Here is a 72,089-nt window from a genome sequence, read left to right on the forward strand (position 1 = left end):
CTTTTTTAAATTTTTGTTTTATTTTGGTAGGGGTTGAAGTGGAATGTTGAAAATTCCTAGGAAATGATGGCACACTGAGGATATGTGAGCTCCAAAATGGCACAGAAGATTTATTGTCTCTTCTGCCTTGTCATCCCACTCACCCCTTCCACTGCACCTCCTCCAATTCAAGGGTAATACACCCAAAAAAGAGCCAAAACAATCATGCAGGTGCATCTTCCTGGGGATCCCCCTTTCCTCATGACTATCTCCTTATCCTTGGAGATAATTTTGCTTATGTAGAGTATACTCCAAGGAGGCCCACTCAAGCCCACTTCATGCTGAAGGTTCTTGGCATGATATGCTCAGAACTATGCATCCATACTGTCACCAGAAAGTCACAGGTTGTATTCTGGTAGGCTTTCTCTGTGTCCTGGGCCAAGTAACGGGAAGAATAAGATCTCAGAGTAGAGCATAAGGGGGTTTTTAGAAGGCCTGAAACCATCCCACCTCCTTTGAGTAGATTTGCCCAAATTCTTGTGGCTACACTATTCTGCTGCACTGAGTCTCAGTTGCCTATGCAAGAAAATAGAGATATGATGTTTGTCACAAGCTTATTGCCAGGACTGAACAATGTATAAAAAGTGCCCAGCACAAAGTCTGGCATGTAGTGCATACCGGTGGTGACTTTTTTTTGACTAGAGTGACATCCCCTTTTGCCCAAGACTTTCCTGATTTGGGCACTGAAAATCTCACATCCCTGAGTTCTGGCAGATTGTGATGTTTGGTCTTCCTACTTTCAATCCTCTTTTCTCAACTCTCCAAATTAAGATAATCTAACCCTCACCTCCTCATTTGTTTGACTCGAAAACTAGTCTATTTAGTATTTCTCTAATCAAAATCCTAAAGACTTATAAAAATATGTAAATTCAACAAATTACAACGTGCTTCTACTTTGCATTCTTCTCAACAACTCTGTTCTAGGACAGTGCCTTTCAACCAAGGTGATTTTACCCACAGGGGACATTCGGCAATGAATGGATGCATTTTTTATTGTTACAACCTGGGGGGAGGAGAGTTCTAGATATCTAGTGTATAGGGATCAGGGATGCTGTTAACCATCCCTCAATGCACAAGACAACTCCAACAAGGAATTATTTAGTTCAAAATATCAATAGTGCTGAGGTTGAGAAATCCTGGTCTAGTGGATATTATTAGCTCAATAGATGATACAAATGAAGACTCTGAGGCTGAATGAGATAAATAGCTCAAGGTCAAAATGCTAGAAAGTGGACAAGATAGGATTCAAGCCCAGACTGGTTGACTCTGGATCCAGTTCTTTTCTTACAGTATTATAATGCTCCTGAGAAATGTTATGTTTGTCATCTTATTGGGGTTTATTACAACCCTGGCATGATAAGATGCAGACATTATTAGACATGGGGAGATGTCTTCAAAACTCAGATTGAGAGCTTAATCCATTTTACCATTATACCTTATGGCCTATACTGCTCCCCCCAGTGCACAAACACACACACACACAGGGCAAAAGTGTTGGCAATGAGAATTTTGTAGTTAGCTAGGTCTCCTGAGAGGCTTGATGAGTGACAACTGGGACTAGGGTACTGATAGAGAGGGAAGAGTGGAAAGTCCATCACTGCCAAGATAGTAGACAGTTATGGGGAGGCAGTAAGCCCACTCCTCCAGTCTCTTGGCTTCCATAAAAATGTCTCCAATCCTTGATTCCAAAACAACCCCCAAGAGGAACCATATCTTGCACCTCAGAGAGGTGGCCCATTGATGTTCTTGTGGGACCCTTGAGAACAATGGTCAAGAAAGAATTCTTGAGATGTTTTACAGTTCAACTTAGTAAGTTTGTTTGTTTAATTTTTATTTTATTTAGAGGTGAGGCAAGATGACGGAAGAGTAGGGTCTCCAAGTCACCTGTCCCCACCAACTTACCTAGATAACTTTCAAATCATCCTGAAAACCTATGAATTCGGCCTGATATTTAAAGAGAGAACAGCTGGAATGCTAGAGTGTGAAGAGTTTGCGCTTCTATCAAGGTAGGAAGACGGAAAAAATAAAGAAACAAAAAAGCATCCAAGAGGGAGGGGCCCCCGCAAGGAGCCTGGCTAAGGCTAGGCAGGGATAGCCCCCAGGACCAGGCCCAGAGAAGCAGGAACTTTATGAATCTTCTGGGAGGGTAAGGCACTCGCAGGGAGCTCCGGCAGGATCCCAGGACGGGCAGTGATGCGCTCAGGCTCCCAGGGGCACTAACAGAGGAACTGCGCCCCAGGGGAGAGGGCATCACACACCACAGACCCAGCTCCCTAAAGGGCTGGAGTGACTGCCCATCATCTTAAGATTTGTGTGGAATCAGAAAAGACCCCAAATAGCCAGGGGAATATTAAAAAGAAAACCATAGCTGGAGGCATCACAGTGCCAGATTTCAGGTTGTACTACAAAGCTGTGATCATCAAGACAGTGTGGTATTGGCACAAAAACAGACACATAAACCAATGGAACAGAATAGAGGATCCAGAAGTCGACCCTCAACTTTATGGTCAACTAATATTCGACAAAACAGGAAAGACTATCCCCTGGAAAAAAGACAGTCTCTTCAGTAAATGGTGCTGGGAAAATTGGACATCCACATGCAGAAGAATGAAACTAGAGCATTCTCTTACACCATACCCAGAGATAAACTCAAAATGGATGAAAGATCTAAATGTGAGACAGGATTCCATCAAAATCCTAGAGGAGAACACAGGCAACACCCTTTTTGAACTCGGCCACAGTAACTTCTTGCAAGATACATCCTGGAAGGCAAAAGAAACAAAAGCAAAAATGAACTATTGGGACTTCATCAAGATAAGAAGCTTTTGCACAGCAAAGGATACAGTCAACAAAACTAAAAGACAACCTACAGAATGGGAGAAGATATTTGCAAATGACGTATCAGATAAAGGGTTAGTTTCCAAGATCTATAAAGAATTTATTAAACTCAACAGCAAAGAAACAAACAATCCAATCATGAAATGGGCAAAACAGATGAACAGAAATCTCACAGAGGAAGACATAGACATGGCCAACATGCACATGAGAAAATGCTCTGCATCACTTGCCATCAGGGAAATACAAATCAAAACCACAATGAGATACCACCTCCCACCAGTGAGAATGGGGAAAAATAACAAGACAGGAATCACCAAATGTTGGAGAGGATGCGGAAAAAGGGGAACCCTCTTACACTGTTGGTGGGAATGTGAAATGGTGTAGCCACTCTGGAAAACTGTGTGGAGGTTCCTCAAAGAGTTAAAAATAGACCTGCCCTACGACCCAGCAATTGCACTGTTGGGGATTTACCCCAAAGATACAGATGCAATGAAATGCCGGGACACCTGCACCCCGATGTTTATAGGAGCAATGTCCAAAATAGCCAAACTGTGGAAGGAGCCTCGGTGTCCATCGAAAGATGAATGGATAAAGAAGATGTGGTTTATGTATACAATGGAATATTACTCAGCCATTAGAAATGACAAATACCCACCATTTGCTTCAACGTGGATGGAACTGAAGGGTATTATGCTGAGTGAAATGAGTCAATCAGAGAAGGACAAACATTATACGTTCTCATTCATTTGGGGAATATAAATAATAGTGAAAAGAAATAGAAGGGAATGGAGAAGAAATGGGTTGGAAATATCAGAAAGGGAGACAGTACATAAAGACTCCTAACTCTGGGAAATGAACTAGGGGTGGTGGAAGGGGCGGAGGGCGGGGGGTGGAGGTGAATGGGTGATGGGCACTGAGGGAGGCACTTGACAGGATGAGCACTGGGTGTTATTCTGTATGTTGGCAAATTGAACATCAATAAAAAATAAATTTATTATAAAAAAACATTCCAAATCTTTGGGATACAGCAAAAGCAGTCCTGAGGGGGAAATACATCTCAATACAAGCATCCATCCAAAAACTGGAAAGAACTAACATACAAAAGCTAACCTTGCACCTAAAGGAGCCGGAGATGGAACAGCAAATGAAACCTTCACCCAGCAGAAGAAGACAATTAATAAAGATTCGAGCAGAACTCAATGAAATAAAGACCAGAATAACTGTGGAACATATCAACAAAATCAGGAGTTGGTTCTTTGAAATATTCAGATAGATAAACCATTAGCCAGCCTTATTAAAAAGAAGAGAGAAAAGACTCAAAATAATAAAATCATGAATGAGAGAGATCACCACCAATACCAAGGAAATACAATTGATTTTAAAAACTTATTATGAGCAGCTATATGCCAATAAATTAGGCAATTTAGAAGAAATGGACGCATTCTGGAAAAGCACAAGCTACCAAAACTGGAACAGGAAGAAATAGAAAACCTGAACAGGCCAATAACCAGGGAAGAAATTGAAGCAGTCCTCAAAAACCTCCCAATTCACAAAAGTCCAGGGTAGATAGCTTCCCAGGGGAATTTTATCAGACCTTTAAAGAAGAAACCATATCTATTGTACTAGTCTTTTCGGAAAGATAGAAAGAGATGGAGTACATCCAAACTCATTCTATGAGGCCAGCATCACCTTGATTCCAAAACCAAAGACCCCACCAAAAAGGAGAATTAGAGACCAATATCCCTGATGAACACAGATGCAAATATTCTCAACAAGAAACTAGCGAAAAGGATCCAACAGTATATTAAGATTACTCACCATGTCCAAGTGGGATTTATCCCAGGGATGCAAGGCTGGTTCAAGACTCATAAAGCAATCAAGGTGATAGATCATATCAACAAGAGAAAAAACAAGAACCATATGATCCTCTGAACAGATGCAGTGTGGCAGGATACAAAATGAGTGCACAGAAATCAGTGGCATTTCTAGACACTAACAATGAGACTGAAGAAAGAGAAATGAAGGAGTCAATCCCATTTACAATTGCACCCAAAAGCATAAGATACCTAGGAATAAACCTAACGAAAGAGGTAAAGGATCTATACACTAAAAACTACAGAACACTTCTGAAAGAAATTAAGGAAGACACAAAGAGATGGAAAAATATTCCATGCTCATGGATTGGAAGAATTAATATTGTGAAAATGTCAATGTTACCCAGGGCAATTTGCACATTTAATGCAAGGCCTATCAAAATACCATGGACTTTCTTCAGAGAGTTGGAACAAATCATCTTAAGATTTGTGTGGAATCAGAAAAGACCCCGAATAGCCAGAGGAATATTAAAAAGAAAACCAAAGCTGGAGGCATCACAATGCCAGATTTCAGGTTGTACTACAAAGCTGTGATCATCAAGACAGTGTGGTATTGGCACAAAAACAGACACATAAACCAATGGAACAGAATAGAGGATCCAGAAGTCGACCCTCAACTTTATGGTCAACTAATATTTGACAAAGCAGGAAAGACTATCCCCTGGAAAAAAGACAGTCTCTTCAATAAATGGTGCTGGGAAAATTGGACATCCACATGCAGAAGAATGAAACTAGAGCATTCTCTTACACCATACCCAGAGATAAACTCAAAATGGATGAAAGATCTAAATGTGAGACAAGATTCCATCAAAATCCTAGAGGAGAACACAGGCAACACCCTTTTTAAACTTGGCCACAGCAATTTATTGCAAGATACATCCATGAAGGCAAAAGAAACAAAAGCAGAAATGCACTATTGGGACTTCATAAAGATAAAGAGCTCCTGCATAGCAAAAGAAACAGTCAACAAAAGTAAAATACAGCCTACAGAATGGGAGAAGATATTTCCAAATGACGTATCAGATAAAGGGCTAGTATCCAAGATCTATAAAGAACTTATTAAACTCAACAGCAAAGAAACAAACAATCCAGTCTTGAAATGGGCAAATACGTGAACAGAAATTTCACAGAGGAAGACATAGACATGGCCAACAAGCACATGAGAAAATGCTCCACATCCCTGGTCATCAGGGAAATACAAATCAAAACCACAATGAGATACCACCTCACACCAGTGAGAATGGGGAAAATTAACAAAGCAGGAAACCACAAATGTTGGAGAGAATGTGGAGAAAGGGGAACCCTTCTTGCACTGTTGGTGGGAATATGAACTGGTACAGGCACTGAAAAACTGTGTGGAGGTTCCTCAAAGAGTTAAAAATAGATCTGCCGTATGACCCAGCAATGCCACTGCTGGGATTTACCCCCAAGACACAGATGCAGTGAAACACCGGGACACCTGCACTCCGATGTTTATAGCTGCAATGTCCACAGTAGCCAAACTGTGGAAGGAGCCTCCGTGTCCATCAAAAGATGAATGGATAAAGAAGATGTGGTTTATGTATACAATGGAATATTACTCAGCCATTAGAAACGACAAATATCCACTATTTGCTTCAATGTTGATGGTACTGGAGGGTATAATGCTGAGTGAAATAAGTCAGTCAGAAAGGATCAAACATTATATGTTCTCTCTCATTTTGTAAATATAAAAATTAGGGAAAGGAGAGAAAATGAGTGAAAATATCAGTGAGGGTGACAAAACATTAGAGACACCTAACTCTGGGAAATGAATAAGCGGTAGTGGAAAGGGAGGTGGGTTGGGGCTTGGGGTGACTGAGTGATGGGCTCTGAGGGGGGCACTTGGCAGGATGAGCACTGGGTGTTATGCTAAATGTTGGCAAATTGAAATCCAATAAAAAATTTAAAATTTTTAATTTTATTTAAATTAAATGAGTTAACATATAGTATATTATTAGTTTCAGGGGTAAAGTTCAGTGACTCATCAGTTGCATATAAACTTAGTAAGTTTAAGTTATAGGAGGACAGCACTCATGGGCAGAAATAGCTGCATATCTGTTGTAAGAAGCTGGTGATTATCTGCTTAGTGCTCAAGAGGGAGGGAACATGCAGGGATTATTAGATCATAAATGTTTTCTTTAAATTTCTACTCATAAAACTACTTTTGCAAGATTTCTTTGGTGCTTATCATTCAGTTCAATATTAACTATTGGTGAGATTTACAGGCAGTCATGAGACCCTTTAAGAATAAAGCAACCAACACATATTTATTTGATCATTACCAAAACTATGCAGAATATAGGTCAGCCTTCTGGGCTTAAGGTGAACATTTTTCTGCTTCTATTCCTCATCAATGTAATCTACTCCAAAGCTCTCATTTTACAGATAAGACACAATGAAGTCCAGAGAAGGGTTTGGGGGGTTGGGGGGCAGGAACAGGAACACTGGGGTATCCTGCCACCTAGTGCAGAACTTATGTCACTACATTCTCAGGAATTGGGCATGCAGGCCAAGCAGGCCCCCTTCACATAGGGCTGTATAAAAGCCAATACACCTTCTCACACCTCTGTACCTTTAATTCTTACCCATCAGGCTGTGTTAATATCCTGAAATCTGAGGATCTGAAGCAGATGCTAAAATGTGGAGGTGAGGGAGTATTAGAACGAAAGAGGGTTAGAGACTCTCCCCTTTCCCTTTTTGACATCTCTTTTATACTGTTGTCCTGGGCTGCTGACACTTCTCAACCCCATCTCGCAGCCTCAGTGCCTAGCTCTTACTCCCCCACGTCCTTGACTTTGGTCAAGTTGTCATTTCAAAGTCATCTAAACCTCAAAACAAAAAAATTATTCTAAACATAACATTTTCTGCACCCAGCTAGCCACCACACATACTTCTGTTACCTGCTAAGCCCCAATAGGCATCAAAGTTTGGTACTCTATTCTACCCTGAGCCCTTATTCCCTAAGGCAGGCATTCTAATTGGGTGGTCCAGCCATGTATTTACAGTCCACGAGAAAACACCTAGTTTATTCTATACTACAATACCTCAAAAGGGGTCCCTAAATCGACAATGTCATTACCATCTTGGAACTTAGAAATGCAAAATATCAGGCCTCACTCCAGACCTACAGAGTTAGAGACTCTGGGAGTAAAGTCCAGTAATCTTGGTTTTAACCAGTATCCTGGGTGATGTTGCTACATGCTAAACTTTAGAACTTCTGCCCTGCACCCTTATGTTAGCATTACAAAAAAGAACATGGTATCATTTTAGGGGTACCAGGAAGTAGGACCACCAAAAACAGTTGTGCTTTGCATAATTCTAGAAGCCGTCTTTCATGTAGTTGTGAATGGTGCCATACAGAGTTATGTAGTGTGGACCTGCTAGTAATGGTGATGTTCTTCTCCCTGCCACCAGAAGAAATTAACAAATAAAAAATAAGAACAGTATATCACATTTTTAATTAGTCCTCATGGTGCTGTTCTAGAGCTGGTTGCTTTTTAAAATATAATAAAATCTTATTCATGAAAGACAGAGAGAGGCAGAGACATAGGCAGAGGGAGAAGCAGACTCTCTGCAGGGAGCCCCATGCAGTATTCAGTACCAGGACCCCAGGATCATGCCCTGAGCCAGAGGCTCAACCACTGAGCCACTCAGGCTTGTGCCAGCTTTAGAGGAGCTGGTTCTTATAGGTTAGAACCAATTGTGTGAATCTTTTCACAACTCTGTGTTCAATGATTTCACATTGGCAGCTTGAAATTGGCCATAATAAAAGTATTGAGTCCACAGAAATTGAGAAGCTGTACAAATCAGTTTTTTTAAACTAAATAGACTGTTTACCCTTCTTGGTAGGGCCAGAAAGTATAACCATGTGAGTTAAGTACCAACAATACCTCTCCAGCAAATCTGTACAACAATATGATTGCATCTTAGTGGCAAAAAGTCCTTAATGGCAAAAAGTTGGTAACAAAGTGAATGCCCAGAAATAGGTAACAGTTGAAAAAACTACAGTATGTTTGTGCTAGATATTACACAACCATCAAATAGGAATAATTTCAGCTATATTAGATGACTTGAAGGGGCTTTATTAACATGTTGCTAAAGGAAATATGTAGAAAAGTCTTTATGATATGATCTCATTTTGGAAAACAATATATGCATCTATGTATAAGACTATTTGGTTATGCTCAGGGAAATATGTAACAGCATATTAACATGAATTATGGAAATGATGGAAGGAAAATTCTCACAAAAAGACTGTCCAAAATATTGCTAACATATATGTGTATATATTATATATTTAGATTTTATATAGTATATATGTATATATATGTTTAGATTTATATAGTTAGTGACAATTCCCATATTCTGTAAATATATATCTACTTGGAAGAATATAATGAAAACAACATAAAATTGGGAGGTGGTGAGGTGATGGTAGGCATTGTGGTAGTATTGAGGATCCATGTGGGGTCATACTTCCCCAAGTGAAACAGTCGCCCAGCCCTGGTCCATAAGGATCAGGATTTAACAACTCTCAGCACCTTGATGCCCAACCTCAAGCTTTTGCTTCTCAATCTGATATACAGGCCAACTGCTGAGCAACATACAGCACAGCTGGACTGAAAAATGAGACATAGAAAGGTGACCAACCAGCAATTAGCTGTGCTATTTCTGTTCTAACAGCCCCAACCCAGATGCCCTGTATTTATTCCTTTCTATTAGTAAAAGTTAGAACAGGGGCTTTGAAACCTTTCACTTGAGTGATATCTCCCTTATCTTTAGCACTTTTCCTCTGATATCTAGTAAATAACCTTGATTTCCAATATTTAATCATCTTTTCTTATTCCTTCCCTTGTCTCCATTTCCAATATTTATTTTTAAAGAATTATTTAAGGTATGTATTTTTGTATGTATGTATGTATGTATGTATTTATTTATTTATTTATTTATTTATTTATTTATTTATTTGACAGAGAGAGAGAGCACAAGCAGGGGAAATGGCAGGCAGAGAGAGAATGAGGCTCCCAGCTGAGCAGGGATCCCGACATGGGACTCATTCCCAGGACCCTAGGATCAAAGGCAAACGCTTAACAGACTGAGACACCCAGGTATCCTATTTATTTTATTTTAGAGAGAGAGCAAGAGTGGGGAAGGGGGCAGAGGGAAAGAGAATCTCAAGCAGATTCTGTGCACTGAGTGTGGAGCCCAAGGCGAGGCTTGATCCCATGACCCCGAGATTACAATCTGAGCAGAAACCAAAAGCCTGACACTCAACTGTCTGCACCACTCAGGTGCCCCTCCAGTATTTTATTTTTTTTATAATAAATTTATTTTTATTGGTGTTCAATTTACCAACATACAGAATAACACCCAGTGCTTATCCCGTCAAGTGCCCCCCTCAGTGCCCGTCACCCATTTCACCCCCACCCCCCCGCCCTCCTCCCCTTCCACCACCCCTAGTTCGTTTCCCAGAGTTAGGAGTCTATGTTCTGTCTCCCTTTCTGATATTTCCCACACATTTATTCTCCCTTCCCTTATATTCCCTTTCAGTATTATTTATATTCCCCAAATGAATGAGAACATACAATGTTTGTCCTTCTCGGATTGACTTACTTCACTCAGCATAATACCTTCCAGTTCCAACCACGTTGAAGCAAATGGTGGGTATTTGTCGTTTCTAATGGCTGAGTAATATTCCATTGTATACATAAACCTCCAGTATTTTAATCCTAACTTTAGACTGGACCCATCCTTTAGAGACCTCCCCTGGAATCCTTATTGCTGTCTTACCCTGTACCTATTTTTTCCATAGCTCTTATCATTACCCAAAATTATATTACACAGTACCATTTTTTCAATTAGCCAACATACCATCAATTTCAGATGTAGAGTTCAATAATTCATAAGTTGCTTATAACACCCAGTGCTCATCACATCATGTACCCTTCTTAATGCTCATCACCCACTTATTCCATCCCCCTACCCACTACTACTCCAGCAACCCTTATTTTGTTTCCTATAGTTAAGTGTCCCTCATGGTTTGTCAATTCAATTTTCCCCCCCTTACCCTATGATCCTCTGCACTGTTTCTTATATTCCACATGTAAGTGAAACCATATGATAGTTGTCATTCATTGATTGATTTATTTTGCTCACCACAATACCCTCTAGTTCCATGCACATTGATGTAAATGGTAAGTATTCATCCTTTCTGATGGCTGAGCAATCTTCCATTGTGCATATATATCTCACATCTTTATCACATTTTCTTTGTCCATTCATCTGTCAATGGACATCTCATCTTTTTCCACAATTTGGCTATTTTGGACATTGCTGCTATAAACTTTGGGGGGTGCAGGTGCCGCTTTGGATAACTACATTTGTATCTTTGGGGTAAATGCCTAGTAATGCAATTTCTGGGTTATAGGGTAACTCTATTTTTAACTTCTTGGGGAACTTCCATACTGTTTTCTAGAGTTCCTGTACCAGGTGTATTCCCACCAACAGTGTAAAACAGTTCCCCTTTCTCCACATACTCCCCAACATTTGTTGATTCCTAACTTGTTAATTTTTTTTAATTTATTTTTTATTGGTGTTCAATTTACTAACATACAGAATAACACCCAGTGCCCGTCACCCATTCACTCCCACCCCCCGCCCTCCTCCCCTTCTACCACCCCTAGTTCGTTTCCCAGAGTTAGCAGTCTTTACGTTCTGTCTCCCTTTCTGATATTTCCCACACATTTCTTCTCCCTTCCCTTATATTCCCTTTCACTATAACTTGTTAATTTTTTAATAAAATAATTTTTATTGGTGTTCAATTTACCAACATACAGAATAACACCCAGTGCTCATCCCGTCAAGTGCCCCCCTCAGTGCCCATCACCCATTCACCCCTACACCCCGCCCTCTTCCCCTTCCACCACCCCCAGTTCGTTTCCCAGAGTTAGGAGTCTTTATGTTCTGTCTCCCTTTCTGATATTTCCCACACATTTCTTCTTGTTAATTTTAGCCATTCTAACTGGCATGAGGTGGTATCCTATTGGGGTTTTGATATGTATTTCCCTGATGCCAAGTGATGAGGAGTATCTTTTTATGTGTCTGTTGGCTATTTGCATGTCTTCTCTGGAGAAATGTCTGTTAATGTCTTCTGCCCATTTCTTGACTGAATTATTTGGTTTCTTAGGTGTTTGGTTTGATGAGTTCTTTATAGATCTTGGATACTAGCCCCATATTTCATATGTAACTTGCAAATATCTTCTTCTATCCCACAAGTCAACCTGTGGAACTTTTAGTTCTGTTGACTGCTTTGCTGTGCAGAAGCTTTTTATCCTGATTGGAGTCCCAATAGTTCATTTTTACTTTGTTGGGTGTTTTTTACCTTGCCTTTGGAGACATACCTAGCAAAAATTTCTGTGGCCAAGGTCAAAGAGGTTGCTGTCTAAGTTCTCCTCTAGGATTTTGATGGATTCCTGCCTCACCTTTAGACTTTTCATCCATTTTGAGTTTATCTTTGTTTAAAGTGTAACAAAATGATCCAGTTTCATTCTACATGTGGCTGTCCAATTGTCCCAACACCATTTGTTGAAGAGATTGTATTTTTCCATTCAATAGTCTTTCTGGCTTTGTTTAAAATTAGTTGACCATAGAATTGAGGGTCTGTTTCTCAGTTCTCTATTCTGTTCCATTGATCTATGTATATATTTTTGTGCCAGCACCATACTGTCTTGATGATTACAGCTTTGTAATATAGCTTAAAGTCTGCAGTTGTGATGCCACCAGCTTTGGTTTTCTTTTTCAACATTTCTTTGGCTATTCGGGATCTTTTCTGGTTCCATACAAATCTTAGCATTATTTGTTCCAGCTCTGGAAAAAATGCCAATGTTATTTTGATAGGGATTGCATTGAATGTGTACATCACTTTGAGTAGCATAGACATCTTAACAAAATTTATCATTCCAATCCATGAACATGGAATGTTTTTCCATCTTTTTGTGTCTTTCTCAATTTCTGTCATAAATGTTTTATAGTTTTTAGAATACAGAACATTTACCTCTTTAGTTAGGTTTATTCCTATATATCTTATGGGTTTTGGTGCAATTGTAAACGGGATTGATTCCTTAACTTCTCTTTCTTTAGTCTCATTGTTAATGTATAGAAATGCCACTGATTTCTGTGCATTGATTCTGTATTCTGCCACACTGCTGAATTGCTATATGAGTTCTAGCAATTTTGAGGTGGAGTCTTTTGGGTTTTCCACATACAGGATCATGTCATCTGCAAAGATAGAGAATTTGACTTCTTTTTCATCAACTTGAATGCTTTTTATTTCTTCTTCTTGTCTTATTGCTGAGGCTAAGATTTCTGGTATTATGTTGAACAACAGTGGTGAGAGTGAGCATCCCTGTTATGTTCTTAACCTTAGGGGAAAAGCTTTCAGTTTTTCACCACTGAAAATGATATTCACTGTGGGATCTTTAGATAGATTTTATGATATTGACGTATGTTCCCTCTATCTCTACAATTGAAAAGTTTTAATCAGGAAAGGATGCTGTATTTTGTCAGTGCTTTTGCTGCATCAATTTAGAAAATCATATGGTTCTTGTCATTTCTTTTATTAATGTGATGTATTACATTGATTGGTTTGTGGATGTTGAACAAATGCTTGCAGCCCAGGAGTAAATCCCACTTGGTTCTGGTGAGTAATTCTTTTAATGTACTGTTGATACTATTGGTTAATATCTTGGTGAGAATTTTGGCATCCATGTTCATCAACGATATTCGTCTGTATTTCTCCTTTTTGGTGGGGTCTTTGCCTGGTTTTGAGATCAAGGTAATGCTGGCCTCATTGAATGAATTTGGAATTTTTACTTCCATTTCCATTTTTTGAAACTTTTTGAAGCTTCAGACAAGTAGGTATTAGTTCTTTGAATGTTTGGTAGAATTCCCCCTCAAAAGCCATCAAGCCCTGGACTCTTGTTTGTTGGGACATTTGATTACTGCTTCAGTTTCCTTGCTGGTTATGGGTCTGATTAGGCTTTCTATTTCTTCCAGTTTCAATTTTAGTAGCTTATAAGTTTCCAGGAATGCATCCATTTCTTCCATATTGCTTAATTTGTTGGCATATATTTCATAATATGTTCTTATAATTATTTGTATTTCCTTGGTGTTGGTTGTGATCTCTCCTCTTTCATTCATATTTTTATTAATTTTGGGTACTTTCTCTTTTCTTTTTGGTTAGTCTGGATAGGAGCTAATTGATCTTATTAATTATTTCAAAGAACCAGCTTTTAGTTTCATTGACCCGTTCTACTTTTCTTTTGGTTTCTATTTCATTGATTTCTGCTCTAATTGCTATTATTTCTCTTGTCCTGCTTAGTTTAGGCTTTATTTGCTATTCTTTCTCCAGCCCCTTTAGGTGTAAGGTTATCTTGTGTATTTCAGACTTTTCTAATTTCTTGAGAAAGGCTTGTATTGTTATGTACTTCTGTGTCCCAATAGTTTGAACAGTTGTGTTTTCATTTTCATTTGTTTCCATGAATTTTTAAAATTCTTCTTTAATTTCCTGGTTGACACATTCATTCTTTAGTAAGATGCTCTTTAACTTCCAACTATTTGAGTTCCTTCCAAATTTCCTCTTGTGGTTGAGATCAAATTTCATAGTTTTGTGGTCTGAAAATAAGCAGGGTATAATCCCAAACTTTTGGTACAGATTGAGACCTGATTTGTGACCCCGTATGTGATGTATTCTGGAAAAAGTTCCATGTTCAGTAGGAAAGAATGTGTACTCTGTTGCTTTATGATGGAATGTTCTCTATATATCTGTGAAGTCCATCTGATCCAGTGTGTAATTCAAAGCCATTGTTTCCTTTTTGATACTCTGCTTAGAAATATCCATTTCTGTGATTAGAGTGTTGAAGTCCCTTACTAATCTTTATTATTATCAATGTGTTTCTTTAATTTTGTTATTAATTGGTATATCTAATTGGCTACTCCCAAGTTAAGAGTGTAAATATTTATAACTGTTAGGTCTTCTTGTTGGATAGACCCTTTTATTATGAAATATAGTGTCCTTCTTCATCCCTTACTACAGTCTTTGGTTTAAAATATACTTTTTCTGATATATCAGGATTGCTACCCCAGCTTTCTTTTGCCATCCATTAGCATGAAACATGGTTCTACACTCCCTCACTTTCAATCTAGAGGAGTCCTTGAATCAAAAATCAATCTCTTATAGACAGCATATCGATCAGTCTTGCATTTTTATTCAATTTGATACCCTGTGTTTTGTTGGAGCATTTAACCCATTTACATTCAGAGTAATTATTGAAAGAATTGAATTTAGTAAAATTGTATTACCTGTAAAGTCCATGTTTCCATAGATTGTCTCTGTTTCTTTCTGTTCTATGTTACTTTTAGGCTTTCTCTTTGCTTATGGGATACTCTTTAATATTTCTTGCAGGGTTGGTTTAGTGATCACAAATTCTTTTAGTTTCTGTTTGTCCTAGAAACTTTTTATCTCTCCTTCCATTCTGAATGACAGCCTTGGCTGGATGGATAAAATATTCTTGGCTGCATGTTTTTCTCATTTACTGCCCCCATATATATCATACCAGCCCTCTCTGGCTTGCCATGTCTCTATGGATAGGTCTCTTGCCAGTCTAATGTTCCCACCCTTATATGTTAATGACCTCTTGTCTCAAGCTGCTTTTAGGATTTTCTTTCTAACCCTGAAATTTGCAAGCTTCATTATTATATGTCAGGGTATTGATCTATTTTTATTGATTTTGAGGCAGATTCCCTATGCCTCCTCGACTTGAATGCCTATTTCCTTCCCCATATTAGGGAAGTTCTCAGCTATGATTTGCTCAAGTACACTTTCTGTCCCTCTCTCTTTCTTCTTCCTCTGGAACCCCAATAATTCTAATATTGTTTCACTTTATAGTATCGATGTCTTGAAGCCTCCTCTCACATTCCATGATTGTTTTTCTCTTTTTCTTAACTTCCTTCCTTTCCATCATTTTGTCTTCTATGTCACTGACTCTCTTTGGCCTCATTTATACTAGCTGTTAGAGCATCAATTTTAGACTGTATCTGAGTTAAAGCATTTTTAATTTTGGCCTGATTAGATTTTATTTCTGCATTAACAGATTCTCTACTCTCTTTTATGGTTTTTTTTCATGCCTAGCTAGTAACTTTATGTTATTCTGAATTCTAGTTCTGACATTTTACTTATATCCATATTGATAAGATCTATGGCAGATTCTTTCTTTTGCTGTGACTTTCTCTTTCTAGTCATTTTGCCTAAATAGATTATTGAGAGAAAAAATAAAAATATATCAACCATGACCCCAGTGAAATACAAACTAGATAATCCACAAAGGTCAGAAACCAAAAATAAAAAAATAAAAGGGAAAAAAAGAGACTACAATCTCACAGATGGACAAAACTGGGTGATCCACTTGGTCCTGGGTGTATTTTGGTCTGTTTGTTAGAAGACACTGAATCCCAAAGTTGTAAAGAAAGAAAGAAAGAAATTATATATATATAATAAACATATAAAATTGAATACAGTGAAAGGAAGCCAAAAATGAGAAGTATGTCTATAAAATGTAAATGTAAAAATGAAAATTTAAAAAAAGTTAAACACAAAGACTTCATAAAATAAGAAACTAGTTGAAAAGGAAAATAGAAAATGAAAAAAGAAAATTTTAAACTGAAAGACTAAAGACTCATGAGAAAAAAAACTCAAATTCTATATACTATTTTCCCCTAACACAAGAAATTTTTAATTCTGAATGATCTATTAACTTAGTATTCACCTGATATTCCTCCTGGTGTTCTGGAGGAGGGCCATGTTGCACTGATTCTTAGGTGGCTTTGCCTGGGCGGAGTTGAGCCACTAGGTGGCTTTTTTTTTTCCCTTGAGGCTTTTCGTGCCACTTGCAAAAAGTGGTCACCTTTTTATTGGAGCAATTCTTTTCTTAGAGCTCTGATTGAATCCACAAGTGTTTAGAATGGTTTGATAGATAACTGGCTGAATTCAAAGGACCAGATGAAATGTGGGTCCCCTATTCTTCTGCCATATTACCTCTCTCCCTACAGTACTTATTTTCCTGTAGGTTGTCATTTTTCTTCCCCTAGAATGTAGGGTTCATGGGGCCACGACCTTAATTTTGTTCACTGCTGTTTCTCCTAGAAGAGTGTCTGGTACATATGGGTGCTTAATTAATATCTCCTTGGTGAATTATTGGATATATGAATACTACTACTTAGTCTCCATATTTCTCCTATGCTCTGAGGATAGTGGAAATTTTCACCAGGATAACAGAGGGCCTTAAAAAAGTTTCTGTCTGCTAGAACCTTGCAGCAAATTTCACTCTCTACACTCCTTGTATTAACTGTGCAGCCATGGTTCAGATCGTTAGTACAATTTCTTTGTTTTTTTGAAGTTTTGTTTTCATATTTTGTGGTAAAATTCATTTAAAAAATATGTAGATTTCCAAACACAGGCAAAACTAGCTTTACCAATTACCAACATATGACCAATCTTGTTGCATCTATGCCCTCTACTGTTATCTACTCCTTTTATTAATTTTTCATAGGTTTAATGGGGTTTAATTTTCACACAGAAAACTGCATATATTTAAAGTATAAAATTAGATCAATTTGGTATATGTATATACTCTTGAAATCATGTCCACAATCAATATAATGAACACATTAATTACCCTACAATTTAGAAGTGTTTTTCAAACTCAGGTGTAACCCAATAGTCATTTGTGGAATCACTTCCAAGTGATGGATTTGAGACAAGTCTGGGATAGCCCTGAGCTGTATTTCCTTTCCCCTTTCAGTAACTCAGTTGAGAGTGAATGTGCTTTACTGAGCCAGCTGTGGAAAGACAAGGCCTCTGGCTGATATTAGAATTCTTGGTGGGAAAGGCTCTTCTTAGGGCCCTTAGTATGTAAACTGTGGCCCTGGGCATGCATATTTCCTAGCATTGTTACTGATCAGGAAGATCATTGATATGTTTCTTGTTACTTAGAGAAACTAAGTGTTCCTTAACTTCTTCTCCCAGTATGGAGGCAGAGATTGTGCTCTCTTGGAGTGCTCACAGTTCCACAGACAGCCTGGTGTCCAAGCAGGCCCCTCTTTGCTGGGACTTTAGCCTTAGTGCACACAGAACATCTATAACCTGCATATGCCATGGAACAAGGAGAGATTGGGAGAGGCTGTGTGTGCTTTGCTACATCTTGGCCTGCTTGTAAGTTTTCCCCCAATAAACTCCATGTTGTACCTGTATCATGTGGTATGTCAATAGCTGGTTTTCCAAATATTACCAACACAGACTGTTGATAAGACCAAGTTGAGTTTATTGCTTACCAGGGTGATGACTAACAGCACCTATGCAAAGCTTCAGCAAAGATGTCTCAAAGGGAGGGAAGGCAAAGTTAGAACTTGAGAATTGGAAGTTTGGTTCAAGATAGGACTTTTAATGCAGGGACTCGATTAGAATTATGTAAGGATTATAATGCAACAGTCCAAGATTGGTGGAAACGGCAAGACAAGGGTTTTGAAGTAAGAGATTAAAAGACTCTTAGGACATTTTAAATGCGCTGTTAATGCCTTCCATTGAAGAGTTAGTTGTTGGATTTTTGAAGATGTTCCTGTAATAAAACATTTGCCTGGACAGGGGAGACCTGGAAAACTAATGTCATGCTAATGAAGATAGTAGAATAGTGAAATTATGTTCGTGTAGACAATAAGGTATAGCTTTCAAAGTCTAGGCTAAGTATGGGAATAGAAGATTTGATTCTCAGATGTTGGCAATATATGTATCCATGAACCCCTTACATGACAGTGATGACCAAAATGTTTCAAAAATTAAAATAAGTAAACTAAAATTGAATTGCATGTAGTAAAGTTAAATACTCTTCCATGGAAAACTTTCTTTCAGTTATACACACGTTTGTGCAAAATGAGTCATGAAGTATAATGTATTGCCTTACACTGGGTCTGGATTCAGAAATATTTAAAAGATTCTGCCTTGAAAAATTCTGATAGACCAGTAAAGGTGACAATCCCTTCTCTCAGCCAGTGCGCACTGCTCCAATCTAACCTTCCATGCTAGTAATGGAGGAGTGTCTGGCTTTGTTAGGAAAGAATACATAATCTGAGAATTGAAATGGAGGTCTTCTTCAGGTAGACTAAGGTTTGAGTGGGAACTCTGAATCTACAAGGTTGTCTGTCATTTCAGCAGAGACCTGAAAGAAGGCACCATTGTTACTGCAGCACAAACATGGAGGCTAGACACAAATAACAGTGTGCTACTGTGAGCAAAGTTAGTGTCTCAAACAAATCCCTAAGAAGGCATAGGTTCCCATTTGACTGAGATACAATCCACTTTGTCAGTGGACTAGATAAGATGACCCTTGGGGCCTCCTCCACTGAGAGGATATTATGATTCTAGTGAGGATCCTACAACAGAGACAGGCATTTAACCCAAGATGTTATCTGGCTATCACCTCTCAGCACCTGATCCTGAGATATTTTTGGACAGAATAATAAATGCGATACAATGGACAATGAAGAGTTTCCATTCTCAAGTGAATTATCCACTTCTCGGAGGAAATTCTACCACTTGAAGTCTTTAGAAGGCTGGAAGTTTTGGAAGGGATATTAAGCCTTCCCCTTCCACCAACATCCCCCTTCATCAGGTCTGAAATTCCTCAGAGAACCCCAATCCTTAGGATAAAGCACTATCATCTACATTTAAAATGTAAATTATTGGGGATCCTTGGGTGGCTCAGCGGTTTAGTGCCTGCCTTTGGCCCAGGGCGTGATCCTGGAGTCCCAGGATCAAGTCCCACGTCGGGCTCCCAGCATGGAGCCTGCTTCTCCCTCTGCCTGTGTCTCTGCCTCTCTCTCTCTCTCTCTCTCTCTCTGTCTGTCTATCATGAACAAATAAATAAATCTTTAAAAAAATAAATAAAATAAAATGTAAATTCTCCTTTGGCTCAAAATTTCAGCCTTTCATATTTGTTTTTCCTATGTATTAAAAAGAAGCTTAGGTTAAAAAGGAAGTGAGAAACACTGTAACACTACCTCAGTGGGAATTGACACAGTTTATTCAGGAATTCATTTAGCAAACAAGGATTAAGATGAATTTGAGACCTGGATGTCCCTGCTTTTGAAGGTTTCATGGCCTGCTTACCTGCATGGCTAAGTCACATTCCATTTATAAGAGTTGTGGAAAGAACCTAGTGGAAGCCACACAGACTGGGAAGAAATCATATTTCCTCCTTAATGGTACCATCTTAGGCCATGCATCTGAGCTTCAGTTTCTCATCTGTAAACTACTAAGAACAAAACTAACTTCACAGAATTAAAGAAATGATTTTATTCAGACTATAGCCTTAAAGAGACTGCTCAAAGAAAAGAAGGGAAAGTTTTATAGAGGCAGGTGAACAAAGGAGTCATCATCAGTCTTATGGGAACCATGAGGAAATATGGATAGGGTCTTATCTCAGAATATGCCAGGGCAATATGGTCCTTTACAATTAGCTGTTCTTGGGACTCCTGGGTGGCTCAGCAGTTAAGTGTCTGCCTTTGCTGCAGGGTGTGATCCTAGAGTCCCAGGATTGAGTCCCACACAGGGTTCCCTGCATGGAGCCTGCTTCTCCCTCTGCCTATGTCTTTGCCTCTCTCTATGTGTATCTCTCATGAATAAATAAATAAAATCTTAAAAAAATTAGCTGTTCTTGGGAACACAAAAAGGTGGGGAAGTTTCTCAACTGTGGCTGCTTTCTTGGACCCCAGGGCTCAAATAATATTCAGTGTTCTCAAGCATTTAACCTAGAGCCTGGTATTCAGCCACAGGCATTCCTAGAATGTTTCTTTCTTTTCCTTCCTCGGGTAGAAGGATGTACAAAGCGGTGTGGGGGTTCAGAGATGGGCCTGACAGATTTACTCTGTTTGGGAAAGCTGGATTTGACAAAGGATCCTGAATCGTGAAGGATAAATGGTATTTTGCCAGAAAGAGGGGAAAAAATGAAAGCTTTCTAGATGGTGCTAACATTATATATAAGGGCATAAAGGGTCACAAGAGCTTTGCATATTCAGAGACCAGCTGTAACTTCAATGTGATACAAAGAATAACATGAGGTAGGTTTGAGATAAATTGTAAAAACCTATGTACAGTAATGGTTACTGTTTCAGGAAAACAATCCAGGAATTTAGGACTCTATCAAGATGAGGTTCCATTTTATGAGACTGTCATGTAAGGGATAGGAGCAGGGAGACCAGTTGGGAGGGTAGTATGTGATCTAGAGAGGACCAAGACTTGACCTAGAGCAGTGGCTATGAGGATGTCAAGGAGAAGACTTATTACAAAGAAAATAAATAGGACTTACTAGGGCATCCTGAAAGCTCAGTGGTTTAGTAATGCCTATGGCTTGGGGCGTAATCCTGGAGACCCGGGATTGAGTCCTGTCTTGGAGCCTGCTTCTCCCTCTGCCTGTGCCTCTGCATCTCTGTGTCTCTCATGAATAAATAAATAAAATATTTTTAAAAATACGATTTACTAGATATATTCTCTAGTTGTGGGGAGGGGCAGCATGGAGGTGAGGGAGAAGGTGGAATAGTAGAGGATGAAAATGTTAATAACAAATAGACTAATTTTTCTAGTGCTTACAATGTGTCCTGCATCATTATAGGGCTCTACATTTACCTTTTTTAAACCAAACAATTATATGAGGTAAGTGCTTTTTTTACCCTCCATTTTCAGATGAAGAACATGAGGCATAGAGGGGGGGAGCTGAGAGGATGATGGAGTAGAGTCCTCAACTCACCTGGCCCTAAAAACTTACCTAGATTAATTTCAAACCATCCTTAAAACCTATGAATTCGACCTGAGTTTTAAAGAGAGAATAGCTGGAATGCTACAGAGAGAAGGGTTTTCGCTTCTAACAAAAATCATCTAGGGTGAAGTTACTAAGGTCGTGGTTGATATTCTTGATTCAGCCTGCTCAAACAGCAACTATGCACTGAGCAAAATGACTAGAAAGAACTCACTACAAAAGAAAGAATCAGAAAGAGTACTCTCTGCCACAGAGTTACAGAATTTAGATTACGATTCGATGTCAGAAAGCCAATTCAGAAGCACAATTATAAATATACTGGTGGCTCTGGATAAAAGCATAAAGGATTCAAGAGACTTCATGACTGCAGAATTTAGATCTCATCAGCCCAAATTAAAATCAATTAAATGAGATGCAATCCAAACTGGAGGTCCTAATAACAAGGGTTAATGAGGTAGAAGAAAGAGTGAGTGACATAGAAGATAAGTTGATGACAAGGAAGGAGGCTGAGGAAAAAAGAGAAAAACAATGAAAACACCATGAGGAAAGGTTAAGGGAAATAAATGACAGCCTCAGAAGGAAACAACTATGTTTAATTAGGGTTCCAGAGGGGGCCAAAAGGTAGAGAGGACCAAAAAGCATATTTGAACAAATCATAACTGAGAGCATCCATAATGTGGAGAGGGAAACAGGCATTCAGATCCAGGATATAGAGAGGTACCACCCTAAAATCAATGAAAACAGTTCAACACCTGGACATTTATTAGTGAAACTTGCAAATTCAAAGGATTAAGAGATAATCCTCAAAGCACCAGGAGACAAGAAATCCCAAACTTATATGGGGAGAAATATTAGATTAACAGTAGACCTCTCCACAGAGACCTGGCAGGCCAGAAAGGGCTGGCAGTATATATTCAGGGTCCTAAATGAGAAGAACATGCAGTCATGAATACTCTATCCCGCAAGGCTCTCATTCAGATTAGAAGAAGAGATAAAGAGCTTCCAAGATAGGCATAAAATGAAAGAATATGTGACTACCAAACCAGCTCTGCAAGAAATAGTAAGGGGGAATCTGTAAAAGAAAGAGGAAGCCCCCCAAAATAATGCACGAACACAGGGACTGAATAGGTATTATGATGATATTAAATTCATATCTTTCAATCGTAACTCTGAACATGATGGGCTGAATGATACCATCAAACGAGGAAGGGTTTCAGACTGGATAAAACAGCAAGACCCATCTATTTGCTGTTCTACAAGAGACTCATTTTAGACCTAAGGACACCTCCAGCCTGAAAATGAAAGGTTGGAGAACCATTTACCATTCAAATGGTCCTCAAAAGGAAGCAATCCTCACATCAGATAAATTAAAGTTTATCCCAAAGACTATAGGAAGAGATAAAGAGGGACACTATATCATAACTAAAGGATCTATCCAACAAGAGTAACTAAGAATCATATGTATGCCCCTAATGTGGAAGCTGCCAAGTATAGCAATCAGTTAATAACCAAAGTAAAGACATACTTAGATAATAATACACTAATACTGGGACACTTCAACACGGCACTTTATGCAAATAACATATGTTCTAAGCACACATCTCCAAAGAAACAAGAGCTTTAAATGATACACTGGACCAGATGGATTTCACAGATATATATAGAACTTTCCATCTGAACGTGACTGAATACACATTCTTCTCAAGTGCACATGGAACTTTCTCCAGAATAGACCACATACTGGGTCACAAATCAGGTCTCAAATGATACCAAAAGATTGGGATTCTCCCCTGCATATTTTCAGACCATTATGCTTGAAACTTGAACTCAATCACAAGGAGAAATTTGGAAGAAATTCAAACACATGGAGGTTAAAGACCATCCTGCTAAAAGATGAAAGGGTAAACCAGGAAATTAGAGAATTAAAAAGATTCATGGAAACTAATGAGGATGAAGATACAACCATTCAAAATCTTTGGGATACAGCCAAAGCAGTCCTGAGAGGGAAATACATTGCAATACAAGCATACCCCCGAAAATTGGGGAAAAAAACCCTCAAACACACAAGCTAACCTTGCACCTAAAGGAACTGGAGAAAGAACAGCAAATAAAACCTACACCAAGCAGAAGAAGAGAGTTAATTGAGATTCGAGCATAACTCAATGAAATAGAGAACAGAAGAACTGTGGAACAGATCAACAAAACCAGGAGTTGGTTCTTTGAAAGAATCAGATAGATAAACCATTAGCCAGCCTTACTTATTAATAAGAAAAAAGTCTCAAATTAATAAAATCATGAACGAAAAAGGAGAGATCACAACCAATATCAAGGAAATACAAACTATTTTAAACACATATTATGAACAGCTATACGCCAATAAATTAGGCAATCTAGCAGAAATGGAGATATTTCTGGAAAACCACAAACTACAAAAACTGGAACAGGAAGAAATAGAAAACCTGAACAGGCTAATAACCAGGGAGGAAATTGAAGCAGTCATAAAAACCTCCGAAGACACAAAAGTCCAGAGCCAGATAGCTTCCCAGGGGAATTCTATCAAACGTTTAAAGAAACAATACCTATTCTACTAAAGCTATTCTGAAAGATAGAAAGGCATGGAATATTTCCAAACTCATTTTATGAGACCAGCATCACCTTAATTCCAAAAGCAGACAAAGACCACACCAAAAGGAGAATTATACATCAGTATCCCTGATGAACATGGATGCAAAAATTCTCACCAAGATGCTAGCCAATAGGATCCAACAATACATTAAGAAGATTATTCACCATGTTCAAGTGGGATTCATCCCCGGGATGCAAGGCTGGTTCAACACTCATAAAGCAATCGACATGGTAGGTCATATCAACAGGAGAAAAAACAAGAACTATATGATCCTCTCCATAGATGCAGAAAAAGCACTTGACAAAAGACAGCATCCATTCCTGATCAAAACTCTTCAGAGTGTAGGGATAGAGGAAATATTCCTCAGCATCTTAGAAGCTATCTAAGAAAAGCCCACAGTAAATATCAGTCCCAATGGGGAAACACTGAGAGCCTTTCCCCTAAGATCGGGAACAAGACAGGGATGTCCACTCTCACCACTGCTATTAAAACAGTACTAGAATTCCCAGGCTCAGCAATCAGACTAAAAAAGAAAGAAAGAAAATGCATTCAAATTGGCAAAGAAAAAGTCAAACTCTCCCTCTTCGCAGATGACATGATAGTGTACGTAGAAAACCCAAAAGACTCCATCCCAAGATTGCTAGAACTCATACAGCAATTTGGCAGTGTGGCAGGATACAAAATCAATGCCCAGAAATCAGTGGCATTTCTAGACACTAACAATGAGACTGAAGAAAGAGAAATAGATGGAATCAATCCCATTTACAATTGCACCCAAAAGCATAAGATACCTCGGAATACACCTAACTAAAGAGGTAAAGGATCTATGCAGTAAAAACTACAGAACACTTCTGAAAGAAATTGAGGAAGACACAAAGAGATGGAAAAATATTCCATGCTCATGGATTGGAAGAATTAATATTGTGAAAATGTCAATGCTACCCAGGTCAATTTACACATTCAATGCAATCCCTATCAAAATACCATGGACCTTCTTCAGAGAGTTGGAACAAATCCTCTTAAGATTTGGGTGAAATCAGAAAAGACCCTGAATAGCCAGGGGAATATTAAAAAGAAAACCAGAGCCAGGGGCATCACAATGCCAGTTTTCAAGTTGTACTACAAAGTTGTGATCATCAAGACTGTGTGGTATTGGCACAAAAACAGACACATAGATCAATGGAACAGAATAGAGAATCCAGAAGTGGACCCTCAACTCTATGGTCAACTAGTATTTGACAAAGCCGGAAAGACTATCCACTGGAAATAGGACAGTCTCTTCAATAATGGTGCTGGGAAAATTGGACAGCCATGTGCAGAAAAGAATGAAACTAGATCATTCTCTTACACAATACACAAAGATAAACTCAAAATGGATGAAAGATCTAAATGTGAGACAAGAGTCAATCAGCATCCTAGAGGAGAACACAGGCAACACCCTTTTTGAACTTGGCCACAGCAACTTCTTACAAGACACATCTATGAAGGCAAGGGAAACAAAAGCAAAAATGAACTATTGGAAGCTAATAAAGATAAAAAGGTTCTGCACAGTAAAGGAAACTGTCGACAAAACTAAAAGACAACCTACAGAATGGGAGAAGATATTTGCAAATGACCTATCAGATAAAGGGATAGTATCCAAGATCTATAAACAGCTTATTAAACTCAACAGCAAAGAAACAATCGAATCATGAAATGGGCAAAAGTCATGAACAGAAATTTCACAGAGAAAGACATAGACATGGGCAACAAGCACATGAGAAAATGCTCTGCAGCACTTGCCACCAAGGAAAAACAAGTCAAAACCACAATGATCTACCTTTTCACACCAGTGAGAATGGGGAAAATTAACAAGACAGGAAACACCAAATGTTGGAGAGGATGTGGAGAAAAGGGAACCCTCTTGCACTGTCGGTGGGAATGTGAACTGGTACAGCCACTCTGGAATACTGTGTGGAGGTTCCTCAAAGATTTAAAAATAGAGCTACCCTACGACCCAGGAATTGCTGTGCTGGGGATTTACCCTAAAGATACAGATGCAGTGAAAAGCTGATTCACCTGCACCCCAATGTTTATAGCCCCAATGTCCACAATAGCCAAACTGTGGAAGGAGCCTTGGTGTCCATCAACATATGAATGGATAAAGAAGATGTGAGATATATATATATATATATATATATATAGTTTCTGGGCTGTCCTTTGCCCAAACCAAAGCTGATCTACCCATTGGAGCACAGCCCAGATTTGTGGACATTAAAGTGAGGCCTCTCCCCTAACTCCTGCCCAGTTACCCAACATCAACTACAGTCCAGAAGCAGATGATCGTCCTTCTGATGTATCATTAGAAGGTCACCAGTAGCCTCATGCTATGTCACAGGCCTGTGTCATTCACTTCACTTCATTTCATCGTGTAGGCATTTTATCATCTCACAGCATCACAAGAAGGATGAGTGCCATATAATAAAGTATTTTGAGAGCGAGAAAAAAATATATATATATATCCATCCAATGGAATATTACTCAGCCATTAGAAAGGACAAATACCCACCAGTTGCTTCAATGTGTATAGAACTGGAGGGTATTATGCTGAATGAAGTAAGTCAATTGGAGAAGGACATACATTATATGTTTTCACTCATATGGGGAATATAAAAAATAGTGAAAGGGATTAAAGGGGAAGGAGAGAAAATGAGTGGGAAAAATCAGACAGAGTGACAGAACATGAGAGACTCCTAACTCTGGGGAATGAACAAAGGGGATTGGAACAGGAGGTGAGCGGTGGGATGGGGTGATTAGGTGATGGGCACTGAGAGGGGCACTTGACAGGATGATCACTGGCCGTTATCCTATTTATATATGTTGGCAAATTGAAGTCTAATAAAAAATAAACATACACACACACAAAGAAGAATATGAGGCATAGAAAATATATTCCTGAAGTTTTCACAGATAGTAAGTGGTGAAGCCAGAATTCAACCCCAATCTGTCCGAGTGCAAAGACTGAAGTTTGGATGACTTTGTGCATACTGTTGCCATTTACTAGGACCAGAAGATACAGGAAGGGTGTCAGATTTATGGCGAAATTATTTTAGTTTTGATATTTTAGGTTGATATTATTTTAGGTTGATATTGAATGTAGCAGGGAGTTAAGTAAATGGATTTGGGGCTCCAAAGAGAGATAGAACCAGAGCTGGAGACTTGAGGGATAGCAACTTAGAGGTATGTGCTTGTTAGGGGCCTCAAGCTTGCCTCAGGTGAATGGGATGTACAAAAGTAGGAGTGGAGAGTTAGAAGGAGGGGGATGGAGAAACACACAAGGGGAAGCAGTAGCTTGTAGATAAATTTTATCAACTTAAATATTTCACAGGCAATGCCTTAGACTTGGAGAGTGCTTGTTTAATTCAAGCCCATTGATACAGCTGGAAGGGTCCTGCAGCACCATAGGCCTATGAAGTTTTAGTATTCTTGAATATGTGACAGGATGGATTCCATAGTTCCTGTGGCTGTGGTATGCTGAAAAAAGGCACCCTCCCCTGCAAGCAAAACACATCTAAATGGTACATGCCTGGAACCTGTGACTGTTACTTTCTATGGTAAAATAAATAAAATGGATGAATGGTACTTTACATGTAAATAAATTTAAAATTTTAAATAAAGAAGTTTAAATTTTTAATTACAGATATAATTACATTAAAATCTTAAAATGGGGAGATTTTCCTGGATTATCCAGATTGGCCCTGAATAGTAGCAGATCTTTCACACACAAAGAAAAGGTGAAGACAGAGCAGAGGGACATTTGAAGATGCTGGCCTTGAAGATTGGAGTGATGTGACTATGTCAAAGAATTTCAGTGGCCACCAGAAGCTGGAAAAGACTAGAAATGGATTCTCCCCTAGAGCAGCCAGAAGGACTATGGCTCTGTGAACACCTTGATTTCAGCCAAATAATACTGACTTCAGATCTTTGACTTCCAGATCTGTGAGATAATAAATTTCTGCTGTTTTAAGCCTCCAAGTTTGCAGATATTTCTTACAGTGGCCAGAAACTAATATGAGTGCCTTCTCAAGGCTATCACTACTTAAAACACTTTTTGACCTAGTAATCCCTAATTATCAACAGGTGTCAGGACTCATTTGTCACATATTAGACATGGTGCTCTTGTTATGCACTTTAGTCAAAATTTCTTGGAACACATGCAGTAGAGAGACCTTCAGCTTCATGGGAATGAAAGGGGAAAGATAGGGGTCTTTACAAAAACGCACTATCCAGAATCAGTCTCTAAACCCCCAAAATGTTCACAGGTTATTCCTTCAGACCTGGCAGCTCCTCTGATTGGAGTAGATTTTAAGGGTCATATAAGCCATCTCTCCCTGTCTTTGCCTGTGTGTAGCCAAGATACCCAAGAAAGGTATCTGGTTTCTGGCAAACACCTGGCCTACTGGTTGGCATAGCTACTCAGGACAGAGTAACTGTCATTCAAGAACCACAAGAATACTACATTTCAGGGAGAAAATGAATGGATAAAGAAGCACATATGGAGACTGGATTGGAATTTGTTGCTATAGAGTGAAAAAGAGCTACTCATGGAAATGCTGTTAAGATTGCTATGAACAGTTCTCTCTAGTATTAGACTGGAAAATAACATCTGTGAGAAGGATTGGAATGGAACCCTGAACACATTTTAGACAACCTATAAAATCAGAAGAGTTTCATAAAATTGTCCCCAAGGAACTCCAGAATCTTAAGGAATTATGCGGAAAAAAGAAGTATACCTATGTAGATATTGAAACCGACATAGAGTGGAATGCTGGGAGGGTAAAATCCTACAATTTCCAAATATGGAAGAGAACCTAGAGATCACCAAGTCTAAGCCCCTCACTGTACAGATGTGAAAACTAGCAGATTTTTAAATCAAACTTTAAATATTTCAATATTTGCTCTGTAGTCTTGCTTTAGTGTCTATAGTGTTTTTCTGGATCAGGTGCTGATTCATGGCAATGAAAACATACTTAAAACCACATTCTCAGTACACAGGACAACCATGATCACTCCCCTGCCCGCCAAAGGGCGTGCAAAGTGAAATTCCTCCGGCAGTTTATTTTTCTTTTTAGATATTATTTATTTATTCATGGGAGACAGAACAGAGATACACAGGCAGAGGGAAAAGCAGGCTCCATGCAGGGAGCCCGAGGGGGGACTGGATTCCAGGTCTCCAGGATCACACCCTGGGCCAAAGGCGGCGCTAAACCGCTGAGCGACCGGGATGCCTCCTCCCACAGTTTAGACACGTCCTCAGGGTCTGGGACCGAAGCACGTTAGCAACCTGGAGATTACCGGAACCTTGAGGCTGAACGCTTGCAGCCCACACGGTTGCTTTGAGAAAAGAGCACTTCCGGCTGGCAAAGACGTGCCCCCGATTTGTAGTTAGATAGGTCCCCGGTTCTCGTGCTCCGATTTGCCACGTTAACGCAGAGAGGCGGGTTTGCGTCTGGGTCACGCTCTCCCATTGGCTGTTGGCACAACGGTGGTTTGGCGTGAGGATAGCACGTTGAACTGAAAGCTGTGTGAAGTGCTGCGACTCAAGACCTGCAGTGGAGCCCAGTGTCCGGTGGGAATCTGGTGCCCGGCCAGGTGTAGGTCTTCAGGGGATGGATCGCGTGTGGAGTGCGTGGTGCGGAAAGTGCGTTAAAGAGAAAGGGTCGTCGCCACTTTGGGCCCAGCGTATCGTGGTCGCCTGGCTCAGTAGAGCCGAGTGGGATCAGGTGACGGTGTATCTGTTCTGTGACGATCATAAATTGCAGCGGTATGCCTTGAACCGTATCACCGTGTGGAGGAGTAGGTAAGACTCCAGGCTCAGACGTCCTATTTGCGCGCTGGTGGCGCCTCACCTCTTCTTCCTCAATCTACGAAATGCCTAAAGCCCTTAAAGGGGGTTTGGGCGTTGTTCCTTTTCCAAGGGCCTGGGGGAAAGTCATTGCCAATCCTTTGTACTAATCCGGTGTGGAAAGAGGAAGTGGGTGTGCCTCAACCACCCTCTTGTTAAAATTCTTGAGCTTTTAACCCTTACCTTCTTCTGTCTTGGGGACGGTGCCAGAGGGACCAGGGTGTCTGAACCCGGGCTTTAGGAGTAGATTAACACTCTGGGGTGGATTTCTGAGTCGAATTGGGTTGGAAGGGAGTGGTGTTTGCTAACAAAACCTTGTTTGAAGGGAGCACCTCAGTCCACTTGGTAAGATTGAGTTGGGAGCAAAGAATGAAGTCTTCTTTAGCTGAATGAATTGAAGGTTTTAGAGTGAAAGAAAGGGGGTGTGTCCACACTTAATTGTTGGTTGATTGCCTAGCAGTTAGGTGTCCTTTGTATACCCTGGCCAGTCTCTCACACCCTGTATACTATTGGATCCCAGGGACGTTATCCTCCCTCTTCTCACTTTCTTGATGTGTGTCTTGTCCTGCACTCTTCAGCCAGTTATGTAATTGGAATAACTTAAAGCAACCTAGATTCTGAGGTGGAGGGTGGACCAGGGTGAAGGACCGCTATGATGGTGCTGGACTGTGGCTCTTTAGGTTAGGCAACGAACTCCCCCTGGCAGTGGCTTCTACTGCTGACCTGGTACGCTGTAAGCTCATGGATGTAACTGGTGGCTTGGGCACTGATGAACTTAGACTGCTTTATGGAATGGCATTGGTCAGGTAAGACTTGCAGGGGCACGGGTTGGGAGTGGGGGTGGGTTGAGGGATGGGGAGTGGGGGTAGCACTTGATAAGCAAAGCTTGGCTTTTAAGTGCTACCTGAAGCAAAAAGCCCCTATGTCCCTCTGTATGGGTCACTCTGTGATTGACTTGACAGCTTTTGGTACTCCCTGTCAACACACATTCCTCTTTTTTTTCCCCTGAGAGCCTTCTCCCTTCCATTTTTCTTCTTTCTGGAATGTGGGGTGGGGGCGATTTACACCAAGTGATCTCTGAGTCTCTTCCAACTTTGATAATTTGATTTTTTTCTTCCCCCTTAACTCTTTTACCCAGAAGAATTTTTCTGATTAGTCTGGTGTCCTTGGCCATGGTTTAATGTGGATTTTTCAACCTTTTTCCCATCTTTACGTAGCATAATAATTTTCCCTTTCTATTCATGATCACTGAAAAGTTGCTGAGTTGAAGTGGACATATGGCCTGGGAGTTCCTGACTAACAAAGTGATTTAGAGTAATTATAGCTGTTTCATACACATTAGGAAAAAGGCTGCCACTGAATTTTCTCATGTGTCAAAATCTGCTCATCTCATACTGTTTATTTTGTGTGCCTTGAGGCCCTCCCTAGCTCTTCTTACCTTCTCCATCATTTAGGTGTGCTCCCCATATCATTCGGTGTAGGTAGTCCTTTGTTTTAGGCTTTATAACGTATAATCTAGTGAAGCATGCTTTATTGTATTATTATTTTATCCTAGACTGACCTTTCAAGGCCAGAGCAGTGTTTTCTTCACCTGTGTGGCTTTAGTACAGGGCAAATATTCCTGTTCTGGCTGATACCAATCATAAGAACAGAACAGAACAGTTAGTAGAAAGGTTGTAGAAATGCAGGGTGTCAGTAACACAGCAAGATGTTTGAGTAAAACAGTTCCTTGGGTTGTGCCACTTATTTCTTCCCCAACCCCAGGTTTGTGAATCTTATCTCGGAGAGGAAGACAAAGTTTGTGAAGCTCCCTCTCAAGTTCCTGGCTCAGGAGGTGTGTATGGTAAAACGGCCTTGCTCAGTCCTCTCTCCCCAGGAGGACTCACTAAATGGGGCATAGGGTGATATGAGCACACAATTAAGACTAGCTCATCCCACCACTACCAGCCAAGCCCAGCAAGAACCTCAGAGCCTCAGCCTCCAGCTTATAGAAGCAGACTTGCTCCCTTGCTCATGGCTACTATCTTCAGTGGCTTGGCCTTTTCAACTTGTTGGGAGTAGGCCAGTGAAGCTGAAGCACTGGAATGCTCCACTGGGTGAGGACAGGAAAAAGGTGGCAGTCACAGTATCTGCCTTTGGGGAGCTGATAGTCTGAGGGAGGAGACAAACTCAGTGGAGCAGCATGAAAACGCCTGATATCCCTGCCCTGATTGAGTATGTGAGGTGTGTTGAAGCTCAGAGGGCAGGCAGGTTCTCAGCTATCTAGAGAAGCTTCCAGAAAAAGGGTATGGGAGGGAGGGAAGAAGGATAAAGGGTACCCAGGGATTGGGATTGATAGGGCAGAGGAAGGCTGGAGGTGATTGTTAATGCTCAGTCACAGGAATATCTGTGTTGGAAGAGGGTGGTTGGAGGAAGTAGCTATCTTTTTGATTTTTAAAATCACCTCAACAGAACAGTAAAAAGAATAAGGAGACCTGGTTTCTAATTTTGGCCCTGCCACAAAGACTGGAACCTCCTCAGGACTTCAATATTTTTATCCATAAAATGTGGCGAGGCCAGGCTAATTTATCTTTCTGGTCCCTTCCACCTTTAATATTTTATAATTCCTATACTCACAATCAGGTAAATATTCCAGATTGGATTGTTGAACTTCGCCATGAGTTGACCCACAAGAAAATGCCCCATTTAAATGACTGCCGCAGAGGTGAGTCTTTATGGAGTATACCTATCATAGCTTAAGCCAAAGGGCCTGGGCTGGGTGGCACTGTGGGTAGGGGGAGAGGGAGGAGGATCTCTAAGTGGTGTCAGAGCCAGAACTAGGGTGAGGCAAGTAAGGCACTTGTCTTGGGCACAAACTTTAAAGGGGTGTCAAAAGTTCAGTAATCAAGATAAATAACATTTTAATGCGGAAAAACCCACAATGAACAGAATTCCAAAATTTTAAGTAAAAACTGAATTACTATTAGTGATTTTTCCTCTTGCTTCAGACTCCAATATGGCTTGGCAGGACACTGTTCTGATCCTGTTTTGATATCTTGATTACTGCATTTTTTGGCATCCACTTAAGTTTTATACCTAAAGAGGTTAGTAGGGAGCAAATTGAGAGGTGTGAGCCATCAAATGTCATGAACCTAGGAGTTCTTTAGACACCCCATCCCAATTGATTCAGCCTAGTCCCTTCATGGTGGGGAAATTGAGATCTAAAAAAGGGAAGAGACTCCGCCAAAGGCCGTGTAATTAGGTCGTGGGCCTGGATCCCTGTTCTTCACTTGCCAGCCCTGTGTTACTTTTGGCACCCCATCTGTAATACTGATATTAGTTTCTTCTAGGAAAGGTACTGGTGAGCACAAGAAAGCAAAGAACAGAGAGATAACCTGGAGGAAGAGAGGCTGCTTCTAGATATTTGAGATTTGTGCCTTCTTGGAGCCAATCCTCTTCCCTAGGGTCTTCCCATAAAGCTTTTAAGAGGAGACTAGGGGCCTGCTAGGAGCTCTTTGCCTGTGGCTACTCCTATGATATTGTTTTCCTTCCTCCCCTCCTTTAGGCTGTTATTTTGTTCTGGACTGGCTTCAGAAGACCTATTGGTGCCGCCAACTGGAAAACAGCTTGAGAGACACCTGGGAGCTAGAGGAGGATAGGGAAGATACAGATGAAGAAGACCAGGAAGAAGATAAAAACATTGTTGTTGATGACATTGTAGAACAGAGACCAGAGCCTAAGGATAAAGGGAAAGGTGTAGAACTGGATGCCAGGGTTGATGGAGACAGCGAAGGCAGCAAAGAGGTTGATTCACATTGGGAAAAGGCTCTGAGACATAAAGAGCTATATGGTAGGTGTCCTTAGGTGGGAGGGGTCATAGAGAGGCCCATGAGTCTGGAAGACTTAGACTTAAGGTTAACATTGGTTATTTCCCTGGCTCAGCATTTCCTCTGGGTTTGTGGTGAGTTTTAGCTTAAAATAATTACTCTCACAAACCATTTCCCTTGATCTCTGTGAAGTAGGAGAGGCAAGAATTCTAGTTCCCAATTTGCAACTTAAAAAATGAGGTGAAGGGTGCCTGGGTGGCTCAGTGGTTGAGCGCCTTTGGCTCAGGTTATGATCCTGGGGTCCTGGGATCAAGTCCCACATCAGGCTCCCTGCTGAGAGCCTGCTTCTCCCTCTGCGTATGTCTCTGCTTATCTCTGTGTCTCTCATGAATAAATAAATAAAATCTTAAAAAAAAGAAATGAGGTGAGAGTGCCTCAGAATCTCATGAGGAGCAGAGAGCTGGGATGCCCTATCTGTTTCCACATTCCGTTTTCAGAAAGAGCCCGAGAACTGCTGGTATTATATGAAGAGGAACAGTTCAAGGTAAGAAAAGTGCCCTTGACTTTGTTTTCACTTGCCCCAGCCATTTCTTCCCTCTTGCCAGCTTCCTGAGAGAAGTCCTGAGAAGGAATTTCAAAGAAAAGTGGCAGAGCTTGAGGGAACTTCTCAGAGAGAGGGAGAAACTAGGAAGGAGACAAGAGAAGCAGAATTAATTTGGCTGATCCTCCACACCAATGGAAGAGAACAGATGTTGGAAGTCTGGATAATGTGCCCAAATGGGTGGTAGGGAACAACTGGGTATAGGTGGTTGCATGGTCCTGCAATACTGCAGCTGATAAGCAGATGGCACCCAGGAACTTTCCTAGATCAGGTGAGCTTAAGGGGATGCTATTTTAGCAGGAAGGGAGATAGCCTAGAAATAATTCAGCTTGACTCTTCTTTTTCATAGATGAAGAAATTGAACAACAGATGAGTGAAGGGACTGGCCCCAGGTTACATATGCAATTAGTGATAGAACTAGAATTAGAATCTTGGTCTCCTGATTCCCTTTCTTCCATAATCCATTGCTTCCCCTCATTCCTGGGCCCAAGGGTCTCTGGGCCAATTCCAACAAAATGCCCCCACTGGACATCTTAGTATTGGAGTATCTGGTGATTGGGAGCCATAAAGAATTCGAGGTAGGGAGGGAGGAGGAAGAAGAGAAGAAAGTCTGGGATTTGAAGGTCAGGATATTTTTTTTTAATGTGGGGCCAAGTCAGGGAGTTGTGGGCCCACCCTTGTATGCCCTGCCTTATCGCAAAAAAGGGAGATGCTAAGAGGTCCTACGGGAAGGGATCCTTGAAGGGTGGGAGAGGGTTGCTTGGCTGAACCAGCCTTCTGATAGTAACTTCTGTGCTGGCAGGTGCTGGAGAAATTTAGGCGTTTACCTCAGGCTATTAAGGCATGGAACAACCTTTCTCCACCTGTAGAATGCATCCTGGCAGAACTCAAGGGCATTACATGTGAAAACAGGTATGTAACTAAGTAATCAGGCTGTTTACTCTAGCAGCCTCACTGAAGTAGGCTTCCATAGCCCAGCTTGCCAACCTGTAAGGAAATTTCAGGGATAATCCTGATCCCTGCAGAGTGACCCAAATTCTGCATGACCCTCCCCCTTGCCCTGCCAGCTACCAGGTAGGGATTGCCTACTCTGAATCACTAAAATGGCCAGAGACAGGACTGTCTGCTGTCATCAGTTCCCTGGTTAGATTTGTTCCTCTCTGTCCAATGGTATATGGAGCTCTGGGCAGGGAGGAAAAGCTCTTCATTCTTACCATTTCACTATCTAGTCCTTGTCCAAGTTTGAGGTAAAAAATAAGGTGAGTGCTGCTGATCTTTTGAACTGCATATGGGGAGTAATCGTATCCCTTGGGTAGTTGTGGTTGGGAGAACAAAGGAGAGGCTTTCCAGAGTCTGGCTCTTTGAAAGAGTAAGTACGTCCCTGCTCTGTGTGGCCATGAGCCTCCCCCCCCACCACACCCCATAGTGCTTAGTTCCATCTAGAGCAGACAGAATCTATCCATTCATCTCCTCCCTAGCTCTTGGGTCTTGCTACCTAAATTCAGCTGGAAAGGGCTTTGGGGGACTTTCCACTAAGAACCAATGGAGGCATTGCTAGACTTTCCAAACTAGGGAGACAGTGGAAGAAATCTGGGATGGAGCAGAATATTAGGAAGGTCGTATAGGTGGCAGAGTGGGCCTGAGTGAGAGCCTACAGTGCAGTTTGGGATTGCCTATAGAGCCTTCTTCATTCCCAGGATACTATTAATTCCCAAGATGTTTCTATCAGTGTCTTTCCACCCTAGGCTTCTTAGCACCCTTTAGCAAAGGCCCCCTCAGCAGCTGGGACAACTCTCCCTGTACTTCTGTACAGTACTGTCTGCCTGCTTATGCTGAGCAGGCAGCTCTTCCTGGATACTGACTTGAAGAGGTGGGAGATGGATGAAAGGACAACTCTTTCCACTTCAAACCTGGTGGAGGGAGGGATCTAAGCATGACAGCATGATTTGACAATGCCTCTGGCCATTGAGACCCCTTGGGAGCTCATGTTCCCTCTCTAGGCCTGGTCAGCTGGGGGAGCCTCTCTTGGGGGACCTGCTAGCTCTGGAGAAGAGAGCTAGCTGTCATTGGGAGGTCTATCAGCACTTCCCTTCCTGGGGTAGGGCAGGTAATGCAAGGGTGGGCCCACAACTCCCGTACTGGCCCCACATTTGAGCTACATGAGGTGAGGGATTACCCCTATAGCCTATGCTTTCAACTTCTGTAACTTATTTCTGTGTTCTTGGGGTCCCTAGGAATAAGGATGATTATTTGCTTCAGCAATTGAGTCACCAAAGTTTCTGCTTCTAGGATCTGAAAGAGGGTAACCAGGAAAAAGGGGAGGGGTAAAAGACTGGAAGACTGTCAAGAGAAACAGACACTGAGTAATAGTTAAAGTCTAAAAGCCCTTGGCCCTGTGACCCTAGGCATCACCCTGGCACCTTTTCTCCATCTGTGCTTTCAGGCTTGTTCAGCTGCTGCTGCCCTCATTATGGGCCTTAGATAAGCATGTGCTTGGTAAATGCTTATTCAAAACTCACTGATCCCAATATCTGGCCCAGCCTCTGCCCCAGAAAGCTGAGCCCTGAGATCCAACTGTCAGAGCTGCCTTCATTCCTACCTCCACCATGCTGCTGTGCCCACTTAAGTCAGAGGCGTAAGATGCCTTGGGAGTGGGTAAGGGAGTAGAAGAAGGTCTTCTGACTGCTCAATTGACTTAATTAAGTGTCCTCTTTCTCCAGGGAGGCTGTGTTGGATGCTTTTCTGGATGATGGCTTTCTCATCCCTACATTTGAGCAGTTGGCAGCTTTGCAGATAAACTATGAAGGTATGGTCCTAGGGGCTCACTTTAGTCTTGGAGTATTGTGTTTCTTGGGCAAAAATACCAGGGTTAGGCTAAGTGGCTCAGGACTGGGAGGCAAGGGCTGCTAAGTGCCATTCCATAGTCTCTGGAAGCCTATCTTAGCTGAGAAGAACAGGTAGCTCCATTGTTACTCAGTTGCTGGACTACTCTTAGGTGGCCTGGAATTGGGTGGGGTGACATGAAGTGGGATGGGATTGGCTGGGGTGGACTGGGATGTGGGGGAGTTTTAATGCCATTATTTTGTTATGTTAATTGTGATTTAGCTGCTTGCTTAGAGAGCTAGAACAGCGGAACTGGAAGGGCCTTGTGAGGTCATCTAGTTCAACATCCTCATATTACAGATGGGCAGACTGAGGTCCAGAGAGGGGAAGGTACTGACCCAAAGTTACACAGTGAGTTATTGACAAAGCTGAAAGCTAGAACCAGAGCTGTTTTTTTTTTTTTTTAATACTTCGTTTTGAGTCATTTGGTTGCCAGATACTAACTGGTTCCTCTGCTTACTGTTCTCTTCTCTTTCTGTTCTGTGGTGGCAACTCTATTGTTGGTGGGTCTCCCTCCTTCTCCCTCTTTTTTCTCCGCCTCTGCTTCTTTCTTCCCTCCTTGTCTTCTATTGGCCCCTGCCTCCCCTTTCCATCAATCTGTATCCCTCACAAACCAGAAAATGTGGACCTGAATGACATCCTGGTGCCAAAGCCATTCTCTCAATTCTGGCAGCCCCTGCTCAGGGGCCTGCACTCCCAGACCTTCACACAGGCCCTGCTGGAAAGGATGTTCTCTGAGCTGCCAGTCTTGGGGGACAGCGGAATCCGGCCCACCTACATCCTCAGATGGACCATTGAACTGATTGTGGCTAACACCAAGACTGGTGAGGGAGACTAGCCTTAGCCTCAGGTCCTAACACAGCCTAGGCAGGAGCATCTGTCACTGTCCTTAGCTCTCAGATGAATAGCACTAAGTAGACATGCCCCATGTTAAAGGTTTAGGCTTGCCCAAGAGGGCCCCACAGTAGCAGTGAACAAATATTCCACTTTTTTTTTTCTCAGAGCCAAGTAAACTGGTCTGGGACAGAAAGGCCTAAATGCTTGAGCAATCAGGAGGTATAGGGTGGGGAGTCTGGGAGAGTGGGGAGGGACAGAGCCAAGCTTTTAAAGATACAAAGTTGGGTGAGGGCTTACTGGTTCCTTCTCCTCAGACTCTCTCTTCTCTCAGGACGGAATGCCCGCCGATTTTCTGCAAGCCAGTGGGAAGCAAGAAAGAGCTGGAGGCTATTCAACTGCTCTGCCTCCCTTGACTGGCCCCGGGTGATTGAGTCCTGCTTGGGTTCACCTTGCTGGGCCAGCTCCCAACTCCTCCAGCTGTAAGTCTCTTGAATTCCATCTGGTAAGAGGGTGAGGCCACACAGCCCTAGAGTGGCAGATTTGGGCTGTTGCAAGGACTCTTGAGTCCCATTCCCCTCCTACTAACCAGTGGAAGAACTGAGTCCCAGATGGGGGTGGGTAGGGTATTCTTGCCTAAGATCACACAGCTTAAGACCTGACTCAACTGAGTCCGGTATGAGAATGAATGAGATGATGCCCTCCCACCCCCAGAGTGCTTAGCAGAGTGGCCTGTACAAAGTTGCACAATAAATGGTAGCTGCTGTTTATTATTGAAACCAGTCTTCTGACACTGAGCCCAGTGCTGTCTCCTTTGTAATCTTCCCAAAGTGTACCTCTCATAGATGCTCACTAACTTTCAGTGACTTCCTATTGCCATTCTGATGAAGTCTAGGCTTCTTAGCCTAACATTCAAAGATCTTTCTTATTCTGCCCCAACCTATCATGATAACCATACCTCCTGTGATTCCCCTTTACCCAATCTACCCTGGGTGCTATGGTCAAACTGAATATTATACTGGTTCCTGTAAATATCTGTGATTGTCTTCCTTTCCTTTTCTGTCATATTCTGACTCCGAGCCACTTTCCTCATATTCATAGAAACCTTTAGCACGCAGTTATCTTCCTGCTTTCTGGAGCAATATCTGTTTCATTCAAGTGACCCATCTGAGATTCTTCAGCTCAACTCCAATGACCTTCCTTTCCCACTACACTCAGCAACCCATTTCCATCACTCAGAGCTGCTCCACCTCTGAAACCTGACATCCCAGCATCCCACTCAGTGATCATAACCTCTTGTCCTTCCATTTCTCACCCTTGCATCTCATGAAGGTAGCTCTTTGCCTGCATCCATATCTCCATCCCTCCATTTCCCCTCTCCCTCAACTTTGCTTCCCTTCCATCCTGTCTGTGGTTGATCACTTCAACCATTCACCATCTGGACCCTCAGCTCTGCCCATCCTTTGACATATCTTGCAAACCCCTGAGCCGGGATTAATCCTCCCCTTTCTGCTTCCCCCACTCCTTAGCTTGGGTAGCTGAACTCTTCTGGGGAAAACCACATAGTACTGTGGATTGCTGCTACTACAGAGGTATGATTCTTAATCTCAGGCCAGGCGTCAGTTCTGCTTATCTGAACTTTTTACTTGTTTTCTGCCCACTTTCTCTTTTGTTTCCTGACTTTTCTAAACTTTTACCACTCACCTCAAGCCCCTCTTCCTCTCCCATTTCACCCTAACTTCCTTGAGCATCCAGCAGGGCCCCTCAACTTGTGGTCCAGTCCTCGTCAGCTGAACTCCATCTACACTTAACCATCTTGCCAGTCTCAGGATGAGATGGCCTTCCCCCCACCTCCAAGCCTCCTCTTGCACCTTTGCTCTGGAGCCACCTCTACCAGTATCACGGGGGCTTCACCTCCACCTCTCCTTTGCTCTACTGCCTCTTATTCTTCAACTTACAGGCCTCAGTTTTTTTCATCTTAAAACAGCAATAACATAAGCAAAATCTCCTTTGACCCTGCATTCCCATGTTGGTTAATCAGCAGCATAACACTCCTCTCCCAGCCACCACCATCAAAACATCTTAAAAGAATAGTCTACACTCAGCAGTCTTGATTTCCTCACTACCCTCTTATTCCTCATCCTGCTGCAATTAGGCATTTTCCCCAAAAAGATGCTTTGACCTCCTAATTACCAAATCCAGTGAGCCCTTGTCCATTGCTGTGTCTGCTGCATTAATGGCTATTTACCACTCCTTCCTTGAAATGCCTGTGCTTTTTTCCTAGTTCCTATAAAGTGCCAAGGCCCACATCTTTTCATCTATCTCAGGCCTTTCCCCCGAGATTCAGCCTCTTGTATTTGACTGTATATCGGACATCTCCCCGTGGATGACCAACAGATACTTTACTGTGACCAAAAGAGAATTGGTCATTTTATTCCCAACCCCAATCCCGAAGTGATCTTCCTCTTTTGCTCCCTATCTCACTTGGTGGTATCACTATCTATGCTGTTGATTCTCAAGCACTTCTCAAATCTGAGATTTTGTGTTGCCATGTCTACTTCCCATTGTGTCTCCTTCCCTCTATCAGACTTTAGCTTTTCAAAGGTAAGGGCGGTTTATTAGCCATATCTGTGCCCTAAACCACCACACAAATCTAGGGCCTAAACAGATCTCAGTAAACATCGTTGAACTCTGCTGTCTCATTGCCAGCAATGCTGTCTTTGGTGGCAACTAACTCTGTGTCTGGGGACTGAATGAATTGGGAGTCTGGATGCCAAGATCCTCTTAATACCCTTAGCTCTCCCTAGAGTCAGAAAGTCTTTCTTGAATCCTGATGGCATTTGGGGCATGGTAGTAGCTTATAAGAGAAAAAAGTAAGCCATGGCAAGACCTCCAGGAGATAGAACTGAACCAAACAGCCAGATCTCCAAATGTGTATGCTCTAGACTAGAAGTGATATGGATGGGTGGGAAACTGGGAGAACCAAAAAGATGTGGAGGGGTCAGGGAAACATGACAGACAGGGCATTTGAGCAATCTCAGGAGGAGAAAGAACACAAATTCCAAAGCCTAGAAACACTATGGAATGAAATGTAATGGGGTAGGGGTATGCAAAAAGCAGCATGGAGAGGTTTGGATAGGTGGCCTTCAAGGTACTTTCCAATCCTAAGTGCCTGCAGAGTGGAAGCTGCTGGTCTTGGAGAAGTCTGGATCACAGAGATCTTCTCCCAATCCAGGCATACCAGAGGGATGTGACACATGCCAGCAGTAGCAGCGACTTACTTGGGTATAACTCTTTGTGCACAGGTTCTACTTTTCCCAAATAATCAGTGAATCTAATCCTAATCACCCCATTACACAGATTGAGACACAGGATTACCCTAGGTATTATGTGGTAAGTCAGTGGTAAGTCTGTAAGTTAGAGCTAGGGCCAGAATCCAGGTTTCCTGGTCTTTACTCCTATGCTCTTTCTACAATGTTCCATTCAATTGCATGATTGTGAAAAGCATGTGTTATTAGGCAAATAGAGAATCTGGCTTTGTTTTCCCCAGAAGAAAAAATAAAAGATACCACTGGCAACTGTCAGGCATGGTGCTGTGTTTTTTGTAGAAGTCATTTCATTTGACATAGTAGTCTTTGAAGGTGGAGATACTGTATCCTTATTTGATAAGAAAGATATTGAGGCGGTAAGGTATGAAGTGATTTATCCAAAAGTCACACAGTTTGTTGACAGTGGGCCAAGGAATCGGGCACAGGTTTTGTGAGTCCAAAATCCACACTTTCCTATAGCCTGACCTGTGACCAGGCAAACCCAAAGAGGGGATGTATTTTAAGATTCGTATCACTTCAATGGTCAGACTATACAGCTTGAGATAGTGAGTGGGTAATAAACAGTGGTGATAACAGCATATGCCAATATCAAGTGCCAGGAAATATTTATTATTAGTCATACTATTGGACCATAGTGAGCATCTCTCTGGCTTTTTCTCCAAAAAGGCTGAAAACTTTTCAAGAGTTTCCCCTAGCCAGCCAATATCAATTCAGTTTGAGCCAGTGTCCCCTTGGAATATGAAATTAGCCCTGCAGAAAGAGTCTCCCAGTAGATTCACTAGCCCCCAGCCCTACCCCCAATGACCAGCAACCATATGTGGCCAGATAGCCTGCCTAGCATATGGCAACTTCCATGAATGACCCACAGTTCACAAATTCAGTACACCTAGAAAGAAACTATTTGCCCACTCCACCCATGCCTCCAGCAGTGACCTGGTTCTACATGAGGCTGTACAGGTAGTATTCACCCTTTTCCTCCCTAGGAGCTCTCCTTCCTATTGGCTCTGTGTCTGTTGGTGGTTTTGCTGTCAGTACCATCCTCTGTGTGCACACTGTTACCATCATTAACTCCCCTCTGCCTGACCCCTACCATCCAGTCACCAAGCCGTCAGCTTCTCCCCCTCATTTTCACTGTCAGTTCCCTAGGTCAACCCTCACTGGCTCCCTGGTCTCCCTGCCCCCTGGCTGCCCCATCCAGGCCATCCTCCACATAACCATCCTCCACAGGGGCACCATGATGATCTTCAGAAATGCAGCTATCACCTGTGCTTAGAGTCGGTCAGGTGACCCCCTCTCCCCAACACACATATTTAACCTTTGCAGCCTTCTCTTCCTCCCACAGCTCCCCAGGATAGCCCTTACCCTGTATCCAAGGCTACTCCCACTACATGTACACAGTACAATATGCTCACTCTTGTTTCTGCACAAAGCCCTCCCTTGATCTCTCCTGCCCTCCTTGTACCCTCTGCCTCTCCCCAGCTCCTGTAGTGCCCAAGGTCTGCAGTGCTCATCTGGCCTCCCTTCCACATCTAGCTTTGTCTTGTTAAGTGTTTTTTTTTCCTTTTCCTCATTTCAGGCTGGGCTATAATTGCTCTTGGAAAGGGATCACATTTTGTGTTCATGCAAAAGGAGACCAATATACTTCTAGGCATATCTTTGATGCTCAGGACAAATCCCTCAGCTAGGCCAAGGGAAGAGATGGATCTGCCATTCTCATGTCCAATCTTATTGGCCTATTGGCTAGTTTGTGTATTTCTGTAGCATTTAGTACAGACAAATAGCTATCATTTATTGCATGCGGACTCCCTATGTGCCAGGCACTGTGCCAGCCATTCTATGTGAGCTACCTTACTTATGTACTCTTTCCAACAACCCTATAAGTTGGGTGCCATTATTATCCTCATTTTACTGAGAATAGAAGTGAGCCACAGAGATAAATCACAGAGATTGTTCAGGGTCCTGGTTGTGTTTGTTTCTGTCTGCTCTTCTGCACTGCCTTTCAGACGCAAGTCTGGAAACTCAAGAGAGTGGAGTATTGGGGTATAAAGTGAGTTGAGATTTTGAATCTTTCTTACCCCATTCCTCCCTTTTCTCAGTGTCTTCAAAGCCATGGGACAGGTCTTGCCAGATGAGGAGCAGGAGAAATTGCTGCGCATCTGTTCCATTTATACCCAGACTGGAGAAAAAGGCCTAGTACAGGAGGGCTCAGAGGCCTCCCCCATTGGGAAGTCTCCATACACATTGGACAGTCTGTATTGGAGCCTCAAACCAGCTGGCTCCATCTTTGGAACTGAAGGAGAACCCCAGCAGCAGGAGGAACAGGGCAGCCTAAATGATCTCAAGAAAGATGAAAAGGATGAGAAAGATCTGGAAGATCAGGTGGAGGAGGAGGAAGAGGAAAATGATGACCAGAAATGGGAGGAGGAGGATGAAGATGATGAGGATGAAGATGAAGATGAGGAGGAAGAAGAAGATAGAATGGAGGTCGGGCCTTTGTCTACTGGGGAGGAATCTCCCACTGCTGAGAATGCCAGACTCCTGGCCCATAAAAGAGGAGCTTTGCAGGGCTCTCCATGGCAAGTTAGCTCTGGTAAGCAGCCTGATAACCTACTTTCTATTTCACCAGTCTTCCCTCTCTGGCTGGCTCCTAAGGCTTCCCTCTACCTCAGAGAAGAGATGGAAAGTAGCAAAAGGTGGCCAGCATGAGGCAAGCCTGGGAGGCAACCTCGTGTGTGGATGACACTTGGCTTTCCTCTTTTTTAAGATAGTGTGTAAGCTTCAGAGCCCTAAGAACTGTCATGCTATTGGCTCCTTCATGCAGAGTGCCCCACCGGGGATGGTGTGGATATAGGCACTGAGCAACAAAATACAAAGGAGAAAGCAAGAAGTGGGTGGATATATGTGATTCTGCATGTGTTTTTTGCACACAGTGATCCAGGATCAGAGAGACAGTAACGCTTTCTATGTATATGTGAATGAATATGTGTGTACACATGGAGGCTGGGTGGTGATGAGACAGGATTTTGCTGTGTTTATGAGAAAAGGAAACCAGGGGTATTAAATTAGAGGAAGTGGAAGGGAGACCAGAAGAGTGAAAATAAAGGATCACTGTGGTTTTTAGGTGGGCATACAAGTTAGTGAGACAAAGCCTGGAGAGGAATAGAGAAGATGAGGTGATAAAGTAGGGATACGTGAATCTGCTCCTCTTAAGGGATGTATTTTAGAGTGCCTTTGTTTAGGTTGGGGAACAGGAACCTTAAGGCAGGGAGATCCTGAAGGGATGAATAGTATGGTATATGTGTCGGGGTGGGGAGCATGTGTGTATGTGTACACACTGGAGGCAGTGTATGATGAAACCTGAAAGAGGAAAGAAAATGGCTGGGGTTAGGTATGGCGTAGGGTGGGCATGGTAGGGAATGATAGGGAGAGAGAGGGGAGGAAACAAAAGAACTTAGGGGCAAAGGTAGAGCCTTTGTCCTTTTGTGGACATGTATGTGGAAGAGCTAGGGCATAAAGGCACTGAGTGCTTTATGTCCGTGTGCGGGCCTGCATATGCTGGACATACCAAAGCATTGTAGCAGAGAAATCTCTTAAGGAAAGGAGGGCTGTTTGGGGTCTTTGTAAATATTGAATGGGAAGGCATTGACATAGGCAGATTGTGTGTGTGTGTGTGTGAGAGAGAGAGAGAGAGAGAGAGAGAGGGAGGGAGGGAAAGAGAGTTTAAGGGCTGTGAAAGAAGTTATTATGAACGAAGTGGGCACTATGCATCTGTGCATAAATGTACACAGGGTCATGTATGTTTTTCGAAGAAAAGGCAGGGTTGCTGAGACTTGGGATCCAGAAGGTATCTCTGAGGAAGAGAAGTGGCAGTAATGAGAGGTAGGGGGTATACGGAAAAGTGTAAGAACATGCAGTGAGACAGCCATAGAAGTAGCCTCTCTTGTCACTGAGGGACATGTACATAGATGTCAGGCTGGAGAGGCAGGGTCTGTGATGCAGACAGGGTTGGGGATGTTAGCGATGGGGAAGGAGGGTGGTCAGGTCAGTGACAGACATGGGGGATGTAGTCCCTGTGTACGAAGGTATCTTTGTATTAATAGGGCAGCAAAAGGAATTGAGATAGGCACAACTTCTTCCTGTAAAAGGGTCAGGGTGAGTGGTTCTATGGGTAACATGAAAAACTAATCCATGGGTGATACTTTCCAGAATGCCAGGGACATTATGACAGCGAAAATTTTTTGGGTACCAGGGAGTTGGAGGACCTCATGAAAGTTTTCCTTCAAAACATTGGATTGTACTGGTATAAGGATGGGAATGAGGGTTTAGTATAATACTATGTAGAGAGTGTTTAACTGATTAGATGGAGGGTTGGGAAGTGCCTGATATGGTTCATTCTAAACTGAAATGTTTGTGGGGTGGTAGGAGAGTGGTTTATAAAAGTAGAAAGGCTAGGATATTAAAGTCTTTTCTTCTCCCTTCTTTCCATTGCTGCTTCTGTGTGGGCATATGCGTATGTGGGGATACAGGGACATTAAGATTTCCTGCTTGTATGCCTGTGAATCAGAGGTATAGGAGGCAGGGAGTGAAACTGGGAATATTCATCGAATGGAGGTCTCTGTGTTTTTATGTGTGTATACTTAGGTGGCAGTGGGGAGTGGGATATGCAGTAAGACCGTCCTTCCCTGGATAAGGGATGTTCTTTGTGTGTACATCTGGGGGCAATAAGACCTTACAGGGGGCAGGGGGGTATAAGAGCTCTGAGAGAGAGTCCACCCAGAGGTGTTATGTGGGTGTATGCATATCTCTCAAGGCAAGGCCACTAAGAAATAAATGGCATTCAGACACTTTGGGGGGGGTGGTTGTTTATAGATGTGCAGGAAATCTAGGTAATTCAGATTCTCTGAGGTTTAGGGATAAGGTGTGATAATTCTGGGGCATCCAGACTCTCCAGGATATATGTGTGTATAGAAATAGAGCAGGTGAAAGGTTGAGGCAGTGATACAGCCAGGTCTGAAGAAGATATCCTTGTCTGTGTTTATGTTGAAGACATGTCTGGGGAAGTGGGAAAGAGCTGAGAGGAACAAATATGTTTGTAGTTGTGTATATGGCATGTATAGACTTGGGATGGGTTGTGGTGGCATGTGTTGGTGTGTATAAACATATGGAGGCAAAGAAGGGCAACAAAGAGTGAATAGGGGAGTATGGAAGAGGTGGGGAACTCAAAGAGAGGAGCTCATGAGAAATGATGCAAACAGGAATAAGGCTGGACATACATAGAAATTCCATGCTGAGCAGACTAATTGAGGTGGGCAGGTAGACACCAGTTTAATAACTACCTAATCAGCCTATTCTTGCCTCTTCCCTTTGCTCCACAGAAGATGTACGATGGAATACCTTTCCCTTAGGCCTAATGCCAGGTCAGACTGAGGATCCAGCAGAGCTTATGCTGGAGAATTATGACACCATGTATCTTTTGGACCAGCCTGTGCTAGAGCAGCGGCTGGAACCCCCAACATGCAAGACTGGGTGAGTGCCAATGGCAGCAGGATGTCTTACCCCTTTCTCTGCCTCGTGCAGGAGGTAGGGAGGGACACAAAGTGGGATGGGTAGGGGAGGTAACTTGCCCCCCCCCCAGTCAGTGGTTAAGTAAGTGATGTGTAAGCTCCAGTCACTGGCTGGGCCCTTGCCAGGACTCTCAGTCCCTAGTTGAGGGCGTGCGCATTGAGGTAGCCACACAAGAGCTGTTTTGGAACCCCTCTCAGATTGCATCCTGTGTGTGTGTGTGTGTGTGTGTGTGTGAGAGAGAGAGAGAGAGAGAGAGAGAGAGAGAGAGAAAGTATGTGTGCACACATTTTGGGGAGGAGAGAGTTTCATAGCTTTCCTCAGATTCTCTAAAGGGTCCACCACTCCCTAAAGGTCAAGAACGAATGCTGTAATACAACTTCCTCCTGTTTCCAAGGAGAAAACTAAGGCCCAGAAAGGGGATGAGATTTGTCCAAAAATGCAGAGTAATCAGTAGGCCTCCCGACACTGTCCAGGCATCTTGGTAGCAAGGCCTGTGCCAGGGCTCCATGCTCTCCCTCGAAACTCGCCTCTGGACCACAGGCATGGGAGCCCTTGGGTCATCAGGAGGCCAGGAACCAAGCAGCCCTCACTGAAGGGCTCTGCTGGTAACACAAAGGAGCCCATCGAGAGGGCCTCTACATTCCAGAATGTGGGGCCATTGTGACCAGAAGAATCCTGTGAGTACAAAAGAATGACCTCTGTGGGCCCCTGAAACTGAGTCTGTCCCTGTGTGCCTGTCCACTCCCTGGGAGATGAGCCCCTCTTCCTCTGGATATTCAGGGAAAGGGCTGTAGGACCCAGCAGCAGGCCAGGCCCAAGGCAGTGTTATAGACTCTCTGTCTTAACAGGTCATGGGGGCAGCAGGCCTCTTGGAGAAGAGAGGAGGCAGCTGGGGAAACTAGGTGGTGTGTAGTTGGGTGTGGGGCCCATGTGTCTGAGAGACTTCCTCTCGTCTTGGGTATGGCTGGCTTGATGAGCATAAGAGTATCAAGTATGGGCAGGTAGAGCTGTTAATTCCAGAAGGAAGCTGATTCAGCGCAGTTCCCACATCCCATGTAGTAGGGAGGCTTCCTCTGCTGGAGCAGGCATGCCCACTCTTGCTTCTTGTCTCAGCTCCATCCCTGACTTGGCTATGTGGCCTTAAGCACGTCCCTTTTCATCTCTGGGCCTCAGTTCCCTTGTCTGTAAGATGGTGGGTTATAGGAGGGAATGGGACTGGATCATCTCTAAGGGTTTTTTCAGCTGCAGTTAGTGTAACCATGGATCTGCCTGATGGGAAGGATGATGGCTTTGCTCTCAGCTGTCACCCTCATCTACCTGGAAGGACCTTTTACATGCAGGAAGCAGGGGGAAGCAAGAGTGTTCTGAGCAGCACCAGGGCAGGGAGGGCAGTTCTCTCCCTAGAGCAATCTTGCAATCCTGGGATGGGATCTGGGCCTAGCTCTGTAGCCCAATGCTGGCCTTGGACCCTTTAACCAGTTGTTGGGGGTGGGAGGGATCCAGCCTGGGTCCTCTGGGACCCCAACATCTAGGACCTTAGGAAAAGACTTGTTAAGCTGGCCACTGTGGTGGGGTGGTATGGGCCCTCCCCCCTGCCTTGACCCAAAAAGTTCTGCTTTCATCTGGTTTGTATACTAGGGCTCTGAATAAAGCTTCATTTGAAAAGTGTCCTTCCCTCCTCTCAATTGAGGGGAAGGCAGAACTACCCCTGGGGCCCATCTGAAGTAGTTTCTCAGATTTCCTCCATAGTCTTTGTAAAACCAAGCAGGAGGGTGGGCTCTTTCCATATACATAGATCAGTCAAGCACCCTTAACCCTTCCAGAGTCCAAAGCTGCCTCCTTCCCTGACTGAACCCTCTTCTCTCTCTACAGCACCCGTGGCTTGAGCTGTGGCGTGGGCAGTGACAACTGTAGCAACAGTAGCAATGGCAGCAGCAACTTGGAGGGCCTTCTCTGGAGCCAGGGCCAGCTGCATGGACTCAAAACTGGCCTGCAGCTCTTCTGACACCCACTCTGTTGCAAAGTGTTTATCCAGCCCTGCTGGGAAAACAGCCCATTCCCTGCCTCTTTTGTACCCCCCGCTCCTGGCCCCCGCCAGTGCACCTGATGCTCTATTAAACAACCTGGGAGACAGCCCACATCAGCCATATCAGCTCAGCTTTTTGCCACCATGGAATTTTGAATGTTTTGGGTTTTTTAAATTTTGTTTTAAAAAACAATAAACAGGCAACTGTTAGTTTTGGTGTTTGTAAGATAAGTGAGTATGTGCTGGGGCAGATTAGTATACTCGCCTTTTTCTGGGGGGCCTTGGAGAAGTTGGGATCATAATAGGACTTTAAGCAGAAGCTTGGTCCTATGGCCCCTTGGGCCCACTGCCCCTAATTGTTTTCACCACCAGGCCCCATACATACTTCCTGATTCAAACCACTTTCACTCCTTTCAGCTGTAGAATGGGGCCAACTCACTTAGAAGCATTGGGTTCCAGAAGACAGGCATCGCTATAGAACCCAGCCAGCATCTGGTGAATCTGCTCAGAACCTCACTGACAGACCCAGGCTTCCTGATGCTACCTAGCAGGCTTTTGGCTCATTTCCTTGCTTACCCTCATTGGGCACTAAACAGCAATTGAAAAACGAAAAGAAACCTCTGTTGTTTTGTTCCCCACTCCTTTGGCCTAGAAATAATAGAGTGGACTTTACTGTGGTAGGCACTGAAGCCAGAGAAAAATCTTATGAACTGATCCAGAGCTCCTTCTCTGTGATCACCCAGTTCGTCAGATACTCAAGAGTGCCTACTCTGCCAGCTCAGAGCTGCCAGGAGACAGGGATGAATAAATGTTTATATTCCTTAGAGCCCTCTACCTGGTGAGAAAAGACAAATTCACCAATCATAACCTGAAGATCTGCTAAGTACCCTAAGAGATCTCTGTTGTGCCACAAGTTCTTTGTTTTTCTCAGGGTTATATTTTCCGGGTGAAGGTTGATTGAGGTCAAGATGCTACAGTGTTATCCATCCTCTGGGGAGAGTAATAGCTAAACAAGAAAGAAAGTGGGCATTTGTAGCACCATGTTGGCCCCAAAGGGAAACAAGGGATAAAACTAGGCAGCATTTCAGACAAGAACCTGGCCCAAGGAGTAGGTGAGCTAAGGAATAATGAAAGGAAGGAGAGGGCTTAGACTAAGAAAATGCCAAGGAGAAAAAGAAAAGAAAATGCCAAGGAGAAATTTAGGGGAACATCATGTCAGAGCCCAGTCAACTGTTAACTTGAAGTAGAACCCCCAGGAAGTTGCCAACACCCCTTAAAGGATATCCTGAATATCTTTGTGGGTATGTGTATATAATCATTTTTCTAGAGCTGGCCCACAGACCTAATCAGATTATCAAAGGGAGGGATCCCTGGGTGGCGCAGCGGTTTGGCGCCTGCCTTTGGCCCAGGGCGCGATCCTGGAGACCTAGGATCGAATCCCACATCGGGCTCCCGGTGCATGGAGCCTGCTTCTCCCTCTGCCTATGTCTCTGCCTCTCTCTCTCTCTCTCTCTCTCTCTCTCTCTCTGACTATCATAAATAAATAAGAAAAAAAAAAGATTATCAAAGGGGTCCATCAGTCCAACAGCCCAATAGGATTAAGATTTCCTATATGTAGACTCAAGCATTAGGCATGGGTAGAGCAGTCTCTTGCACTAGGTAGCACAGTTTCCCTCCAAATCTTCCCATTCCTGCCACAGTGGCGATGCTGTCTTTCAGTATCCTGGAACATCAGAGTTCAAGTTGCCCTCAGAGCATCTAGGGCGCATATAGCCAAGGGATTTGCAAACATACTCTGGGTGGTAGTTCAGCATCTGCTCCATATGGAGATGGCTGCTGCAAACACTTGGTTCCTCTCCACCACTTCTCTGGAGAAGCCTGGATTTTATATATTGTATGAATGTATTGATATCCAGAGACATGGGGCAAGGTGGTGGAGGAGTAGAGGTCTTCAACTCACCTGGCCCCACCAACTTGCCTAGATAACTTTCAAACCATCCTGAACACCTACGAATTTGACCTGAAGTTTAGAGAGAACAGCTGGAACGCTACAGAGAAAGGTTTTCGCTTCTAACAAGGTAGGAAGGCAGGAAAAAAAAAAAAGAATCAGTGGGGGAAGGGCACCACGAAGAGCCTGCCTAAAGCCTCTAGGACAGGAAAGCCCAGCCTCGGAGAAGCCGGAACTTTAAAAATCCACAACAGAAAAGTGCTCGGCAGAGAAATAGAGCAGAATTGCAGGAGGGGCAGTAAAACCTCCAGTTTCCCGGAGTCAATAATAGAGGAAGTGTGCCCAGGGGAAAGCTCGCCACAAACTGGGCCGATCCTGGTAAAGGGCTAGAGCACGCACTTGGCAGGGCATCTGGGAGAAGCCAGTCGGTTAGGCAGGTGGCTCTGGACAGAGGTGGCTGAGCCTGGCTGCCTTCAGGAGCCATGCACCCCAGGAGCATGATTCCAGCAGCACAGGGCCCCGGATCCCAGGGCGCTAAAGCAGACACAGCCCAGGATCCTGCACTCCCCCTGGGACAGGTGGAAGTAGGGAGGACACGACAGCAAGGACTCCCCTGCCACTGGGCGGCCCCAAGCTGTGCAGATCAGCATACCCACCCCGGCCTGGGAGCACCTAGGCCAGTGCAGACTGGGAGACTGCCTTAGTTACTAACTGGGAGACTGCTTTAGTTACTAACGGGGAGCTGAATCCAGAGCTGGAAATCTGGCCGCCACCATTGTTGTTTTTCCTCCTTGTTTCACCCTGTGCCTGGGAGAGGTGGGGCCTTCAGGGAAAAAACACCTCACAGGATAAACAGCTCCCACTGAGCCCTGCACCTGGCAGGGGGTGAGGCATCTCCACCAAGGCACAGACACCTGAGAATCAGCACAGCAGACCCCTCCCCTAGAAGACCAGCTGGAAGGACAGGGGAACAGCAAGTTCTTGACCAAGCAGCTCTGGAAAGCTCCAGGGGAAGTCAAGGGATTTACAGTATATAGAACTAAAAGGTACCCATCCTTTTTCCTTTTTTCTTTTTTCCACTACAACTTGTCTTTATATCAGAGTATAAATTTCCATTTTTTCTCTTTTTCCACCTTAACTACAATATTTTACCACCTCTTCATTTTTATGTTTCTTCCTTTTTGACTTTAATATTTATACAATTACAGGTCTTAGATATATTTTCCACTTCTAGATCCCTTCAACATACTCAACTTCCTTTTGGGAGATATACAAGATTTTTTTTTTGTTCTGTGCTTTTGGTTTTCTCTGCCTAATTTTGTTCTACAAGGGCAGAAGTTAATACCTTCTAAAACATGACCAGCATGCACCCATAATATACCGTGCTGGTTCATTCTGTGAGATTATATTCTCTCTTCATTCCCATTCTGCCCCCCTCTTTTATCTCATTTATGTTTTGGTGGTCAATGGTGGAGCTCTATATAAGTATTTCTGGTAGAGAAATTTCTGACTGAGCATCTTCTAACATACAAAACTTAATACACTCAGAACCAAGAGGATCACCCTCTAGGACCCCTCAGGTAGGCTACAATCTCTCCCCACTACAACTTCGTCACCACCACCATCTCCCAGCCTGCCCCCATTTTATTCTTCTCTCTCTTTTTTTTTCTCTTGACTTTTGCTTTTTTTCTCTTCTTTTTTTCTCCTCTTTTCATTTTTTCTTATACTTTGGGATTCTTGGCCTTTTATTTTTACTAATTTGTTTTTCACTTTAGTGGTCCTTTAGTTTTCTTTCGTTCTGATCTTTGTTTTCAATTTCTGATCAGTGACCTCTTAAGAATTATCTAGGGTGAAATTTACTTAGGTCGTGGTTGATAATCTTGACTCAGCCCACCATACAGCCACCCTGCACTGAGCAAAATGACTGGAAAGAAGAACTCACCACAAAAGAAAGAATCAGAAAACAGTACTTTCTGTACAGAGTTACAGAATTTGGATTACAAGTAGATGTCAGAAAGCCAATTCAGAAACACAATTATAAAGCAACTGGTGGCTCTGGAAAAAGGGATAAAGGATTCAAGAGACTTCATGACTACAGAATTTAGAACTAATCAGCCCAAATTAAAATAAATGAGATGCAATCCAAACTGGAGGTCCCAACGAGAGAGTTAATGAAGTGGAAGAATGAGAGAGCAACACAGAAGACAAGTAGATGGCAAGAAAGTAAAAGAAAGAAAAACAATTAAGTGATCATGAGGAAAGGCTAAGGGAAATAAATAATAGCCTCAGAAGGAAAAGCCTACGTATAATTGGGGTTCCAGAGAGCTCCAAGAGGGCCAGCAGGCCAGAAAGCATATTTGAACAAATCATAGCTGAGAACTTCCCTAATTTGGAGATGGAAACAGGCATTCAGATCCAGGAGATAGAGAGGTCTCCCCCCCCCAAAATCAATACAAACCGTTCAACACCTTGACAGTTAATACTGAAACTTGCAAATTCCAAAGATAAAGGGAAAATCCTTAAAGCAGTGAGAGACAAGAGATCCATAACTTATATGGGGATAAATATTATATTAACAACAGGCTTCTCCACAGAGACCTGGCAGGCCAGAAAGGGCTGGCAGGATATATTCAGGGTACTAAATGAGAATAACATGCAGTCAAGAATGCTATATCCAGTGAGGCTCTCATTCAGAATAGAAAGAGAAATAAAGAGCTTCCAAGATAGGCAGAAACTGAAAGAATATGTGACTACCAAAACAGCTCTGCAAGAAATAGTAAGGGGGAATCTGTAAAAGAAAGAGGAAGCACAAAAAAATAATCCACAAAAACAGGGACTGAATAGGTATTATGATGACACTAAATTCATATCTTTCAATAGGAACTCTGAACATGAATGGGCTTAATGATCCCATTAGAAGACGCAGGGTCTCAGACTGGATGAAAAGCAAGACCCATCTATTTGCTGTCTACAGGAGACTCATTTTAGACATATTGACACCTCCAGGCTGAAAATGAAACATTGGAGAACCATTTACTATTTAAGTGGTCCTCAAAAGAAAGCTGTGGTAACAATCCTTAGATAACTTAAATGTTATCCCAAAGTAAGTAGTAAGAGATGAAGAGGGACACTATATCATAATTAAAAGATCTATCCAACCAGAAGACCTAAAAATCATGAATATTTATGCCCCTAATGTGGGAGCTGCCAAGTATATAAATCAATTAGTAACCAAAGTAAAGACATACTTGATAATAATACACTAATATTAGTAATATTAGGAGACTTCAAAACAGCACTTTCTGCAAATGACAATTCCTCTAAGCACAAGATCTTCAAAGAAACAAGAGCTTTAAATGATATACTTGATCAGATGGATTTCACACATATATTTACAGAACTTTCCATCTGAACTCAACTGACTACACATTATTCTCAAGTGCACATGGAACTTTCTCCAGAATAGACCACATACTGGGTCACAAATCAGGTTTCACCCCATACCAAAGACTGGGATTGTCCCCTGCATATTTTCAGACCATAATGCTTTGAAACTTGAATTCAATTACAAGAAGAAATTTGGAAGAAACACATACACTTGGAGGTTAAAGAGCGTCCTGCTAAAAGATGAATGAATAGGTCAATCAGGAAATTAGGGAAGAATTAAAAAGATGCATGGAAACTAATGAAAATGAAGATACAACAATTCAAAATCTTTGGGATACAGCAAAAGCAGTCTGAGGCGGAAATACATCACAATACAAGAATCCCTCAAAATATTGGAAGAAACTCAAATACTAAAATACACAAGCTAACCTTGCACCTAAAGGTACTGGAGAAAGAACAGCAAATAAACCGACACCAAGCAACAGAAGAGAGTTCATAAAGATTTGAGCAGAACTCAATGAAATAGATACCAGAGGAACTGTGGAACAGATCAACAAAACCAGGAGTTAGTTCCTTGAAAGAATTAATAAGATAGATAAACCAATAGCCAGTCTTATTAAATACAAACGATTTTGAAAACATATTATGAGCAGCTATACGCCAATAAATTAGGAAATCTAGCAGAAATGGAAGCATTTCTGGAACACCACAAACTACCAAATCTGGAACAGAAGATAGAAAACCTGAACAGGCTAATAACGAGCGAGGAAATTGAAGCAGTCATCAAAAACCTCCCAAGACACAAAAGTCCAGGGCTAGATGGCTTCCCAGGGGAATTCTATCAAATGTTTAAAGAAGAAACAATACCTATTCTACTAAAGCTGTTCCAAAAGATAGAAAGGGATGGAAAACTTCCAAACTCATTCTATGAGGCCAGCATAACATTAATTCCAAAACCAGACAAAGACCCCACCAAAAGGAGAATTATAGAACAATAACCCTGATGAACACAGATCCAAAAATTCTCAACAAGTTACTAGGCAATAGGATACAACAGTACATTAAGAAGATTATTCACCATGACCAAGTGGGATTTATCCCTGGGATGGAAGGTTGCTTCAACACTCGTAAAACAATCAACATGATAGATCATATCAACAAGACAAAAAACATGAACTATATGATCCTCTCAATAGATGCAGAGGAAGCTTTTGACAAAATACAGCATCCAAATGCCTATGCTTCCCAGGGCAATTTACACGTTCAATGCAATCCCTATCAAATCACCATGGACTTTCTTCAGAGAATTGGAATAAATCATCTTAATATTTGATTGGAATCAGAAAAGACCCCGAATAGCCAGGGGAATATTGAAAAAGAAAATCTAAGCCGGGGGCATCACAATGCCAGATTTAAAGTTGTACTACAAAGCTGTGATCATCAAGACATTGTAGTACTGGCACAAAAACAGACACATAGTTCACTGGCAGAATAGAGAACTCATAAAACGGTCATCAACTATTGTCAACTTATTCAGCAAAGCAGGAAAGACTATCCACTGGACATAGGACACTCTCTTCAATAAATGGTGCTGGGAAAATTTGAAAGCCAATGTAGGAGAATGAAAGTAGACCATTCTCTTACACCATATGCAAAGATAAACTTAAAATGGATGAAACATTTAAATGTGAGACAAGAATCCATCAAAATCCTAGAGGAGAACACAGGCAACACCTTTTTGGAACTTGGCCACAGCAACTTCTTGCAACATACATCTAGGAAGGCAAGGGAAACAAAAGCAAAAATGAATTATTGGGACTTCTTCAAAATAAAGAGCTTCTGCACAGCAAAAGAAACAGTCAACAAAACTCAAAGACAACCTACTGAATGGGAGAAGATATTTGCAAATGACCTATCAGATAAAGGGCTAGTATCCAAGATCTATAAACAACTTATTAAAATCAACACCCAAGAAACAAACAATCCAGTCATGAAATGGGAAAATACATGAACAGAAATTTCAAAGAGGAAGACATAGAAATGGCCAATAAGCACATGCGAAAATGCTCCGCATCACTGGCCATCAGGGAAATACAAATCAAAACCACAATGATATACCACGTCACATCAGTGACAATGGGGAAAATAACAAGTCGGGAAAATAAAAACGTTTTAGAGGATGTGGAGAAAGGGGAACCCTCTTGCACTGTTGGTGGGAATGTGAACTGGTACAACCACTCTGGAAAACTGTGTGGAGCTTCCTCAAAGAGATAATAATAGATCTGTCCTACCACCCAGCAATTTCACTGCTGGGATTTACCCCAAAGATGCAGATGCAATGAAAATCCGAGACAACTGCAACCAGATGTTTATTTTTTAATTTTTTTAATAATAAATTTATTATTTATTGGTGTTCAATTTCCCAGCATACAGAATAACACCCAGTGCTCATCCCGTCAAGTGCTCCCCTCAATGCCCATCACCCATTCACCACCAACCCCTGCCCTCCTCCCCTTCCATCACACCTAGTTCGTTTCCCAGAGTTAGGAGTCTTTATGTTCTGTCTCCCTTTATGATATTTCCCACACATTTCTTCTCCCTTCCCCTATATTCCCTTTCACAATTATTTATATTCCCCCAGTGAAAGAGAACATACAGTGTTTGTCCCTCTCCAATTGACTTACTTACTCAGAATAATACCCTCCAGTTCCATCCACGTTGAAGCAAATGGTGGGTATTTGTCATTTCTAATGGCTGAGTAATATTCCATTGTATACATAAACCACATCTTCTTTATCCATTCATCTTTCGATGGACACCGAGGCTCCTTCCACAGTTCGGCTATTGTGGACATTGCTGCTATAAACATCGGGGTCCCGGCGTTTCATTGCATCTGAATCTTTGGGGTAAATCCCCAACAGTGCAATTGCTGGGTCGTAGGGCAGGTTTATTTTTAACTCTTTGAGGACCCTCCACACAGTTTTCCAGAGTGGCTGCACCAGTTCACAGTCCCACCAACAGTGTAAGAGGATTCCCTTTTCTCCGCATCCTCTCCAACATTTGTGGTTTCCTGCCTTGTTAATGTTCCCCATTCTCACTGGTGTGAGGTGGTATCTCATTGTGGTTTTGACTTGTATTTCCCTGATGGCAAGTGATGCAGAGCATTTTCTCATGTTCATGTTGGCCATGTCTAGGTTTTCCTCTGTGAGATTTCTGTTCATGTCTTTTGCCCATTTCATGATTGGATTGTTTGTTTCTTTGCTGTTGAGTTTAAGAAGTTCTTTATAGATCTTGGAAACTAGCCCTTTATCTGATACGTCATTTGCAAATATCTTCTCCCATTCTATAGGTTGTCTTTTACTTTTGTTGACTGTATCCTTTGCTGTGCAAAAGCTTCTTATCTTGATGAAGTCCCAATAAGTCATTTTTCTTTTGTTTCTCTTGCCTTCATGGATGTATCTTGCAAGAAGTGGCTCTGGCCAAGTTCAAAAAAGGTGTTGCCTGTGTTCTCCTCTACGATTTTGATGGAATCTTGTCTCACATTGAGATTTTTCATCCATTTTGAGTTTACCTTTGTGTATGGTGAAAGAGAGTGGTCTAGTTTCATTCTTCTGCATGTGGATGTCCAATTTTCCCAGCACCATTTATTGAAGAGACTGTCTTTCTTCCAGTGGATAGCCTTTGCTCCTTTATCGAATATTAGTTGACCATAAAGTTCAGGGTCTACGTCTGGGTTCTCTATTCTGTTCCATTGAGCTATGTGTCTGTTTTTGTGCCAGTACCACACTGTCTTGATGACCACAGTTTTGTAGTACAACCTGAAATCTGGCATTGTGATGCCCCCAGATATGGTTTTCTTTTTTAAAATTCCCCTGGCTATTCGGGATCTTTTCTGATTCCACACAAATCTTAAAATAATTTGTTCTAACTCTCTGAAGAAAGTCCATGGTATTTTGATAGGGATTGCATTAAACATGTAAATTGCCCTGGGTAACATTGACATTTTCACAATATTCTGCCAATCCATGAGCATGGAATATTTTTCCATCTCTTTGTGTATTGCTCAATTTCTTTCAGAAGTGTCCTATAGTTTTTAGGGTATAGATCCTTTACCTCTTTGGTTAGGTTTATTCCTAGGTATCTTATGCTTTTGGGTGCAATTGTCAATGGGATTGACTCCTTAATTTCTCTTTCTTCAGTCTCATTGTTAGTGTATAGAAATGCCTTTGATTTCTGGGCATTGATTTTGTATCCTTCCACGCTGCCAAATTGCTGTATGAGTTCTAGCAATCTTGGGGTAGAGGCTTTTGGGTTTTCTATGTAGAGTATCATGTCATCTGTGAAGAGGGAGAGTTTGACTTCTTCTTTGCCAATTTGAATGCCTTTAATGTCTTTTTGTTGTCTGATTGCTGAGGCTATGACTTCTATTACTATGTTGAATAGCAGTGGTGAGAGTGGACATCCCTGTCTTGTTCCTGATCTTAGGGGAAAGGATCCCAGTTCTTCCCCATTGAGAATGATATTTGCTGTGGGCTTTTCATAGATGGCTTTTAAGATGTCGAGGAAAGTTCCCTCTATCGCTACACTCTGAAGAGTTTTGATCAGGAATGGATGCTGTATTTTATCAAATGTTTTCTCTGCATCTAATGAGAGGATCATATGGTTCTTGGTTTTTCTCTTGCTGATATAATGAATCACATTGATTGTTTCACGAGTGTTGAACCAGCCTTGTATCCCGGGGATAAATCCTACTTGGTCATGGTGAATAATTTTCTTAATGTATTGTTGGATCTTATTGGTTAGTATCTTGTTGAGAATTTTTGCATCCATGTTCATCAGGGATATTGGTCTGTAATTCTCCTTTTTGGTGGGGTCTTTGTCTGGTTTTGGAATTAAAGTTATGCTGGCCTCATAGAATGAACTTGGAAGTACTCCATCTCTTTCTATCTTTCCAAACAGCTTTAGGAGAATTGGTATGGTTTCTTCTTTAAACGTTTGATAGAATTCCCCTGGGAAGCCATCTGGCCCTGGACTTTTGTGTCTTGGGAGGTTTTTGATGACTGCTTCAATTTCCTCCCTGGTTATTGGCCTGTTCGGGTTTTCTATTTCTTCCTCTTCCAGTTTTGGTCGTTTGTGGCTTTCCAGGAATGCGTCCATTTCTTCTAGATTGCCTAATTTATTGGCGTATAGCTGTTCATAATATGTTTTAAAAATCGTTTGTATTTCCTTGGTGTTGGTAGTGATCTCTCCTTTTTCATTCATGATTTTATTAATTTGAGTCTTCTCTCTCTTCTTTTTAATAAGGCTGGCTAATGGTTTATCTATCTTATTAATTCTTTCAAAGAACCAACTCCTGGTTCTGTTGATCTGTTCCACAATTCTTCTGGTCTGAATTTCGTTGAGTTCTACTCAAAAATTAATTAACTCTCTTCTTCTGCTGGGTATAGGATCTATCTGCTGTTTTTTCTCTAGCTCCTTTAGGTGTAAGGTTAGCTTTTGTATTTGAGTTCTTTCCAGTTTTTGAATGGATGCTTGTATTGCGATGTATTTCCCCTTCAGGACTGCTTTTGCTGCATCCCAAAGATTTTGAACTGTTGTATCTTCATTCTCATTAGTTTCCATGAATCTTTTTAATTCTTCCTTAATTTCCTGGTTGACCCTTTCATCTTTTAGCAGGATGGTCCTGAACCTCTACATTTTGAGGTCCTTCCAAACTTCTTGTTGTGATGTAGTTCTAATTTCAAGGCATTATGGTCTGAGAATATGCAGGGGACAATCCCAATCTTTTGGTATCGGTTCAGACCCGATTTGTGACCCAGTATGTGGTCTATTCTGGAGAATGTTCCATGTGCACTTGAGAAGAATGTGTATTCAGTTGAGTTCGGATGCAAAGTTCTGTAGATTTCTGTGAATTCCATCTGGTCCAGTGTATCATTTAAAGCTCTCGTTTCTTTGGAGATGTTGTGCTTAGAAGACCTATCGAGTATAAAAGAGCAACATTGAAATCACCAAGTATAAGTGTATTATTATCTAAGTATTTCTTCACTTTGGTTATTAATTGATTTAAATATTTGGGAGCTCCCACATTCAGGGCATATATATTGAGGATTGTTAAGTCCTCTTGTTGGATAGATCCTTTAAGTATGATATAGTGTCCCTCTTCATCTTTCACTACAGTCTTCGGGGTAAATTTTAGTTTATCTGATATGAGGATGGCTACCCCTGCTTTCTTTTGAGGACCATTGAATGGTAAATGGTTCTCCAACCTTTTATTTTCAGGCTGTAGGTGTCCTTCTGTCTAAAATGAGTCTCTTGTAGACAGGAAATAGATGGGTCCTGCTTTTTTATCCAATCGGAAACCCTGCGCCTTTTGATGGGTTTATTAAGCCCGTTCACGTTCAGAGTTACTATTGAAAGATATGAGTTTAGTGTCGTCATGATATCTATTCAGTCCTTGTTTTTGTGGATAGTTCCACTGTTTTTAAAGTGGAATTTAAGAGTCCCCCTTAAAATTTCTTACAGAGCTGGTTTGGAGGTCACATATTCTTTCAGTTCCTGCCTGTCTTGAAAGCTCTTTATCTCTCCTTCCATTCTGAATGAGATGCTTGCTGGATAAAGTATTCTTGGTTGCATGTTCTTCTCATTTATGACCCTGAATATGTCCTGCCAGCCCTTTCTGGCCTGCCAGGTCTCTGTGGAGAGGTCTGCTGTTTCCCTAATATTCTTCCCCATAAAAGTCAGGGATTTCTTGTCTCTTGCTGCTTTAAGGATCTTCTCTTTATCTTTGGAATTTGGAAGCTTAACTATTAAATGTCGAGGTGTTGAATGGTTTTTATTGATTTTAGGGGGGGAATCTCTCTATTTCCTGGATCTGAATGCCTGTTTCCCTTCCCAGATTAGGAAAGTTTTCAGCTATGATTTGTTCAAATACATATTCTGGCTCTCTGTCCCTTTCAGTGCCCTCGGGAACCCCAATTATACGTAGGTCTTTCTTCCTCAGGCTGTCGTTTATTTCCCTTAATCTATCCTCATGGTCTTTTAATTGTTTGTCTCTTTTTTCCTTAGTTTCCCTCTTTGCCATCAACTTGTCTTCTTTGTCACTCACTGGTTCTTCCACCTCGTTAACCCTTGTCATTAGGACTTCTAGTTTGGATTGCATCTCATTCAATTGATTTTTAATTTCTGCCTGATTGGATCTAAATTCTGCAGTCATGACGTCTCTTGAGTCCTTTATGCTTTTTGCTAGAGCCACCAGTAGCTGTATAATAGTGCTTCTGAATTGGCTTTCTGACATTGAATTGTAATCCAGATTTTGTAACTCTGTGGGAGAGAGGAGTGTTTCTCATTCTTTCTTTTGAGGTGAGGTTTTCCTGCTAGTCATTTTGCTAAGTGCAGAGTGACCAAAAACAAGTTGTATTGGGAAAAGGAGCAAAAGAGAGGAGAGAAAGAAGGAAAGAAAAGAGAAAAAGAAAAAAGAAAAAGGAAGAAAAGAAGAGAAGAAGAGAAGAAAAAGAGAAAAAGAAAGAAAGGAAAAGCGTGGGGAAAGCAAACAGAAATCAAAAAGAAGAAAAGAAAAAGAAAAAAAAAGAAAAAACCACGGGGGAGTATCTTCTGATTCTGTATACTTTAAGTCCCTTGACTTCCCCTGGAACTTGTCCGTGTAGCTGGTCTTCTGGGGGAGGGGCCTGTTGTGCTGATTTTCAGGTGTTAGCTCATGGGGGAGCTGCTCTGCCCCCTGCCTGGTGCAGGGCTCAGTGGGGGTTGTTTACCCCGTGAGGCCCCAGGAGGAACAACCCCAGTGGTGGGGCCAGCTCTGGAACCCTGGCTTCAGCCCCCACAATATCTAAGGAGCTCTCTGTCTTCAGGGCCTGGAGGCTCCGGGGCAGGCCGCTGACCTGCTCAGCTCGGTGCAGGAGCGTCCTTGGGGTCCTGGGCCCTTCCGGCCTCTGCCTGTCCCGGGTGGAGGCCGGATCCTGGGATGTGTCCCGGTGCCCGGGGCTCCTGGCCCTGCGCTGTTCGATTTGTGTTCCCGGCCGCGCAGCTGCCTCCATGGAGCTGCCACCCCAGCCCCATGGAGCTGCTCCCGGAGCCACGCAGCCCCCTCCGCACGGATCCTCTTCCTCTGCCAGAGCCGCCTCCGAGCTGCTCCTGGCCACGCAGGCCCTCTGCGCAGAGCCACCACCCGAGCCCCTCTGAGCTGCTCCGGGTCCAGCCGTGGGCTTCAGTCTTTTAGGGAGCTCGGCCCTGGGGTATGTCACACTCTCCTGGGCGTGCAGGTGTCTCTTAGTGTCCCAGGGACCCTGAGGGCATCCCCGCCTTCCTGGGGTCCTGCTCCAACTCCCTGCGAGGCCTTTCCACCCCGGGAAGGTTGGTGCAGCTCCTGCTTCTCCAGGACGGAGCTCTCCTGTCCTGGGGACACTCGCCCCAGCCTTAGCCGGGCTCCTCGCAGGGCCCCTCCCCCTTGGATGCCTTTTGTTTCTTTATTTCTTTTTTCCCTGTCTTCCTACCTTGAAAGAAGCACGAAATCTTCTCACTGTAGCATTCCCGCTGGTCTCTCTTTAAATCTCTGGCCGAATTCGTAGATTTTCAGCATGATTTGTAGGTTATCTAGGTAATTTGGTGGGGACACGTGATTTGGAGACCCTACTCTTCCGCCATCTTGCCCCTCCCTCCCAGATGTTTATAGTAGCTATGTTCACCATAGCCAAACAGTCCAAGGAGTCTCGGTGTCCATAGAAAAATGAGTGGATAAAGAAAATGTGGTCTATATATACAATGGAATATTACTCAGCCATTAGAAACAACAAATACCCACCATTTGCTTCAACTTGGATGGAACTGGTGAGTATTATGCTAAATGAAGCAAGTCAATCAGAGAAGGACAAACATTATATGGTCTCATTCATTTGGGGAATATAAAAATTAGTGTAAGGGTATAAAGGGGAAAGGAGAGAAAATGAGTGGGAAATATCAGTGAGGATGACAGAACATGAGAGACACCTAACTCTGAGAAAGGAAAAGGGGGTAGTGGAAAGGGAGGTGGTGGGGGGATGGGGTGACTGGGTGATGGGCACTGAGGGAGGCATTTGACAGGATGAGCACTGGGTGTTATTCTATATGTTGGCAAATCAAACTCCAATAAAAAATATAGCTAAATAAATATATAAAGTCATATTTAAAAAATAAAAAAATAAAAACCTCATCAGGAAAATAATCAGATAGAGGTGCAAAAACAATACAATAGAAAATAAATAAATCAATGTATTCCAGCAACTCTTACATCCTTAAAAAATGTATTGATATCCTATATAATATATTTTTTCTTGCCAGATAGTTTTTGCTGCTAAAAAATTTGGATATCATAGTTCTAGTTAGCCCCCTAATTTTGTGCATTGAGGGAGTGAGGCAGATAAAAATGGAGCGGATTTGTCCAAGGACACAAAACAAATTAATATCATATAGATCTTTGTTTCTTGCTACATCAACATCTGGGTGCTTGTTAGAAATTAAATCATTGAATGCCATCACTGACCTGAATCAGAAAGATTAAGGGTGGATAGCAATCTGTTTTTACAGTCACCAGGTGAGTCTGATGCATGCTAAATAAAGTTTGAGATGCAACAAGAATAGAGAGAAAAAAGCTGCCCAAAGTCTTGGGTTTCAGAGAACACCACTTAATGAGAGTAACCTTGGGTAAATTTCCAGTTTCTTTATCTGTAAGAGGATAATATTTGCCTCACAGGCTTGTTGCAAGGATAGAAAAAGAGAATAAGTATGAAAGTGTTCTTTAAAAGGTACTATGGTTTGTATTTGTAAGTGGTGTGGATTCCTACCAGGATTAATACACCTTGAACTCAGGACTCAGGTCTATTTAACCTAGGACAAAATGCTTTCCCCTGGACTTCAAAGACGGACCTAAAGTTGAGGAGCATACTATATGAGCTTAGACCAGGTCCAGGGAGGGTAAGAGTCAAAGATAATTGTTTGCTAGAGTTCTAAAACCTGGGATCTGAAATCATGTCCCTTGGAAGGACTGCTTTAGATGGTTGAGTCAGGGGTAGTGTCATGTGTGAAAGAAGGTTAAGGAAGAACTGGCTAGGAGCAACAATAGCCCAGTGCCCTTTGACCTTTATTTCTGACTAGAGATCAGAGACTGATTAAAAAGTCTTCAAACTATACACATTCTGGGGAACAGAGTTGAGGGTCAAGTTGAAGAAGTATACATTATACTGTTATTCAATGATAATAATTGAGAGTCACCCCTTCTGATAACCCATCAGTGATGAAGAACATGGTTTCTTCTTCTAAGGAACTCCCTTATTTGTAGAGTCTGCATGCCAAGTTAATTATAACAGAGTGACAAGTGCTAAGATAGAAGGATTGTTCAAGATGCCTGCAAAGCCTACTGTTGGTAAGGACCAACAATGCTTGATCAAGGAGGTAGGACAGCCTATTAAAGGTGACAATAGCAGGAAGTCTTCAAAGGCAAGTTACCCTAGTCATAACAAAGAGTAGAAGTAAGGTAGAAGTCCAGAGGGCATAAAGAAAGATCATATCATATTGGGACACCATTGAAGGGTACAGGATAATTAGAACATGGTAAGTTCTGAGGCCAGAGAGGTAAGCTAGTGAGGGAAATCATCAGACTAGTTGATTTCCCACCTATGATTAGGGAGAGGCATTGAATATTGAATTGTCCCCTCTTGGAATTCTAACTATCATGACCACTCACCCAACTCTGAGGCTGCCACTGCCCTCCAAGAAAGTCTTAATTTATTAACTTTTTCTATAAGTCTGCCTTATTTCATCATGAGAGCATAAATTTCGAAAGCTAGGAACTGTTTATTCCTCTTCTGTCTCTCCCTAGCCCAGTATAGTATAGTTCAGGTCCCTATTTGGTACTCAGGAAGAACTTAATAATGTATGTGCCTAAGAAATGTGAGAGAAGGCAGGGAAAGGATAAGGAGAGATGAGCACTTAGTCTCAAAAGTATGATAAAAGAAAGAAAGATTCACAGATTTATAAGTAGTGCCTTCCAAAGGCTCAGACTGGACTTTCCTGTAGCAACTGTGGTCATCTCTGCCTTTAGAATAGGACTGGCCTCAATTGTTCAGGGTGGGTGAGGGGCTTGAGGTGGGAGTAGGATGCTCCCAAAAAGCATGAGGGAAGAGGAGACACCACTTTAATAAAGAGCTCACTGGCCTGGGAGCAATGAGGCCTGGGGTTCCAGTTGTAGCTTTGCCATTACCTCCCTCAGCCTTAGTCAAACCTCTTTAGTTCTTGGATCCTCAGTTCGCACAACTATAACTTGATGGAAGCTAAGCTTCCATCAGTGGCTTCTCTGTAAGTAAGGGTGCCAGAATGCTTCTAGCTCTGATATTTGGCTAATGCCCAGCAGATGATATTTCTATGTCCCTGAAGATATCAGGTAAGAAATTAAGCTGGGCCCTGAACCCTCCACCTAGTTCTGACCCATGAGTGGAGGCTTGGATCAGTCCAGCCCTATGAGTAGCACTTAGGGCTGTGTTAGTATACAAAAATAGAAGAAGGCATATGCTTACTGTGGTAAAATTCAGATGAAGTCATTTGGGGAGATCCCTCTCCTTATAACTTATCTCACGATGCAAGTCCCAAGGACAGAAATTTTTTTGTAGTTTCAAGTTTTTATTTAAATTTCCCAAGGGAAGAAAATTAAGTTTTTAGAAGTGAACTAGAATGTGTGTATAGGTCAGTGTGGTATGGCTTTTGTTGTTGATGTTCTTAAAGAAACACAGTCATTTGTAGTTAGTAGACAAATAGTTTATGCAGAAAGTAAGTGTGGTTACAGTTCATTATTGTCAATGATACAGCATTTTCAATCATGATTATAGGTGAAACCAATAAAACCTCATTATGTAGTCATAGCATATTCATGCTAGTGAAAACATAGCAAAGCATTGCACCTGCGTTATAGGGGAAGACAAAACTGGGGATGGGACATATTTTCACTCACCTCTGGTTGGCTTTGTGTATTTTGTCATTGAGACTTACGTTATGTTTGGGTCAAACAAAAAACCCAAAGAGGTTTTATAAAAGTTTACAACCATTAAACAGTATTTGTTTAATCCCACAAATGGATAAAGCAAACTACTATAGCTCAGTGATATATAAATCAGGACTAGAAATAGTCAATCTGTCTATGTATATAGCTAGCTACAATATGGTAGACATTGAATATGCTGAGTCTTTCCAAAGGCATCGAATACTTTGGACAAGCAGGTTCCCAAAACATACCGGTTTGGTTTCCAATGAGAACTAACTGTAGTGCCACTTCAAGTTTAAGACTATGCCCTCCTCAGTGTCAGATGTGAGGAGGAGAAAACTAGGGGAAGACAGAGAAGGGTTAGGAAGAGACCTGAGCAGAGCTCTTTGGATAGCTTAACAGTATTTTCCCTGTGCAGTTTCAGACCTGGTTCACAGAGTAAAAGTGTATTGAAATTGTTGGCCCTCAAAAAGGGCAATTGTACGAAGTCCCATACTAACAGCATAGATAGAACAGTAAATGAGCGCCTCTCAAAATGAATTCTTCTATGTTAGAAGAAAGCTCAGTGCCAAAGGTTAATGGGTATCAATATTTGAATTACTGTATAAAGAGAATTTATTCTCAAATAGAAAAAAAATGGGTTTTCAAAGTGTTCTGGAAACTAGGAAAGAAAGAGAGAATACTTATATTATTACTTAGAAAAAGAAAAGTTTTACAGACCCTTTCCATAAGGCATCTGTCATTCTCCTTTCTATACTTTACACTTTAAAAGATAGTGCAATGGCTACATGCGTCCTTTGAAAAGGCTCTAGTAATTGAATTGACCTTGCCACTCTAGAATCACACTTCTTCAGGTTGAAATAAAAGTAACCACAACAAAATCACAAAAAGAAACAAAAATCACAAAATGTATAAAATCTAAGACCTGAATAGGCACAGACTTTCTATGAGTTCAGAAATTCAGTGAAAAAATTAAAAGTACAAAGCACCTCTTGCAAAATATACTGGTCCTTGAAAACCACACTAAACACTGCAGTAACCCCTGCTGAGTGCTTGGAGGTAAGTATTCTCAGGAACACAAGCTTAACCCTAAGAAAGAGGCCTGATTTTATTATCAGGAGAACTGAGAAGGTCCCAGTGCTTCTTTGTATTTGTTGTTTTATAGTTACAGACAATATGGAAAAGTCAAGAAGTGTACAGATACCAGTATAAAGAAAATGTTTCTCTAATAACCTCACTAAAAAGCATGCTAGATTCATGCATTCATAATTTTAGCTTCTTGCAGATGATTCACTACCACAATTTTGACACAAAATTCCTTTTTTGGGGACATATTAAATGTAATAGGCTAAAGAGAACTTATGCAATATAATCCTTGAAACTGTACACATAATAGCTGTGTGCATAGTAATAAGGAAGCCTTGAAAAAATTGTCTTTGTCTATAAACCACTACTGCCCTTTGTAAATAGCTCCCTCATGACTCCCAGGCTGCTTTTCTGTGACACACAGTGCCACAAACATCATGGTGAAAAGTCAGTACCTAACTTAGTTTATTATGAGTTTTGTACATTTGTTCTTATGCAATCAGGAAAAAAAGATATAATTTGTATCAACAAAAGGTCATTTCTGATTATTTGAAGCATTGCTTTTAGCCACTTTGGCTTGTACACATTTTATGAGAAGAATGACAATTGGTTTTGGAAAATAAAAAATACATATGCTGCCTTAAAAATACGTCCTGTGTTGGGAGGAGCTTACAGTTTTCCCAAGTATTAAATATGAACTTATCTGAGATAAATTGCAGCTGACAAGACAAATCTTGTGCTTCCCTGAAAATTGTGCAGCTAGTAGATACTGTGGTGCCATTGATGATTTTGGTAGGAAGATGAACTAACAGGTACAAAGTTAGTAGAGTCATCTAAGATTGTCAAATACCCTTGATTTAGACATGGGACAGATTCAGAAGGTCCAAGAGGTTGAAAATAAAATGTTTGTATAAGTTGAAAATAAAGTGTATAAAATTTGGGTGAAACTGAATTGCAAACACTAGTTTCAGTGGCAACTGTCACTCTCTATTCTATATGGGACAGAAAGTACTTTTTGCATATCAGCATGCTGGGGAATGGAAAGATCAGAGAGTAGGAGATGAATACAAAGCTGTGGTTAACTGAAGATAAATGCTGATTGAGATGCAGTTTTGATCAACTAGGACAGAGATAGAAAGCCAGAAAGCAGCATGCAAGCCACTATGAAACCACCAGAAACAATCCTAACTACAGACTCACGTGTGGAGGGTTTCACGATAAGAAACATTTATAGAGAGTGTCACACCTTCTCATGAAGCAACAAAAGACCTAGACCAGGCCTTCTTAACTTTCATGATAAAAAAAAAATCATAGAAATTAGCAAGTTCCAGCTCAAGAAATAGTGAGCAGGTCATGGTTCAAAATGTTTAATATACAATGGATTAAAAAAAGGGGTTCATTTAGTACAGCTTAAAAAAAAACAACCCAATAATGCCTCTAGAGGAGGCATTTAGCTACAAAGTTTTCCACCCTGAGCAAGATACTAGTTGCACAAATGGTGCCACCCAACCCAAAGTCCTGCTGTCTTTAGTAATGCATTTAATAATTATCTAAGGGTAAGTGCATCCTGTTTGCTATATTTGAAGTGCATAACTGAGCCAGTTATTAGCAAAGATGTACCATCTCCTTTTGTAAGCTGCCTTTTTCCACTTAGAAATCCCCTCGTTTTGTTTCCTAAAGAAATTCTGTTCCACCAGTGATCAACCTTATTTCCCAAAGGGTGGACAACAAGAGAAAGTGGATTACATGACTGTGCACTGTCCTCCATTACGTTTTATCCTGTGATGTCGAATACTGCATAGGTCAGAAGTCTAAAAAGTATCCATTAGACCCTCCTTGAATGCAGCTTTTGTGTTCATCATTTAATGCTGCACGTTTGGCCATCTCTCCTGGTAAAAAGGAAGTGAAGTCTGGTAGTAACTCCCTTGGTCCTGGTCAAACTTCTGTGCTTTTTTAGCACAAACCTGATATGCTTGGATCTTGAGCTTTTCCATCAGCTCCTCTGAAATAAAAAGCTGTAATCTGATCTTTAATTTGCTAAGGTGAAGAGATATAAAAGCTAAGAACTATCAGTAAATGTTGACCAGTAAAAACTGCAAAGGAAGTAGAGCTAGCTTGCTCTGGTGTCTAAGAAAACAATATTCAAATATTGGCATGTAATTTCACTTTCAAAACTGGTCGTAACTATGAAATGTGACATAAAATCAAATTAGATTCATGATCTATACAACTATAGACTAAGGACTGTGCAGAGCTTTTCTTCTCATTATCACTATATAAAAGGTTATATGGAAATACAGAAACATCTTAAACTAAATACATACAGTTATACATGCAATATAATTGCTAACAATAAGTTGAAATATACCTCTAGAAGCTTTGATGTGACCCTATAGCTTGGTTAGTAAAGATATTGAATGGTCAGATATTCATGCAATAATTTATGCATTTGCTTTTAAATAGCTTTAAATATCCTATTAAAAATCCCCAAAGGTTAATTCAACATATAATTTGCTCCTGATGCTCTTCCTTTTAAAATTAGATATATTATCAATACTTTGTAATATAGAATATGTGATTAAGAAAATGTTGGTAATGGAATCCCTTGGGAGATTCTTGCAGTTAGACCTTCTCCCCCTGAGTTTTGTCCTCCATTGCCTGCATGGTGCCGTGCAAAAAAGCATGGGACTTGGAGTCAGAGGACTTGAGTATGAGCCATGATTTGGTCACTTGCTAGCAGTGTGACCTTGGCAAGGAACTTAATCTCAATGAGATTTAGTTTCTTTTTCTAGAAAATAAGACATCAGTAAGATTTATCTTACAAGGTTGTTTTGAGCTTCAAATAACATAAACACTGTAACTTGTAAAGCGCAACACAAAATTATTACTCATCATAGTATTAATGCATTATTAGTATTTATATTTGTATAAAGGATTAACTTCTATGTCATGTCAACGAGCAGCCCTAAGCTTAGAAACAATCAAAGCTGCCAGTTGTTGGGCATCTGCTGTGTGGGGATTCTTCTCCATCACTGCAAGAACAATGTTTGAAGGGAAAATATTGCAGAGGTTCTTGTAAGTCTGATACTGGTGCTCTGGGATCATATGCTCCCTGTTATCATTGCGCATTCCAACCCAAGGATTTCTCCAAAGCTGTTCCATCTTTTCAGGCACGCTCCGTACCATGACTGGCTCATAGCATGGTTGCATGAGGCTGTTACTCAAGGGATAAGAGTGGTAGCCATAGGAATCAGTTGCACAGGGCAATGGGTCCCAGCTGGCATGTTGCTCCCGGCACAGAGGAGGTCTCCTTTGCCTCATGGGGTTGCTCTCATAGAGGCGGGAGTCAGAAATGCTGTCCATACGAGTCATTACCAGGGCACGTCCTGGCTGGGGGGTTGCCCCAGGATGGATATTGGGAAGCATAGAGTAGTCTCCAGGACCGCTGGAGCATACGCCAGTTGCTGGGTGCTGGGCTTGCAGAACTAAGTGGGGAACTGACTGTTTGTGGGGGACTTGCTTAGAATCCTCTGGGCCATAGTTCTGCACTCGCGTTAAGGCGTCATGGTAACCATGAGGAAAAGGCTGAAGACGGTTCTGAGATGCCGAACGATGCAGCTTCAAACTGCCCTCAGGATGGCTATCACCTACAGCCAAGTACAGGTTGTTGTAAGAGGAATAGTTGTCGTTCCTGGTATGGCTCATACGGTTGTCAGGACAGAGGTTGGGATTCCGGGCATATACTCCTCGGTCTGCTTCAGCCATGTAGTACTCTCGATTATGCATGCTGTTGACGTTCAGTTTGGAGAAGTCACTTAACATTGAATAGTAGCCATGGTCCCCCAAGGACTCAAACTTTGGATATTGGTCAGCATAGCTAATAGGAGTCCCATGGCTATTGGTTACCAGGATTGGGGGATACTGCATGCTAGCCATGTGCTCCAGTGAGGCCTTCTGGTGGGGGAAATGAGAGGATCCTGGCACTGGGCTGCTGGCTGAACGGGTGTTGAGTGCACTCACTGCATGGCTTTTAGGGGGTGGGATTGTGGGGACACTTAGGGCGGTCACAAGTGAGGGGACAGAGCTGGCCTCAGGCTTACGGGCAATCGACAGCCATTCCTCAGGCTCTACAGCCATGGACCGGATGCTGGGATCCGACTGGCGCTTGGGGGTCACACGTTTGACTTCTGAGGTTGTCTCACCTTTGGCACTAGACAGCCCTGTGCCACACTTGGCCAGGGTGCCTTCACTCACGGTTTTCACTGTGGACAGTTTGGCACTGATGCGGAGCTCATCAGCCACGGAACGCTGTGGTTGATTGGCCCGCTCCGGATGGTAGTATTTGCACTTGTGGCCATAGGTGCATTTTTTGCCTGAAAAATAATGCCTTGGGGTAAGACTCTCTCTCATACCAGTGCAAATCTGTCAGAAACTGTTGTAACAATCTGGTTACTCAGG

The 72,089-nt window shown here is 42.0% G+C and overlaps 2 protein-coding genes across 5 annotated transcripts in view; one reads left to right on the forward strand and one right to left on the reverse strand.

Moving 5' to 3' along the window:
- The first annotated feature begins 29,762 nt into the window (after positions 1-29,762).
- On the forward strand, positions 29,763-49,398 carry LAS1L (LAS1 like ribosome biogenesis factor). 4 transcript variants are annotated; one of them, XM_072817616.1, is made up of 14 exons: positions 29,763-30,099; positions 30,825-30,950; positions 31,909-31,978; positions 32,767-32,848; positions 33,689-33,973; positions 34,448-34,494; positions 35,354-35,463; positions 37,272-37,357; positions 37,735-37,785; positions 38,052-38,258; positions 38,603-38,750; positions 43,694-44,187; positions 46,973-47,123; positions 49,035-49,398. In XM_072817616.1, the coding sequence occupies exons 1-14, from the start codon at positions 29,909-29,911 to the stop codon at positions 49,165-49,167; spliced, it is 2,181 nt and encodes a 726-aa protein (XP_072673717.1). In that variant the 5' UTR covers positions 29,763-29,908; the 3' UTR covers positions 49,168-49,398. The 4 variants fall into 4 exon arrangements, with proteins under 4 accessions (XP_072673717.1, XP_072673718.1, XP_072673719.1 ...); XM_072817617.1 differs by having other exon boundaries at positions 46,976-47,123; XM_072817618.1 differs by lacking the exon at positions 37,735-37,785.
- A 16,902-nt stretch (positions 49,399-66,300) lies between these two features.
- ZC3H12B (zinc finger CCCH-type containing 12B) overlaps positions 66,301-72,089 on the reverse strand; it is a 599,195-nt gene continuing 593,406 nt past the window's right edge. Inside the window, exon 7 of the mRNA XM_072818273.1 lies at positions 66,301-72,004. Coding sequence (XP_072674374.1) covers positions 70,584-72,004 — 1,421 coding nt within the window. The 3' untranslated portion in view covers positions 66,301-70,583. The remainder of the gene's footprint in view (positions 72,005-72,089) is intronic.

The sequence above is a fragment of the Canis lupus genome, chromosome X, assembly GCF_048164855.1.
Source record: "Canis lupus baileyi chromosome X, mCanLup2.hap1, whole genome shotgun sequence".
Lineage (NCBI taxonomy): Eukaryota > Metazoa > Chordata > Mammalia > Carnivora > Canidae > Canis > Canis lupus.

What these genes read in the sequence shown, in the direction of transcription:
- LAS1L (XM_072817616.1), top strand. Translation starts at nt 29,909, where the DNA reads ATGGATCGCGTGTGGAGTGCGTGGTGCGGAAAGTGCGTTAAAGAGAAA. An exon ending in TTTAAATGACTGCCGCAGAG is followed by an intron (nt 32,849 to 33,688) that starts GTGAGTCTTTAT and finishes CCCCTCCTTTAG; the next exon opens with GCTGTTATTTTGTTCTGGAC. An exon ending in CCCCCAACATGCAAGACTGG is followed by an intron (nt 47,124 to 49,034) that starts GTGAGTGCCAAT and finishes CTCTCTCTACAG; the next exon opens with CACCCGTGGCTTGAGCTGTG.